Genomic DNA, 72,089 nt, shown 5'->3' with positions numbered 1-72,089 from the left:
CTGATTTTTTTCAATTTTCTACTGTCCCGTAACATAAACCTCACAAATAAAGTTAAAATCTTATAAGATATAGTTATATGCCTTCAGTGTTTGATTTTGCAATGATTTCACTGTTTGGATGTGTTTTTCTATGTGTGTCTGTGTTTGTGCACATTCAGCAAGTATACGGCTGTTTTCTGATTTTTTTCAATTTTCTACTGTTCCATAACATAAACCTCACAAATAAAGTTAACATCTTATAATATATACTTCTGTAACCTCAGTGTTTGATTTTGCAATGATTTCACTGTTTGGATGTGTTTTTCTATTTGTGTCTGTCTTTGTGCACGTTCAGCAAGTATACAGCTGTTTTCTGATTTTTTTCAATTTTCTACTGTCCCATAACATAAACCTCACAAATAAAGTTAACATCTTATAAGATATACTTCTGTAACCTCAGTGTTTGATTTTGCAATGATTTCACTGTTTGGATGTGTTTTTCTATTTGTGTCTGTTTTTGTGCGCATTCAGCAAGTATACGGCTGTTTTCTGATTTTTTTCAATTTTCTACTGTCCCGTAACATAAACCTCACAAATAAAGTTAAAATCTTATAAGATATAGTTATATGCCTTCAGTGTTTGATTTTGCAATGATTTCACTGTTTGGATGTGTTTTTCTATTTGTGTCTGTTTTTGTGCGCATTCAGCAAGTATACGGCTGTTTTCTGGTTTTTTCAATTTTCTACTGTCCCATAACATTAACCTCACAAATAAAGTTAACATCTTATAAGATATACTTCTGTAACTTCAGTGTTTGATTTTGCAATGATTTCACTGTTTGGATGTGTTTTTCTATTTGTGTCTGTTTTTGTGCGCATTCAGCAAGTATACGGCTGTTTTCTGATTTTTTTCAATTTTCTACTGTCCCGTAACATAAACCTCACAAATAAAGTTAAAATCTTATAAGATATAGTTATATGCCTTCAGTGTTTGATTTTGCAATGATTTCACTGTTTGGATGTGTTTTTCTATTTGTGTCTGTGTTTGTGCACATTCAGCAAGTATACGGCTGTTTTCTGATTTTTTTCAATTTTCTACTGTTCCATAACATAAACCTCACAAATAAAGTTAACATCTTATAAGATATACTTCTGTAACCTCAGTGTTTGATTTTGCAATGATTTCACTGTTTGGATGTGTTTTTCTATTTGTGTCTGTCTTTGTGCACGTTCAGCAAGTATACAGCTGTTTTCTGATTTTTTTCAATTTTCTACTGTCCCATAACATAAACCTCACAAATAAAGTTAACATCTTATAAGATATACTTCTGTAACCTCAGTGTTTGATTTTGCAATGATTTCACTGTTTGGATGTGTTTTTCTATTTGTGTCTGTTTTTGTGCGCATTCAGCAAGTATACGGCTGTTTTCTGATTTTTTTCAATTTTCTACTGTCCCGTAACATAAACCTCACAAATAAAGTTAAAATCTTATAAGATATAGTTATATGCCTTCAGTGTTTGATTTTGCAATGATTTCACTGTTTGGATGTGTTTTTCTATTTGTGTCTGTTTTTGTGCACATTCAGCAAGTATACGGCTGTTTTCTGATTTTTTTTCAATTTTCTACTGTCCCATAACATAAACCTCACAAATAAAGTTAACATCTTATAAGATATACTTCTGTAACCTCAGTGTTTGATTTTGCAATGATTTCACTGTTTGGATGTGTTTTTCTATGTGTGTCTGTGTTTGTGCACATTCAGCAAGTATACGGCTGTTTTCTGATTTTTTTCAATTTTCTACTGTTCCATAACATAAACCTCACAAATAAAGTTAACATCTTATAAGATATACTTCTGTAACCTCAGTGTTTGATTTTGCAATGATTTCACTGTTTGGATGTGTTTTTCTATTTGTGTCTTTTGTTGTGCACATTCAGCAAGTATACGGCTGTTTTCTGATTTTTTTCAATTTTCTATTGTCCCTTAACATTAACCTCATAAATAAAGTTAACAGCTTATAAGATATAGTTATATGCCTTCAGTGTTTGATTTTGCAATGATTTCACTGTTTGGATGTGTTTTTCTATTTGTGTCTGTCTTTGTGCACGTTCAGCAAGTATACGGCTGTTTTCTGATTTTTTTCAATTTTCTACTGTCGCATAACATAAACCTCACAAATAAAGTTAACATCTTATAAGATATAGTTATATGCCTTCAGTGTTTGATTTTGCAATGATTTCACTGTTTGGATGTGTTTTTCTATTTGTGTCTGTGTTTGTGCACATTCAGCAAGTATACGGCTGTTTTCTGATTTTTTTCAATTTTCTACTGTTCCATAACATAAACCTCACAAATAAAGTTAACATCTTATAAGATTTACTTCTGTAACCTCAGTGTTTGATTTTGCAATGATTTCACTGTTTGGATGTGTTTTTCTATTTGTGTCTGTCTTTGTGCACGTTCAGCAAGTATACAGCTGTTTTCTGATTTTTTTCAATTTTCTACTGTCCCGTAACATAAACCTCACAAATAAAGTTAAAATCTTATAAGATATAGTTATATGCCTTCAGTGTTTGATTTTGCAATGATTTCACTGTTTGGATGTGTTTTTCTATTTGTGTCTGTGTTTGTGCACATTCAGCAAGTATACGGCTGTTTTCTGATTTTTTTCAATTTTCTACTGTTCCATAACATAAACCTCACAAATAAAGTTAACATCTTATAATATATACTTCTGTAACCTCAGTGTTTGATTTTGCAATGATTTCACTGTTTGGATGTGTTTTTCTATTTGTGTCTGTCTTTGTGCACGTTCAGCAAGTATACAGCTGTTTTCTGATTTTTTTCAATTTTCTACTGTCCCATAACATAAACCTCACAAATAAAGTTAACATCTTATAAGATATACTTCTGTAACCTCAGTGTTTGATTTTGCAATGATTTCACTGTTTGGATGTGTTTTTCTATTTGTGTCTGTTTTTGTGCGCATTCAGCAAGTATACGGCTGTTTTCTGATTTTTTTCAATTTTCTACTGTCCCGTAACATAAACCTCACAAATAAAGTTAAAATCTTATAAGATATAGTTATATGCCTTCAGTGTTTGATTTTGCAATGATTTCACTGTTTGGATGTGTTTTTCTATTTGTGTCTGTGTTTGTGCACATTCAGCAAGTATACGGCTGTTTTCTGATTTTTTTCAATTTTCTACTGTTCCATAACATAAACCTCACAAATAAAGTTAACATCTTATAAGATATACTTCTGTAACCTCAGTGTTTGATTTTGCAATGATTTCACTGTTTGGATGTGTTTTTCTATTTGTGTCTGTCTTTGTGCACGTTCAGCAAGTATACAGCTGTTTTCTGATTTTTTTCAATTTTCTACTGTCCCATAACATAAACCTCACAAATAAAGTTAACATCTTATAAGATATACTTCTGTAACCTCAGTGTTTGATTTTGCAATGATTTCACTGTTTGGATGTGTTTTTCTATTTGTGTCTGTTTTTGTGCGCATTCAGCAAGTATACGGCTGTTTTCTGATTTTTTTCAATTTTCTACTGTCCCGTAACATAAACCTCACAAATAAAGTTAAAATCTTATAAGATATAGTTATATGCCTTCAGTGTTTGATTTTGCAATGATTTCACTGTTTGGATGTGTTTTTCTATTTGTGTCTGTTTTTGTGCACATTCAGCAAGTATACGGCTGTTTTCTGATTTTTTTTCAATTTTCTACTGTCCCATAACATAAACCTCACAAATAAAGTTAACATCTTATAAGATATACTTCTGTAACCTCAGTGTTTGATTTTGCAATGATTTCACTGTTTGGATGTGTTTTTCTATGTGTGTCTGTGTTTGTGCACATTCAGCAAGTATACGGCTGTTTTCTGATTTTTTTCAATTTTCTACTGTTCCATAACATAAACCTCACAAATAAAGTTAACATCTTATAAGATATACTTCTGTAACCTCAGTGTTTGATTTTGCAATGATTTCACTGTTTGGATGTGTTTTTCTATTTGTGTCTTTTGTTGTGCACATTCAGCAAGTATACGGCTGTTTTCTGATTTTTTTCAATTTTCTATTGTCCCGTAACATTAACCTCATAAATAAAGTTAACATCTTATAAGATATAGTTATATGCCTTCAGTGTTTGATTTTGCAATGATTTCACTGTTTGGATGTGTTTTTCTATTTGTGTCTGTCTTTGTGCACGTTCAGCAAGTATACGGCTGTTTTCTGATTTTTTTCAATTTTCTACTGTCGCATAACATAAACCTCACAAATAAAGTTAACATCTTATAAGATATAGTTATATGCCTTCAGTGTTTGATTTTGCAATGATTTCACTGTTTGGATGTGTTTTTCTATTTGTGTCTGTGTTTGTGCACATTCAGCAAGTATACGGCTGTTTTCTGATTTTTTTCAATTTTCTACTGTTCCATAACATAAACCTCACAAATAAAGTTAACATCTTATAAGATATACTTCTGTAACCTCAGTGTTTGATTTTGCAATGATTTCACTGTTTGGATGTGTTTTTCTATTTGTGTCTGTCTTTGTGCACGTTCAGCAAGTATACAGCTGTTTTCTGATTTTTTTCAATTTTCTACTGTCCCATAACATAAACCTCACAAATAAAGTTAACATCTTATAAGATATACTTCTGTAACCTCAGTGTTTGATTTTGCAATGATTTCACTGTTTGGATGTGTTTTTCTATTTGTGTCTGTTTTTGTGCGCATTCAGCAAGTATACGGCTGTTTTCTGATTTTTTTCAATTTTCTACTGTCCCGTAACATAAACCTCACAAATAAAGTTAAAATCTTATAAGATATAGTTATATGCCTTCAGTGTTTGATTTTGCAATGATTTCACTGTTTGGATGTGTTTTTCTATTTGTGTCTGTTTTTGTGCACATTCAGCAAGTATACGGCTGTTTTCTGATTTTTTTTCAATTTTCTACTGTCCCATAACATAAACCTCACAAATAAAGTTAACATCTTATAAGATATACTTCTGTAACCTCAGTGTTTGATTTTGCAATGATTTCACTGTTTGGATGTGTTTTTCTATGTGTGTCTGTGTTTGTGCACATTCAGCAAGTATACGGCTGTTTTCTGATTTTTTTCAATTTTCTACTGTTCCATAACATAAACCTCACAAATAAAGTTAACATCTTATAAGATATACTTCTGTAACCTCAGTGTTTGATTTTGCAATGATTTCACTGTTTGGATGTGTTTTTCTATTTGTGTCTTTTGTTGTGCACATTCAGCAAGTATCCGGCTGTTTTCTGATTTTTTTCAATTTTCTATTGTCCCGTAACATAAACCTCATAAATAAAGTTAAAATCTTATAAGATATAGTTATATGCCTTCAGTGTTTGATTTTGCAATGATTTCACTGTTTGGATGTGTTTTTCTATTTGTGTCTTTTGTTGTGCACATTCAGCAAGTATACGGCTGTTTTCTGATTTTTTTCAATTTTCTACTGTCCCATAACATAAACCTCACAAATAAAGTTAACATCTTATAAGATATACTTCTGTAACCTCAGTGTTTGATTTTGCAATGATTTCACTGTTTGGATGTGTTTTTCTATTTGTGTCTGTTTTTGTGCACATTCAGCAAGTATACGGCTGTTTTCTGATTTTTTTCAATTTTCTACTGTCCCATAACATAAACCTCACAAATGAAGTTAACATCTTAAAAGATTTAGTTCTGTACCCTCACTGTTTGATTTTGCAATGATTTCACTGTTTGGATGTGTTTTTCTACAAGTATCTGTTTGTCTGCGCATTCAGCTGAGATAAGGCTGTTTAAGGATTTTTTTAATTTTTCTGCTGTCCCATAACATAAACATCACAAATGAAGTTAACATCTTAAAAGATTTAGTTCTGTACCCTCAGTGTTTGATTTTGCAATGATTTCACTGTTGGGATGTGTTTTTCTACAAGTGTCTGTTTGTGTGCGCATTCAGCTGAGATAAGGCTGTTTACGGATTTTTTTAATTTTTCTGCTGTTCCATAACATAAACCTCACAAATGAAGTTAACATCTTAAAAGATTTAGTTCTGTACACTCACTGTTTGATTTTGCAATGATTTCACTGTTTGGATTTGTTTTTCTATTGGTGTCTGTTTGTGTTCGCATTCAGCTGAGATAAGGCTGTTTCCGGATTTTTTTAATTTTTCTGCTGTCCCATAACATAAACCTCACAAATGAAGTTAACATCTTATAAGATATACTTCTTTACCCTCAGTGTTTAATTTTGCAATGATTTCACTGTTGGGATGTGTTTTTCTACAAGTATCTGTTTGTGTGCGCATTCAGCTGAGATAAGGCTTTTTAAGGATTTTTTTAATTTTTCTGCTGTCCCATAACATAAACCTCACAAATGAAGTTAACATCTTAAAATATTTAGTTCTGTACCCTCAGTGTTTGATTTTGCTTTGATTTCACTGTTTGGATGTGTTTTTCTATTGGTGTCTGTTTGTGTGCGCATTCAGCTGAGATAAGGCTGTTTCCGGATTTTTTTCATTTTTCTGCTGTCCCATAACATAAACCTCACAAATAAAGTTAAAATCTTAGAAGTTATAGTTATATGCCTTCAGTGTTTGATTTTGCAATGATTTCACTGTTTGGATGTGTTTTTCTATTTGTGTCTGTTTTTGTGCACATTCAGCAAGTATACGGCTGTTTTCTGATTTTTTACAATTTTCTATTGTCCTATAACATAACCTCACAAATAAAGTTAAAATCTTATAAGATATAGTTATATGCCTTCAGTGTTTGATTTTGCAATGATTTCACTGTTTGGATGTGTTTTTCTATTTGTGTCTGTCTTTGTGCACGTTCAGCAAGTATACGGCTGTTTTCTGATTTTTTTCAATTTTCTACTGTCGCATAACATAAACCTCACAAATAAAGTTAACATCTTATAAGATATAGTTATATGCCTTCAGTGTTTGATTTTGCAATGATTTCACTGTTTGGATGTGTTTTTCTATTTGTGTCTTTTGTTGTGCACATTCAGCAAGTATCCGGCTGTTTTCTGATTTTTTTCAATTTTCTATTGTCCCGTAACATAAACCTCATAAATAAAGTTAAAATCTTATAAGATATAGTTATATGCCTTCAGTGTTTGATTTTGCAATGATTTCACTGTTTGGATGTGTTTTTCTATTTGTGTCTTTTGTTGTGCACATTCAGCAAGTATACGGCTGTTTTCTGATTTTTTTCAATTTTCTACTGTCCCATAACATAAACCTCACAAATAAAGTTAACATCTTATAAGATATACTTCTGTAACCTCAGTGTTTGATTTTGCAATGATTTCACTGTTTGGATGTGTTTTTCTATTTGTGTCTGTTTTTGTGCACATTCAGCAAGTATACGGCTGTTTTCTGATTTTTTTCAATTTTCTACTGTCCCATAACATAAACCTCACAAATGAAGTTAACATCTTAAAAGATTTAGTTCTGTACCCTCACTGTTTGATTTTGCAATGATTTCACTGTTTGGATGTGTTTTTCTACAAGTATCTGTTTGTCTGCGCATTCAGCTGAGATAAGGCTGTTTAAGGATTTTTTTAATTTTTCTGCTGTCCCATAACATAAACATCACAAATGAAGTTAACATCTTAAAAGATTTAGTTCTGTACCCTCAGTGTTTGATTTTGCAATGATTTCACTGTTGGGATGTGTTTTTCTACAAGTGTCTGTTTGTGTGCGCATTCAGCTGAGATAAGGCTGTTTACGGATTTTTTTAATTTTTCTGCTGTTCCATAACATAAACCTCACAAATGAAGTTAACATCTTAAAAGATTTAGTTCTGTACACTCACTGTTTGATTTTGCAATGATTTCACTGTTTGGATGTGTTTTTCTATTGGTGTCTGTTTGTGTTCGCATTCAGCTGAGATAAGGCTGTTTCCGGATTTTTTTAATTTTTCTGCTGTCCCATAACATAAACCTCACAAATGAAGTTAACATCTTATAAGATATACTTCTTTACCCTCAGTGTTTAATTTTGCAATGATTTCACTGTTGGGATGTGTTTTTCTACAAGTATCTGTTTGTGTGCGCATTCAGCTGAGATAAGGCTTTTTAAGGATTTTTTTAATTTTTCTGCTGTCCCATAACATAAACCTCACAAATGAAGTTAACATCTTAAAATATTTAGTTCTGTACCCTCAGTGTTTGATTTTGCTTTGATTTCACTGTTTGGATGTGTTTTTCTATTGGTGTCTGTTTGTGTGCGCATTCAGCTGAGATAAGGCTGTTTCCGGATTTTTTTCATTTTTCTGCTGTCCCATAACATAAACCTCACAAATAAAGTTAAAATCTTAGAAGTTATAGTTATATGCCTTCAGTGTTTGATTTTGCAATGATTTCACTGTTTGGATGTGTTTTTCTATTTGTGTCTGTTTTTGTGCACATTCAGCAAGTATACGGCTGTTTTCTGATTTTTTACAATTTTCTATTGTCCTATAACATAACCTCACAAATAAAGTTAAAATCTTATAAGATATAGTTATATGCCTTCAGTGTTTGATTTTGCAATGATTTCACTGTTTGGATGTGTTTTTCTATTTGTGTCTTTTGTGGTGCACATTCAGCAAGTATACGGCTGTTTTCTGATTTTTTTCAATTTTCTACTGTCCCATAACATAAACCTCACAAATAAAGTAAACATCTTATAAGATATACTTCTGTAACCTCAGTGTTTGATTTTGCAATGATTTCACTGTTTGGATGTGTTTTTCTATTGGTGTCTGTTTTTGTGCGCATTCAGCTGAGATAAGGCTGTTTCCGGATTTTTTTCATTTTTCTGCTGTCCCATAACATAAACCTCACAAATAAAGTTAAAATCTTAGAAGTTATAGTTATATGCCTTCAGTGTTTGATTTTGCAATGATTTCACTGTTTGGATGTGTTTTTCTATTTGTGTCTGTTTTTGTGCACATTCAGCAAGTATACGGCTGTTTTCTGATTTTTTTCAATTTTCTATTGTCCTATAACATAAACCTCACAAATAAAGTTAAAATCTTATAAGATATAGTTATATGCCTTCAGTGTTTGATTTTGCAATGATTTCACTGTTTGGATGTGTTTTTCTATTTGTGTCTTTTGTTGTGCACATTCAGCAAGTATACGGCTGTTTTCTGATTTTTTTCAATTTTCTATTGTCCCATAACATAAACCTCACAAATAAAGTTAACATCTTATAAGATATAGTTATTTATCCTCAGTGTTTGATTTTGCAATGATTTCACTGTTTGGATGTGTTTTTCTATTTGTGTCTGTTTTTGTGCGCATTCAGCAAGTATACGGCTGTTTTCTGGTTTTTTCAATTTTCTACTGTCCCATAACATAAACCTCACTAATAAAGTTAACATCTTATAAGATATACTTCTGTAACTTCAGTGTTTGATTTTGCAATGATTTCACTGTTTGGATGTGTTTTTCTATTTGTGTCTGTCTTTGTGCACGTTCAGCAAGTATACGGCTGTTTTCTGATTTTTTTCAATTTTCTATTGTCCCGTAACATTAACCTCATAAATAAAGTTAACATCTTATAAGATATAGTTATATGCCTTCAGTGTTTGATTTTGCAATGATTTCACTGTTTGGATGTGTTTTTCTATTTGTGTCTGTGTTTGTGCACATTCAGCAAGTATACGGCTGTTTTCTGATTTTTTTCAATTTTCTACTGTTCCATAACATAAACCTCACAAATAAAGTTAACATCTTATAAGATATACTTCTGTAACCTCAGTGTTTGATTTTGCAATGATTTCACTGTTTGGATGTGTTTTTCTATTTGTGTCTTTTGTTGTGCACATTCAGCAAGTATACGGCTGTTTTCTGATTTTTTTCAATTTTCTATTGTCCCGTAACATTAACCTCATAAATAAAGTTAACATCTTATAAGATATAGTTATATGCCTTCAGTGTTTGATTTTGCAATGATTTCACTGTTTGGATGTGTTTTTCTATTTGTGTCTGTCTTTGTGCACGTTCAGCAAGTATACGGCTGTTTTCTGATTTTTTTCAATTTTCTACTGTCGCATAACATAAACCTCACAAATAAAGTTAACATCTTATAAGATATAGTTATATGCCTTCAGTGTTTGATTTTGCAATGATTTCACTGTTTGGATGTGTTTTTCTATTTGTGTCTGTGTTTGTGCACATTCAGCAAGTATACGGCTGTTTTCTGATTTTTTTCAATTTTCTACTGTTCCATAACATAAACCTCACAAATAAAGTTAACATCTTATAAGATATACTTCTGTAACCTCAGTGTTTGATTTTGCAATGATTTCACTGTTTGGATGTGTTTTTCTATTTGTGTCTGTCTTTGTGCACGTTCTGCAAGTATACAGCTGTTTTCTGATTTTTTTCAATTTTCTACTGTCCCATAACATAAACCTCACAAATAAAGTTAACATCTTATAAGATATACTTCTGTAACCTCAGTGTTTGATTTTGCAATGATTTCACTGTTTGGATGTGTTTTTCTATGTGTGTCTGTGTTTGTGCACATTCAGCAAGTATACGGCTGTTTTCTGATTTTTTTCAATTTTCTACTGTTCCATAACATAAACCTCACAAATAAAGTTAACATCTTATAAGATATACTTCTGTAACCTCAGTGTTTGATTTTGCAATGATTTCACTGTTTGGATGTGTTTTTCTATTTGTATCTTTTGTTGTGCACATTCAGCAAGTATACGGCTGTTTTCTGATTTTTTTCAATTTTCTATTGTCCCGTAACATTAACCTCATAAATAAAGTTAACATCTTATAAGATATAGTTATATGCCTTCAGTGTTTGATTTTGCAATGATTTCACTGTTTGGATGTGTTTTTCTATTTGTGTCTGTCTTTGTGCACGTTCAGCAAGTATACGGCTGTTTTCTGATTTTTTTCAATTTTCTACTGTCGCATAACATAAACCTCACAAATAAAGTTAACATCTTATAAGATATAGTTATATGCCTTCAGTGTTTGATTTTGCAATGATTTCACTGTTTGGATGTGTTTTTCTATTCGTGTCTTTTGTTGTGCACATTCAGCAAGTATCCGGCTGTTTTCTGATTTTTTTCAATTTTCTATTGTCCCGTAACATAAACCTCATAAATAAAGTTAAAATCTTATAAGATATAGTTATATGCCTTCAGTGTTTGATTTTGCAATGATTTCACTGTTTGGATGTGTTTTTCTATTTGTGTCTTTTGTTGTGCACATTCAGCAAGTATACGGCTGTTTTCTGATTTTTTCAATTTTCTACTGTCCCATAACATAAACCTCACAAATAAAGTTAACATCTTATAAGATATACTTCTGTAACCTCAGTGTTTGATTTTGCAATGATTTCACTGTTTGGATGTGTTTTTCTATTTGTGTCTGTTTTTGTGCACATTCAGCAAGTATACGGCTGTTTTCTGATTTTTTTCAATTTTCTACTGTCCCATAACATAAACCTCACAAATGAAGTTAACATCTTAAAAGATTTAGTTCTGTACCCTCACTGTTTGATTTTGCAATGATTTCACTGTTTGGATGTGTTTTTCTACAAGTATCTGTTTGTCTGCGCATTCAGCTGAGATAAGGCTGTTTAAGGATTTTTTTAATTTTTCTGCTGTCCCATAACATAAACATCACAAATGAAGTTAACATCTTAAAAGATTTAGTTCTGTACCCTCAGTGTTTGATTTTGCAATGATTTCACTGTTGGGATGTGTTTTTCTACAAGTGTCTGTTTGTGTGCGCATTCAGCTGAGATAAGGCTGTTTACGGATTTTTTTAATTTTTCTGCTGTTCCATAACATAAACCTCACAAATGAAGTTAACATCTTAAAAGATTTAGTTCTGTACACTCACTGTTTGATTTTGCAATGATTTCACTGTTTGGATGTGTTTTTCTATTGGTGTCTGTTTGTGTTCGCATTCAGCTGAGATAAGGCTGTTTCCGGATTTTTTTAATTTTTCTGCTGTCCCATAACATAAACCTCACAAATGAAGTTAAAATCTTAGAAGTTATAGTTATATGCCTTCAGTGTTTGATTTTGCAATGATTTCACTGTTTGGATGTGTTTTTCTATTTGTGTCTGTTTTTGTGCACATTCAGCAAGTATACGGCTGTTTTCTGATTTTTTTCAATTTTCTATTGTCCTATAACATAACCTCACAAATAAAGTTAAAATCTTATAAGATATAGTTATATGCCTTCAGTGTTTGATTTTGCAATGATTTCACTGTTTGGATGTGTTTTTCTATTTGTGTCTTTTGTTGTGCACATTCAGCAAGTATACGGCTGTTTTCTGATTTTTTTCAATTTTCTACTGTCCCATAACATAAACCTCACAAATAAAGTAAACATCTTATAAGATATACTTCTGTAACCTCAGTGTTTGATTTTGCAATGATTTCACTGTTTGGATGTGTTTTTCTATTGGTGTCTGTTTGTGTGCGCATTCAGCTGAGATAAGGCTGTTTCTGGATTTTTTTCATTTTTCTGCTGTCCCATAACATAAACCTCACAAATAAAGTTAAAATCTTAGAAGTTATAGTTATATGCCTTCAGTGTTTGATTTTGCAATGATTTCACTGTTTGGATGTGTTTTTCTATTTGTGTCTGTTTTTGTGCACATTCAGCAAGTATACGGCTGTTTTCTGATTTTTTTCAATTTTCTATTGTCCTATAACATAAACCTCACAAATAAAGTTAAATTTCTTATAAGATATAGTTATATGCCTTCAGTGTTTGATTTTGCAATGATTTCACTGTTTGGATGTGTTTTTCTACAAGTGTCCGTTTGTGCCCCATTGAGCTGAGATAAGGCTGTTTTCGGATTTCTTTCATTTTTCTACTTTCCCATAATATAAACCTAACAAATGAACTTAACATCTTATAAGATATACTTCTTTACCCTCACTGTTTGATTTTGCAATGATTTCACTGTTTGGATGTGTTTTTCTACAAGTGTCTGTTTGTGCCCCATTGAGCTGAGATAAGGCTGTTTTCAGATTTTTTTCATTTTTCTACTTTCCCATAATATAAACCTAACAAATGAACTTAACATCTTATAAGATATACTTCTTTACCCTCAGTGTTTAATTTTGCAATGATTTCACTGTTGGGATGTGTTTTTCTACAAGTATCTGTTTGTGTGCGCATTCAGCTGAGATAAGGCTGTTTAAGGATTTTTTTAATTTGTCTGCTGTCCCATTACATAAATCTCACAAATGAAGTTAACATCTTAAAAGATTTAGTTCTGTACCCTCAGTGTTTGATTTTGCAATGATTTCACTGTTGGGATGTGTTTTTCTACAAGTGTCTGTTTGTGTGCGCATTCAGCTGAGATAAGGCTGTTTACGGATTTTTTTAATTTTTCTGCTGTCCCATAACATAAACCTCACAAATGAAGTTAACATCTTATAAGATATACTTCTTTACCCTCAGTGTTTAATTTTGCAATGATTTCACTGTTGGGATGTGTTTTTCTACAATTATCTGTTTGTGTGCGCATTCAGCTGAGATAAGGCTGTTTAAGGATTTTTTTAATTTTTCTGCTGTCCCATAACATAAACCTCACAAATGAAGTTAACATCTTAAAATATTTAGTTCTGTACCCTCAGTGTTTGATTTTGCAATGATTTCACTGTTTGGATGTGTTTTTCTATTGGTGTCTGTTTGTGTGCGCATTCAGCTGAGATAAGGCTGTTTCCGGATTTTTTTCATTTTTCTGCTGTCCCATAACATAAACCTCACAAATAAAGTTAAAATCTTAGAAGTTATAGTTATAAGTCTTCAGTGTTTGATTTTGCAATGATTTCACTGTTTGGATGTGTTTTTCTATTTGTGTCTGTTTTTGTGCACATTCAGCAAGTATACGGCTGTTTTCTGATTTTTTTCAATTTTCTATTGTCCTATAACATAAACCTCACAAATAAAGTTAAAATCTTATAAGATATAGTTATATGCCTTCAGTGTTTGATTTTGCAATGATTTCACTGTTTGGATGTGTTTTTCTATTTGTGTCTTTTGTTGTGCACATTCAGCAAGTATACGGCTGTTTTCTGATTTTTTTCAATTTTCTATTGTCCCATAACATAAACCTCACAAATAAAGTAAACATCTCATAAGATATACTTCTGTAACCTCAGTGTTTGATTTTGCAATGATTTCACTGTTTGGATGTGTTTTTCTATTTGTGTCTGTTTTTGTGCGCATTCAGCAAGTATACGGCTGTTTTCTGTTTTTTTCAATTTTCTACTGTCCCATAACATAAACCTCACAAATAAAGTTAACATCTTATAAGATATACTTCTGTAACTTCAGTGTTTGATTTTGCAATGATTTCACTGTTTGGATGTGTTTTTCTATTTGTGTCTGTCTTTGTGCACGTTCAGCAAGTATACAGCTGTTTTCTGATTTTTTTCAATTTTCTACTGTCCCATAACATAAACCTCACAAATGAAGTTAACATCTTAAAAGATTTAGTTCTGTACCCTCACTGTTTGATTTTGCAATGATTTCACTGTTTGGATGTGTTTTTCTACAAGTGTCTGTTTGTGCCCCATTGAGCTGAGATAAGGCTGTTTTCGGATTTTTTTCATTTTTCTACTTTCCCATAATATAAACCTAACAAATGAACTTAACATCTTATAAGATATACTTCTTTACCCTCAGTGTTTAATTTTGCAATGATTTCACTGTTGGGATGTGTTTTTCTACAAGTATCTGTTTGTGTGCGCATTCAGCTGAGATAAGGCTGTTTACGGATTTTTTTAATTTTTCTGCTGTCCCATAACATAAATCTCACAAATGAAGTTAACATCTTAAAAGATTTAGTTCTGTACCCTCAGTGTTTGATTTTGCAATGATTTCACTGTTGGGATGTGTTTTTCTACAAGTGTCTGTTTGTGTGCGCATTCAGCTGAGATAAGGCTGTTTACGGATTTTTTTAATTTTTCTGCTGTCCCATAACATAAACCTCACAAATGAAGTTAACATCTTATAAGATATACTTCTTTACCCTCAGTGTTTAATTTTGCAATGATTTCACTGTTGGGATGTGTTTTTCTACAAGTATCTGTTTGTGTGCGCATTCAGCTGAGATAAGGCTGTTTAAGGATTTTTTTAATTTTTCTGCTGTCCCATAACATAAACCTCACAAATGAAGTTAACATCTTAAAATATTTAGTTCTGTACCCTCAGTGTTTGATTTTGCAATGATTTCACTGTTTGGATGTGTTTTTCTATTGGTGTCTGTTTGTGTGCGCATTCAGCTGAGATAAGGCTGTTTCCGGATTTTTTTCATTTTTCTGCTGTCCCATAACATAAACCTCACAAATAAAGTTAAAATCTTAGAAGTTATAGTTATATGTCTTCAGTGTTTGATTTTGCAATGATTTCACTGTTTGGATGTGTTTTTCTATTTGTGTCTGTTTTTGTGCACATTCAGCAAGTATACGGCTGTTTTCTGATTTTTTTTCAATTTTCTATTGTCCTATAACATAAACCTCACAAATAAAGTTCACATCTTATAAGATATAGTTATATGCCTTCAGTGTTTGATTTTGCAATGATTTCACTGTTTGGATGTGTTTTTCTATTTGTGTCTGTTTTTGTGCACATTCAGCAAGTATACGGCTGTTTTCTGATTTTTTTTCAATTTTCTACTGTCCCATAACATAAACCTCACAAATAAAGTTAACATCTTATAAGATATACTTCTGTAACCTCAGTGTTTGATTTTGCAATGATTTCACTGTTTGGATGTGTTTTTCTATTTGTGTCTGTTTTTGTGCGCATTCAGCAAGTATACGGCTGTTTTCTGGTTTTTTCAATTTTCTACTGTCCCATAACATAAACCTCACAAATAAAGTTAACATCTTATAAGATATAGTTATATGCCTTCAGTGTTTGATTTTGCAATGATTTCACTGTTTGGATGTGTTTTTCTATTTGTGTCTGTTTTTGTGCACATTCAGCAAGTATACGGCTGTTTTCTGATTTTTTTCAATTTTCTACTGTTCCATAACATAAACCTCACAAATAAAGTTAACATCTCATAAGATATACTTCTGTAACCTCAGTGTTTGATTTTGCAATGATTTCACTGTTTGGATGTGTTTTTCTATGTGTGTCTGTGTTTGTGCACATTCAGCAAGTATACGGCTGTTTTCTGATTTTTTCCAATTTTCTACTGTTCCATAACATAAACCTCACAAATAAAGTTAACATCTTATAAGATATACTTCTGTAACCTCAGTGTTTGATTTTGCAATGATTTCACTGTTTGGATGTGTTTTTCTATTTGTGTCTTTTGTTGTGCACATTCAGCAAGTATACGGCTGTTTTCTGATTTTTTTCAATTTTCTATTGTCCCGTAACATTAACCTCATAAATAAAGTTAACATCTTATAAGATATAGTTATATGCCTTCAGTGTTTGATTTTGCAATGATTTCACTGTTTGGATGTGTTTTTCTATGTGTGTCTGTCTTTGTGCACGTTCAGCAAGTATACGGCTGTTTTCTGATTTTTTTCAATTTTCTACTGTCGCATAACATAAACCTCACAAATAAAGTTAAAATCTTATAAGATATAGTTATATGCCTTCAGTGTTTGATTTTGCAATGATTTCACTGTTTGGATGTGTTTTTCTATTTGTGTCTGTTTTTGTGCACATTCAGCAAGTATACTGCTGTTTTCTGATTTTTTTCAATTTTCTATTGTCCCGTAACATAAACCTCATAAATAAAGTTAACATCTTATAAGATATAGTTATATACCTTCAGTGTTTGATTTTGCAATGATTTCACTGTTTGGATGTGTTTTTCTATTGGTGTCTGTTTGTGTGCGCATTCAGCTGAGATAAGGCTGTTTCCGGATTTTTTTCATTTTTCTGCTGTCCCATAACATAAACCTCACAAATAAAGTTAAAATCTTAGAAGTTATACTTATAAGTCTTCAGTGTTTGATTTTGCAATGATTTCACTGTTTGGATGTGTTTTTCTATTTGTGTCTGTTTTTGTGCACATTCAGCAAGTATACGGCTGTTTTCTGATTTTTTTCAATTTTCTATTGTCCTATAACATAAACCTCACAAATAAAGTTAAAATCTTATAAGATATAGTTATATGCCTTCAGTGTTTGATTTTGCAATGATTTCACTGTTTGGATGTGTTTTTCTATTTGTGTCTGTTTTTGTGCACATTCAGCAAGTATACGGCTGTTTTCTGATTTTTTTAAATTTTCTACTGTCCCATAACATAAACCTCACAAATAAAGTTAAAATCTTATAAGATATAGGTATATGCCTTCAGTGTTTGATTTTGCAATGATTTCACTGTTTGGATGTGTTTTTCTATTTGTGTCTGTTTTTGTGCACATTCAGCAAGTATACGGCTGTTTTCTGATTTTTTTTCAATTTTCTACTGTCCCATAACATAAACCTCACAAATAAAGTTAACATCTTATAAGATATACTTCTGTAACCTCAGTGTTTGATTTTGCAATGATTTCACTGTTTGGATGTGTTTTTCTATTTGTGTCTGTTTTTGGGCACATTCAGCAAGTATACGGCTGTTTTCTGATTTTTTTAAATTTTCTACTGTCCCATAACATAAACCTCACAAATAAAGTTAAAATCTTATAAGATATAGTTATTTATCCTCAGTGTTTGATTTTGCAATGATTTCACTGTTTGGATGTGTTTTTCTATTTGTGTCTGTTTTTGTGCGCATTCAGCAAGTATACGGCTGTTTTCTGATTTTTTTCAATTTTCTACTGTCCCGTAACATAAACCTCACAAATAAAGTTAAAATCTTATAAGATATAGTTATATGCCTTCAGTGTTTGATTTTGCAATGATTTCACTGTTTGGATGTGTTTTTCTATTTGTGTCTGTTTTTGTGCACATTCAGCAAGTATACGGCTGTTTTCTGATTTTTTTCAATTTTCTATTGTCCTATAACATAAACCTCACAAATAAAGTTAAAATCTTATAAGATATAGTTATATGCCTTCAGTGTTTGATTTTGCAATGATTTCACTGTTTGGATGTGTTTTTCTATTTGTGTCTTTTGTTGTGCACATTCAGCAAGTATACGGCTGTTTTCTGATTTTTTTCAATTTTCTATTGTCCCATAACATAAACCTCACAAATAAAGTAAACATCTCATAAGATATACTTCTGTAACCTCAGTGTTTGATTTTGCAATGATTTCACTGTTTGGATGTGTTTTTCTATTTGTGTCTGTTTTTGTGCGCATTCAGCAAGTATACGGCTGTTTTCTGATTTTTTTCAATTTTCTACTGTCCCGTAACATAAACCTCACAAATAAAGTTAAAATCTTATAAGATATAGTTATATGCCTTCAGTGTTTGATTTTGCAATGATTTCACTGTTTGGATGTGTTTTTCTATTTGTGTCTGTTTTTGTGCACATTCAGCAAGTATACGGCTGTTTTCTGATTTTTTTAAATTTTCTACTGTCCCATAACATAAACCTCACAAATAAAGTTAAAATCTTATAAGATATAGGTATATGCCTTCAGTGTTTGATTTTGCAATGATTTCACTGTTTGGATGTGTTTTTCTATTTGTGTCTGTTTTTGTGCACATTCAGCAAGTATACGGCTGTTTTCTGATTTTTTTCAATTTTCTACTGTCCCGTAACATAAACCTCACAAATAAAGTTAAAATCTTATAAGATATAGTTATATGCCTTCAGTGTTTGATTTTGCAATGATTTCACTGTTTGGATGTGTTTTTCTATTTGTGTCTGTTTATGTGCACATTCAGCAAGTATACGGCTGTTTTATGATTTTTTTAAATTTTCTACTGTCCCATAACATAAACCTCACAAATAAAGTTAACATCTTATAAGATATACTTCTGTAACCTCAGTGTTTGATTTTGCAATGATTTCACTGTTTGGATGTGTTTTTCTATTTGTGTCTGTTTTTGTGCACATTCAGCAAGTATACGGCTGTTTTCTGATTTTTTTCAATTTTCTATTGTCCTATAACATAACCTCACAAATAAAGTTAAAATCTTATAAGATATAGTTATATGCCTTCAGTGTTTGATTTTGCAATGATTTCACTGTTTGGATGTGTTTTTCTATTTGTGTCTTTTGTTGTGCACATTCAGCAAGTATACGGCTGTTTTCTGATTTTTTTCAATTTTCTACTGTCCCATAACATAAACCTCACAAATAAAGTAAACATCTTATAAGATATACTTCTGTAACCTCAGTGTTTGATTTTGCAATGATTTCACTGTTTGGATGTGTTTTTCTATTTGTGTCTGTTTTTGTGCACATTCAGCAAGTATACGGCTGTTTTCTGATTTTTTTCAATTTTCTATTGTCCTATAACATAACCTCACAAATAAAGTTAAAATCTTATAAGATATAGTTATATGCCTTCAGTGTTTGATTTTGCAATGATTTCACTGTTTGGATGTGTTTTTCTATTTGTGTCTTTTGTTGTGCACATTCAGCAAGTATACGGCTGTTTTCTGATTTTTTTCAATTTTCTACTGTCCCATAACATAAACCTCACAAATAAAGTAAACATCTTATAAGATATACTTCTGTAACCTCAGTGTTTGATTTTGCAATGATTTCACTGTTTGGATGTGTTTTTCTATTTGTGTCTGTTTTTGTGCACATTCAGCAAGTATACGGCTGTTTTCTGATTTTTTTCAATTTTCTACTGTCCCATAACATAAACCTCACAAATGAAGTTAACATCTTAAAAGATTTAGTTCTGTACCCTCAGTGTTTGATTTTGCAATGATTTCACTGTTTGGATGTGTTTTTCTATTGGTGTCTGTTTGTGTGCGCATTCAGCTGAGATAAGGCTGTTTCCGGATTTTTTTCATTTTTCTGCTGTCCCATAACATAAACCTCACAAATAAAGTTAAATTTCTTATAAGATATAGTTATATGCCTTCAGTGTTTGATTTTGCAATGATTTCACTGTTTGGATGTGTTTTTCTACAAGTGTCCGTTTGTGCCCCATTGAGCTGAGATAAGGCTGTTTTCGGATTTCTTTCATTTTTCTACTTTCCCATAATATAAACCTAACAAATGAACTTAACATCTTATAAGATATACTTCTTTACCCTCACTGTTTGATTTTGCAATGATTTCACTGTTTGGATGTGTTTTTCTACAAGTGTCTGTTTGTGCCCCATTGAGCTGAGATAAGGCTGTTTTCGGATTTTTTTCATTTTTCTACTTTCCCATAATATAAACCTAACAAATGAACTTAACATCTTATAAGATATACTTCTTTACCCTCAGTGTTTAATTTTGCAATGATTTCACTGTTGGGATGTGTTTTTCTACAAGTATCTGTTTGTGTGCGCATTCAGCTGAGATAAGGCTGTTTAAGGATTTTTTTAATTTTTCTGCTGTCCCATAACATAAATCTCACAAATGAAGTTAACATCTTAAAAGATATACTTCTTTACCCTCAGTGTTTAATTTTGCAATGATTTCACTGTTGGGATGTGATTTTCTACAAGTATCTGTTTGTATGCGCATTCAGCTGAGATAAGGCTGTTTAAGGATTTTTTAAATTTTTCTGCTGTCCCATAACATAAATCTCACAAATGAAGTTAACATCTTAAAAGATTTAGTTCTGTACCCTCAGTGTTTGATTTTGCAATGATTTCACTGTTGGGATGTGTTTTTCTACAAGTGTCTGTTTGTGTGCGCATTCAGCTGAGATAAGGCTGTTTACGGATTTTTTTAATTTTTCTGCTGTCCCATAACATAAACCTCACAAATGAAGTTAACATCTTATAAGATATACTTCTTTACCCTCAGTGTTTGATTTTGCAATGATTTCACTGTTTGGATGTGTTTTTCTATTTGTGTCTGTTTTTGTGCGCATTCAGCAAGTATACGGCTGTTTTCTGATTTTTTTCAATTTTCTACTGTCCCGTAACATAAACCTCACAAATAAAGTTAAAATCTTATAAGATATAGTTATATGCCTTCAGTGTTTGATTTTGCAATGATTTCACTGTTTGGATGTGTTTTTCTATTTGTGTCTGTTTTTGTGCACATTCAGCAAGTATACGGCTGTTTTCTGATTTTTTTAAATTTTCTACTGTCCCATAACATAAACCTCACAAATAAAGTTAAAATCTTATAAGATATAGTTATATGCCTTCAGTGTTTGATTTTGCAATGATTTCACTGTTTGGATGTGTTTTTCTATTTGTGGCTGTTTTTGTGCACATTCAGCAAGTATACGGCTGTTTTCTGATTTTTTTTCAATTTTCTACTGTCCCATAACATAAACCTCACAAATAAAGTTAACATCTTATAAGATATACTTCTGTAACCTCAGTGTTTGATTTTGCAATGATTTCACTGTTTGGATGTGTTTTTCTATTTGTGTCTGTTTTTGTGCGCATTCAGCAAGTATACGGCTGTTTTCTGGTTTTTTCAATTTTCTACTGTCCCATAACATAAACCTCACAAATAAAGTTAACATCTTATAAGATATACTTCTGTAACTTCAGTGTTTGATTTTGCAATGATTTCACTGTTTGGATGTGTTTTTCTATTTGTGTCTGTTTTTGTGCGCATTCAGCAAGTATACGGCTGTTTTCTGATTTTTTTCAATTTTCTACTGTCCCGTAACATAAACCTCACAAATAAAGTTAAAATCTTATAAGATATAGTTATATGCCTTCAGTGTTTGATTTTGCAATGATTTCACTGTTTGGATGTGTTTTTCTATTTGTGTCTGTGTTTGTGCACATTCAGCAAGTATACGGCTGTTTTCTGATTTTTTTCAATTTTCTACTGTTCCATAACATAAACCTCACAAATAAAGTTAACATCTTATAAGATATACTTCTGTAACCTCAGTGTTTGATTTTGCAATGATTTCACTGTTTGGATGTGTTTTTCTATTTGTGTCTGTTTTTGTGCGCATTCAGCAAGTATACGGCTGTTTTCTGATTTTTTTCAATTTTCTACTGTCCCGTAACATAAACCTCACAAATAAAGTTAAAATCTTATAAGATATAGTTATATGCCTTCAGTGTTTGATTTTGCAATGATTTCACTGTTTGGATGTGTTTTTCTATTTGTGTCTGTTTTTGTGCACATTCAGCAAGTATACGGCTGTTTTCTGATTTTTGTTCAATTTTCTACTGTTCCATAACATAAACCTCACAAATAAAGTTAACATCCAAAAGATATACTTCTGTAACCTCAGTGTTTGATTTTGCAATGATTTCACTGTTTGGATGTGTTTTTCTATTTGTGTCTGTGTTTGTGCACATTCAGCAAGTATACGGCTGTTTTCTGATTTTTTTCAATTTTCTACTGTTCCATAACATAAACCTCACAAATAAAGTTAACATCTTATAAGATATACTTCTGTAACCTCAGTGTTTGATTTTGCAATGATTTCACTGTTTGGATGTGTTTTTCTATTTGTGTCTTTTGTTGTGCACATTCAGCAAGTATACGGCTGTTTTCTGATTTTTTTCAATTTTCTATTGTCCCGTAACATTAACCTCATAAATAAAGTTAACATCTTATAAGATATAGTTATATGCCTTCAGTGTTTGATTTTGCAATGATTTCACTGTTTGGATGTGTTTTTCTATTTGTGTCTTTTGTTGTGCACATTCAGCAAGTATACGGCTGTTTTCTGATTTTTTTCAATTTTCTATTGTCCCGTAACATTAACCTCATAAATAAAGTTAACATCTTATAAGATATAGTTATATGCCTTCAGTGTTTGATTTTGCAATGATTTCACTGTTTGGATGTGTTTTTCTATTTGTGTCTGTCTTTGTGCACGTTCAGCAAGTATACGGCTGTTTTCTGATTTTTTTAAATTTTCTACTGTCGCATAACATAAACCTCACAAATAAAGTTAACATCTTATAAGATATAGTTATATGCCTTCAGTGTTTGATTTTGCAATGATTTCACTGTTTGGATGTGTTTTTCTATTTGTGTCTTTTGTTGTGCACATTCAGCAAGTATCCGGCTGTTTTCTGATTTTTTTCAATTTTCTATTGTCCCGTAACATAAACCTAATAAATAAAGTTAAAATCTTATAAGATATAGTTATATGCCTTCAGTGTTTGATTTTGCAATGATTTCACTGTTTGGATGTGTTTTTCTATTTGTGTCTTTTGTTGTGCACATTCAGCAAGTATACGGCTGTTTTCTGATTTTTTTCAATTTTCTACTGTCCCATAACATAAACCTCACAAATAAAGTTAACATCTTATAAGATATACTTCTGTAACCTCAGTGTTTGATTTTGCAATGATTTCACTGTTTGGATGTGTTTTTCTATTTGTGTCTGTTTTTGTGCGCATTCAGCAAGTATACGGCTGTTTTCTGATTTTTTTCAATTTTCTACTGTCGCATAACATAAACCTCACAAATAAAGTTAAAATCTTATAAGATATAGTTATATGCCTTCAGTGTTTGATTTTGCAATGATTTCACTGTTTGGATGTGTTTTTCTATTTGTGTCTTTTGTTGTGCACATTCAGCAAGTATACGGCTGTTTTCTGATTTTTTTTCAATTTTCTACTGTCCCGTAACATAAACCTCACAAATAAAGTTAAAATCTTATAAGATATAGTTATATGCCTTCAGTGTTTGATTTTGCAATGATTTCACTGTTTGGATGTGTTTTTCTATTTGTGTCTGTTTTTGTGCACATTCAGCAAGTATACGGCTGTTTTTATGATTTTTTTCAATTTTCTACTGTCCCGTAACATAAACCTCACAAATAAAGTTAAAATCTTATAAGATATAGTTATATGCCTTCAGTGTTTGATTTTGCAATGATTTCACTGTTTGGATGTGTTTTTCTATTTGTGTCTTTTGTTGTGCACATTCAGCAAGTATACGGCTGTTTTCTGATTTTTTTCAATTTTCTACTGTCCCATGACATAAACCTCACAAATAAAGTAAACATCTTATAAGATATACTTCTGTAACCTCAGTGTTTGATTTTGCAATGATTTCACTGTTTGGAGGTGTTTTTCTATTTGTGTCTGTTTTTGTGCACATTCAGCAAGTATACGGCTGTTTTCTGATTTTTTTCAATTTTCTACTGTCGCATAACATAAACCTCACAAATAAAGTTAAAATCTTATAAGATATAGTTATATGCCTTCAGTGTTTGATTTTGCAATGATTTCACTGTTTGGAAGTGTTTTTCTATTTGTGTCTTTTGTTGTGCACATTCAGCAAGTATACGGCTGTTTTCTGATTTTTTTCAATTTTCTACTGTTCCATAACATAAACCTCACAAATAAAGTTAACATCTCATAAGATATACTTCTGTAACCTCAGTGTTTGATTTTGCAATGATTTCACTGTTTGGATGTGTTTTTCTATGTGTGTCTGTGTTTGTGCACATTCAGCAAGTATACGGCTGTTTTCTGATTTTTTTAAATTTTCTACTGTCCCATAACATAAACCTCACAAATAAAGTTAACATCTCATAAGATATACTTCTGTAACCTCAGTGTTTGATTTTGCAATGATTTCACTGTTTGGATGTGTTTTTCTATGTGTGTCTGTGTTTGTGCACATTCAGCAAGTATACGGCTGTTTTCTGATTTTTTTCAATTTTCTACTGTCCCATAACATAAACTTCACAAATAAAGTTAACATCTTATAAGATATAGTTATATGCCTTCAGTGTTTGATTTTGCAATGATTTCACTGTTTGGATGTGTTTTTCTATTTGTGTCTGTTTTTGGGCACATTCAGCAAGTATACGGCTGTTTTCTGATTTTTTTAAATTTTCTACTGTCCCATAACATAAACCTCACAAATAAAGTTAAAATCTTATAAGATATAGTTATATGCCTTCAGTGTTTGATTTTGCAATGATTTCACTGTTTGGATGTGTTTTTCTATTTGTGTCTTTTGTTGTGCACATTAAGCAAGTATACGGCTGTTTTCTGATTTTTTTCAATTTTCTACTGTCCCGTAACATAAACCTCACAAATAAAGTTAAAATCTTATAAGATATAGTTATATGCCTTCAGTGTTTGATTTTGCAATGATTTCACTGTTTGGATGTGTTTTTCTATTTGTGTCTGTTTTTGTGCACATTCAGCAAGTATACGGCTGTTTTTATGATTTTTTTCAATTTTCTACTGTCCCGTAACATAAACCTCACAAATAAAGTTAAAATCTTATAAGATATAGTTATATGCCTTCAGTGTTTGATTTTGCAATGATTTCACTGTTTGGATGTGTTTTTCTATTTGTGTCTTTTGTTGTGCACATTCAGCAAGTATACGGCTGTTTTCTGATTTTTTTCAATTTTCTACTGTCCCATGACATAAACCTCACAAATAAAGTAAACATCTTATAAGATATACTTCTGTAACCTCAGTGTTTGATTTTGCAATGATTTCACTGTTTGGAGGTGTTTTTCTATTTGTGTCTGTTTTTGTGCACATTCACAGCAAGTATACGGCTGTTTTCTGATTTTTTTCAATTTTCTACTGTCGCATAACATAAACCTCACAAATAAAGTTAAAATCTTATAAGATATAGTTATATGCCTTCAGTGTTTGATTTTGCAATGATTTCACTGTTTGGATGTGTTTTTCTATTTGTGTCTTTTGTTGTGCACATTCAGCAAGTATACGGCTGTTTTCTGATTTTTTTCAATTTTCTACTGTTCCATAACATAAACCTCACAAATAAAGTTAACATCTCATAAGATATACTTCTGTAACCTCAGTGTTTGATTTTGCAATGATTTCACTGTTTGGATGTGTTTTTCTATGTGTGTCTGTGTTTGTGCACATTCAGCAAGTATACGGCTGTTTTCTGATTTTTTTGAATTTTCTACTGTCCCATAACATAAACCTCACAAATAAAGTTAACATCTTATAAGATATAGTTATATGCCTTCAGTGTTTGATTTTGCAATGATTTCACTGTTTGGATGTGTTTTTCTATGTGTGTCTGTGTTTGTGCACATTCAGCAAGTATACGGCTGTTTTCTGATTTTTTTCAATTTTCTACTGTCCCATAACATAAACCTCACAAATAAAGTTAACATCTTATAAGATATAGTTATATGCCTTCAGTGTTTGATTTTGCAATGATTTCACTGTTTGGATGTGTTTTTCTATTTGTGTCTGTTTTTGGGCACATTCAGCAAGTATACGGCTGTTTTCTGATTTTTTTAAATTTTCTACTGTCCCATAACATAAACCTCACAAATAAAGTTAAAATCTTATAAGATATAGTTATATGCCTTCAGTGTTTGATTTTGCAATGATTTCACTGTTTGGATGTGTTTTTCTATTTGTGTCTGTTTTTGTGCACATTCAGCAAGTATACGGCTGTTTTCTGATTTTTTTCAATTTTCTACTGTCCCATAACATAAACCTCACAAATAAAGTAAACATCTTATAAGATATATTTCTGTAACCTCAGTGTTTGATTTTGCAATGATTTCACTGTTTGGATGTGTTTTTCTATTTGTGTCTGTTTTTGGGCACATTCAGCAAGTATACGGCTGTTTTCTGATTTTTTTCAATTTTCTACTGTCCCATAACATAAACCTCACAAATAAAGTTAAAATCTTATAAGATATAGTTATATGCCTTCAGTGTTTGATTTTGCAATGATTTCACTGTTTGGATGTGTTTTTCTATTTGTGTCTGTTTTTGTGCACATTCAGCAAGTATACGGCTGTTTTCTGATTTTTTTCAATTTTCTACTGTTCCATAACATAAACCTCACAAATAAAGTTAACATCTCATAAGATATACTTCTGTAACCTCAGTGTTTGATTTTGCAATGATTTCACTGTTTGGATGTGTTTTTCTATTTGTGTCTGTTTTTGGGCACATTCAGCAAGTATACGGCTGTTTTCTGATTTTTTTCAATTTTCTACTGTCCCATAACATAAACCTCACAAATAAAGTTAAAATCTTATAAGATATAGTTATATGCCTTCAGTGTTTGATTTTGCAATGATTTCACTGTTTGGATGTGTTTTTCTATTTGTGTCTGTTTTTGTGCACATTCAGCAAGTATACGGCTGTTTTTATGATTTTTTTCAATTTTCTACTGTCCCGTAACATAAACCTCACAAATAAAGTTAAAATCTTATAAGATATAGTTATATGCCTTCAGTGTTTGATTTTGCAATGATTTCACTGTTTGGATGTGTTTTTCTATTTGTGTCTGTTTTTGTGCACATTCAGCAAGTATACGGCTGTTTTCAAATTTTTTTCAATTTTCTACTGTCCCGTAACATAAACCTCACAAATAAAATTAAAATCTTATAAGATATAGTTATATGCCGTCAGTGTTTGATTTTGCAATGATTTCACTGTTTGGATGTGTTTTTCTATGTGTGTCTGTGTTTGTGCACATTCAGCAAGTATACGGCTGTTTTCTGATTTTTTTCAATTTTCTATTGTCCCGTAACATTAACCTCACAAATAAAGTTAAAATCTTATAAGATATAGTTATATGCCTTCAGTGTTTGATTTTGCAATGATTTCACTGTTTGGATGTGTTTTTCTATTTGTGTCTGTTTTTGTGCGCATTCAGCAAGTATACGGCTGTTTTCTGATTTTTTTCAATTTTCTACTGTCCCATAACATAAACCTCACAAATAAAGTTAAAATCTTATAAGATATAGTTATATGCCTTCAGTGTTTGATTTTGCAATGATTTCACTGTTTGGATGTGTTTTTCTATTTGTGTCTTTTGTTGTGCACATTCAGCAAGTATACGGCTGTTTTCTGATTTTTTTCAATTTTCTACTGTCCCATAACATAAACCTCACAAATAAAGTAAACATCTTATAAGATATACTTCTGTAACCTCAGTGTTTGATTTTGCAATGATTTCACTGTTTGGATGTGTTTTTCTATTTGTGTCTGTTTTTGTGCACATTCAGCAAGTATACGGCTGTTTTCTGATTTTTTTCAATTTTCTACTGTCCCATAACATAAACCTCACAAATAAAGTTAACATCTTATAAGATATAGTTATATGCCTTCAGTGTTTGATTTTGCAATGATTTCACTGTTTGGATGTGTTTTTCTATTTGTGTCTGTTTTTGGGCACATTCAGCAAGTATACGGCTGTTTTCTGATTTTTTTAAATTTTCTACTGTCCCATAACATAAACCTCACAAATAAAGTTAAAATCTTATAAGATATAGTTATATGCCTTCAGTGTTTGATTTTGCAATGATTTCACTGTTTGGATGTGTTTTTCTATTTGTGTCTGTTTTTGTGCACATTCAGCAAGTATACGGCTGTTTTCTGATTTTTTTCAATTTTCTACTGTTCCATAACATAAACCTCACAAATAAAGTTAACATCTTATAAGATATACTTCTGTAACGTCAGTGTTTGATTTTGCAATGATTTCACTGTTTGGATGTGTTTTTCTATTTGTGTCTGTTTTTGTGCACATTCAGCAAGTATACGGCTGTTTTCTGATTTTTTTCAATTTTCTATTGTCCCGTAACATTAACCTCATAAATAAAGTTAACATCTTATAAGATATAGTTATATGCCTTCAGTGTTTGATTTTGCAATGATTTCACTGTTTGGATGTGTTTTTCTATTTGTCTTTTGTTGTGCACATTAAGCAAGTATACGGCTGTTTTCTGATTTTTTTCAATTTTCTACTGTCCCGTAACATAAACCTCACAAATAAAGTTAAAATCTTATAAGATATAGTTATATGCCTTCAGTGTTTGATTTTGCAATGATTTCACTGTTTGGATGTGTTTTTCTATTTGTGTCTGTTTTTGTGCACATTCAGCAAGTATACGGCTGTTTTTATGATTTTTTTCAATTTTCTACTGTCCCGTAACATAAACCTCACAAATAAAGTTAAAATCTTATAAGATATAGTTATATGCCTTCAGTGTTTGATTTTGCAATGATTTCACTGTTTGGATGTGTTTTTCTATTTGTGTCTGTTTTTGTGCACATTCAGCAAGTATACGGCTGTTTTCTGATTTTTTTAAATTTTCTACTGTCCCATAACATAAACCTCACAAATAAAGTTAACATCTTATAAGATATAGTTATATGCCTTCAGTGTTTGATTTTGCAATGATTTCACTGTTTGGATGTGTTTTTCTATTTGTGTCTGTTTTTGGGCACATTCAGCAAGTATACGGCTGTTTTCTGATTTTTTTAAATTTTCTACTGTCCCATAACATAAACCTCACAAATAAAGTTAAAATCTTATAAGATATAGTTATATGCCTTCAGTGTTTGATTTTGCAATGATTTCACTGTTTGGATGTGTTTTTCTATTTGTGTCTGTTTTTGTGCACATTCAGCAAGTATACGGCTGTTTTCTGATTTTTTTCAATTTTCTACTGTTCCATAACATAAACCTCACAAATAAAGTTAACATCTTATAAGATATACTTCTGTAACGTCAGTGTTTGATTTTGCAATGATTTCACTGTTTGGATGTGTTTTTCTATTTGTGTCTGTTTTTGTGCACATTCAGCAAGTATACGGCTGTTTTCTGATTTTTTTCAATTTTCTATTGTCCCGTAACATTAACCTCATAAATAAAGTTAACATCTTATAAGATATAGTTATATGCCTTCAGTGTTTGATTTTGCAATGATTTCACTGTTTGGATGTGTTTTTCTATTTGTCTTTTGTTGTGCACATTAAGCAAGTATACGGCTGTTTTCTGATTTTTTTCAATTTTCTACTGTCCCGTAACATAAACCTCACAAATAAAGTTAAAATCTTATAAGATATAGTTATATGCCTTCAGTGTTTGATTTTGCAATGATTTCACTGTTTGGATGTGTTTTTCTATTTGTGTCTGTTTTTGTGCACATTCAGCAAGTATACGGCTGTTTTTATGATTTTTTTCAATTTTCTACTGTCCCGTAACATAAACCTCACAAATAAAGTTAAAATCTTATAAGATATAGTTATATGCCTTCAGTGTTTGATTTTGCAATGATTTCACTGTTTGGATGTGTTTTTCTATTTGTGTCTGTTTTTGTGCACATTCAGCAAGTATACGGCTGTTTTCTGATTTTTTTAAATTTTCTACTGTCCCATAACATAAACCTCACAAATAAAGTTAAAATCTTATAAGATATACTTCTGTAACCTCAGTGTTTGATTTTGCAACGATTTCACTGTTTGGATGTGTTTTTCTATTTGTGCCTGTATTTGTGCGCATTCAGCAAGTATACGGCTGTTTTCTGATTTTTTTCAATTTTCTACTGTCCCGTAACATAAACCTCACAAATAAAGTTAAAATCTTATAAGATATAGTTATATGCCTTCAGTGTTTGATTTTGCAATGATTTCACTGTTTGGATGTGTTTTTCTATTTGTGTCTTTTTTTGTGCACATTCAGCAAGTATACGGCTGTTTTCTGATTTTTTTCAATTTTCTACTGTTCCATAACATAAACCTCACAAATAAAGTTAACATCTTATAAGATATACTTCTGTAACCTCAGTGTTTGATTTTGCAATGATTTCACTGTTTGGATGTGTTTTTCTATTTGTGTCTGTCTTTGTGCACGTTCAGCAAGTATACGGCTGTTTTCTGATTTTTTTCAATTTTCTACTGTCGCATAACATAAACCTCACAAATAAAGTTAACATCTTATACGATATAGTTATATGCCTTCAGTGTTTGATTTTGCAATGAAATCACTGTTTGGATGTGTTTTTCTATTTGTGTCTGTTTTTGTGCACATTCAGCAAGTATACGGCTGTCTTCAAATTTTTTTCAATTTTCTACTGTCCCGTAACATAAACCTCACAAATAAAATTAAAATCTTATAAGATATAGTTATATGCCGTCAGTGTTTGATTTTGCAATGATTTCACTGTTTGGATGTGTTTTTCTATTTGTGTCTTTTGTTGTGCACATTCAGCAAGTATACGGCTGTTTTCTGATTTTTTTCAATTTTCTACTGTCCCATAACATAAACCTCACAAATAAAGTAAACATCTTATAAGATATACTTCTGTAACCTCAGTGTTTGATTTTGCAATGATTTCACTGTTTGGATGTGTTTTTCTATTTGTGTCTGTTTTTGTGCACATTCAGCAAGTATACGGCTGTTTTCTGATTTTTTTCAATTTTCTACTGTCCCATAACATAAACCTCACAAATAAAGTTAAAATCTTATAAGATATAGTTATATGCCTTCAGTGTTTGATTTTGCAATGATTTCACTGTTTGGATGTGTTTTTCTATTTGTGTCTTTTGTTGTGCACATTCAGCAAGTATACGGCTGTTTTCTGATTTTTTTCAATTTTCTACTGTCCCATAACATAAACCTCACAAATAAAGTTAACATCTTATAAGATATACTTCTGTAACGTCAGTGTTTGATTTTGCAATGATTTCACTGTTTGGATGTGTTTTTCTATTTGTGTCTGTTTTTGTGCACATTCAGCAAGTATACGGCTGTTTTCTGATTTTTTTAAATTTTCTACTGTCCCATAACATAAACCTCACAAATAAAGTTAAAATCTTATAAGATATAGTTATATGCCTTCAGTGTTTGATTTTGCAATGATTTCACTGTTTGGATGTGTTTTTCTATTTGTGTCTGTTTTTGTGCACATTCAGCAAGTATACGGCTGTTTTCTGATTTTTGTTCAATTTTCTACTGTTCCATAACATAAACCTCACAAATAAAGTTAACATCTTATAAGATATACTTCTGTAACGTCAGTGTTTGATTTTGCAATGATTTCACTGTTTGGATGTGTTTTTCTATTTGTGTCTGTTTTTGTGCACATTCAGCAAGTATACGGCTGTTTTCTGATTTTTTTCAATTTTCTATTGTCCCGTAACATTAACCTCATAAATAAAGTTAACATCTTATAAGATATAGTTATATGCCTTCAGTGTTTGATTTTGCAATGATTTCACTGTTTGGATGTGTTTTTCTATTTGTCTTTTGTTGTGCACATTAAGCAAGTATACGGCTGTTTTCTGATTTTTTTCAATTTTCTACTGTCCCGTAACATAAACCTCACAAATAAAGTTAAAATCTTATAAGATATAGTTATATGCCTTCAGTGTTTGATTTTGCAATGATTTCACTGTTTGGATGTGTTTTTCTATTTGTGTCTGTTTTTGTGCACATTCAGCAAGTATACGGCTGTTTTTATGATTTTTTTCAATTTTCTACTGTCCCGTAACATAAACCTCACAAATAAAGTTAAAATCTTATAAGATATAGTTATATGCCTTCAGTGTTTGATTTTGCAATGATTTCACTGTTTGGATGTGTTTTTCTATTTGTGTCTGTTTTTGTGCACATTCAGCAAGTATACGGCTGTTTTCTGATTTTTTTAAATTTTCTACTGTCCCATAACATAAACCTCACAAATAAAGTTAAAATCTTATAAGATATACTTCTGTAACCTCAGTGTTTGATTTTGCAACGATTTCACTGTTTGGATGTGTTTTTCTATTTGTGCCTGTATTTGTGCGCATTCAGCAAGTATACGGCTGTTTTCTGATTTTTTTCAATTTTCTACTGTTCCATAACATAAACCTCACAAATAAAGTTAACATCTTATAAGATATACTTCTGTAACCTCAGTGTTTGATTTTGCAATGATTTCACTGTTTGGATGTGTTTTTCTATTTGTGTCTGTTTTTGTGCACATTCAGCAAGTATACGGCTGTTTTCAAATTTTTTTCAATTTTCTACTGTCCCGTAACATAAACCTCACAAATAAAATTAAAATCTTATAAGATATAGTTATATGCCGTCAGTGTTTGATTTTGCAATGATTTCACTGTTTGGATGTGTTTTTCTATTTGTGTCTTTTGTTGTGCACATTCAGCAAGTATACGGCTGTTTTCTGATTTTTTTCAATTTTCTACTGTCCCATAACATAAACCTCACAAATAAAGTAAACATCTTATAAGATATACTTCTGTAACCTCAGTGTTTGATTTTGCAATGATTTCATTGTTTGGATGTGTTTTTCTATTTGTGTCTGTTTTTGTGCGCATTCAGCAAGTATACGGCTGTTTTCTGATTTTTTTCAATTTTCTACTGTCCCATAACATAAACCTCACAAATAAAGTTAACATCTTATAAGATATACTTCTGTAACCTCAGTGTTTGATTTTGCAATGATTTCACTGTTTGGATGTGTTTTTCTATTTGTGTCTGTTTTTGTGCGCATTCAGCAAGTATACGGCTGTTTTCTGATTTTTTTCAATTTTCTACTGTCCCGTAACATAAACCTCACAAATAAAGTTAACATCTTATAAGATATACTTCTGTAACCTCAGTGTTTGATTTTGCAATGATTTCACTGTTTGGATGTGTTTTTCTATTTGTGTCTGTTTTTGTGCACATTCAGCAAGTATACGGCTGTTTTCAAATTTTTTTCAATTTTCTACTGTCCCGTAACATAAACCTCACAAATAAAATTAAAATCTTATAAGATATAGTTATATGCCGTCAGTGTTTGATTTTGCAATGATTTCACTGTTTGGATGTGTTTTTCTATTTGTGTCTTTTGTTGTGCACATTCAGCAAGTATACGGCTGTTTTCTGATTTTTTTCAATTTTCTACTGTCCCATAACATAAACCTCACAAATAAAGTAAACATCTTATAAGATATACTTCTGTAACCTCAGTGTTTGATTTTGCAATGATTTCATTGTTTGGATGTGTTTTTCTATTTGTGTCTGTTTTTGTGCGCATTCAGCAAGTATACGGCTGTTTTCTGATTTTTTTCAATTTTCTACTGTCCCATAACATAAACCTCACAAATAAAGTTAACATCTTATAAGATATACTTCTGTAACCTCAGTGTTTGATTTTGCAATGATTTCACTGTTTGGATGTGTTTTTCTATTTGTGTCTGTTTTTGTGCGCATTCAGCAAGTATACGGCTGTTTTCTGATTTTTTTCAATTTTCTACTGTCCTGTAACATAAACCTCACAAATAAAGTTAAAATCTTATAAGATATAGTTATATGCCTTCAGTGTTTGATTTTGCAATGATTTCACTGTTTGGATGTGTTTTTCTATTTGTGTCTTTTGTTGTGCACATTCAGCAAGTATACGGCTGTTTTCTGATTTTTTTCAATTTTCTATTGTCCCGTAACATTAACCTCATAAATAAAGTTAACATCTTATAAGATATAGTTATATGCCTTCAGTGTTTGATTTTGCAATGATTTCACTGTTTGGATGTGTTTTTCTATTTGTGTCTGTCTTTGTGCACGTTCAGCAAGTATACGGCTTTTTTCTGATTTTTTTCAATTTTCTACTGTCGCATAACATAAACCTCACAAATAAAGTTAAAATCTTATAAGATATAGTTATATGCCTTCAGTGTTTGATTTTGCAATGATTTCACTGTTTGGATGTGTTTTTCTATTTGTGTCTGTTTTTGTGCACATTCAGCAAGTATACGGCTGTTTTCTCATTTTTTTCAATTTTCTACTGTCCCATAACATAAACCTCACAAATAAAGTTAACATCTTATAAGATATACTTCTGTAACCTCAGTGTTTGATTTTGCAATGATTTCACTGTTTGGATGTGTTTTTCTATTTGTGTCTGTTTTTGTGCGCATTCAGCAAGTATACGGCTGTTTTCTGATTTTTTTAAATTTTCTACTGTCCCGTAACATAAACCTCACAAATAAAGTTAAAATCTTATAAGATATAGTTATATGCCTTCAGTGTTTGATTTTGCAATGATTTCACTGTTTGGATGTGTTTTTCTATTTGTGTCTGTTTTTGTGCACATTCAGCAAGTATACGGCTGTTTTCTGATTTTTTTCAATTTTCTACTGTTCCATAACATAAACCTCACAAATAAAGTTAACATCTTATAAGATATACTTCTGTAACCTCAGTGTTTGATTTTGCAATGATTTCACTGTTTGGATGTGTTTTTCTATTTGTGTCTGTTTTTGTGCACATTCAGCAAGTATACGGCTGTTTTCTGATTTTTTTCAATTTTCTACTGTCCCATAACATAAACCTCACAAATACAGTTAACATCTTATAAGATATACTTCTGTAACCTCAGTGTTTGATTTTGCAATGATTTCACTGTTTGGATGTGTTTTTCTATTTGTGTCTGTTTTTGTGCACATTCAGCAAGTATACGGCTGTTTTCTGATTTTTTTCAATTTTCTACTGTCCCATAACATAAACCTCACAAATAAAGTTAAAAACTTATAAGATATAGTTATATGCCTTCAGTGTTTGATTTTGCAATGATTTCACTGTTTGGATGTGTTTTTCTATTTGTGTCTTTTGTTGTGCACATTCAGCAAGTATACGGCTGTTTTCTGATTTTTTTCAATTTTCTACTGTCCCATAACATAAACCTCACAAATAAAGTTAACATCTTATAAGATATACTTCTGTAACCTCAGTGTTTGATTTTGCAATGATTTCACTGTTTGGATGTGTTTTTCTATTTGTGTCTGTTTTTGTGCACATTCAGCAAGTATACGGCTGTTTTCTGATTTTTTTTCAATTTTCTACTGTCCCATAACAAACCTCACAAATAAAGTTAACATCTTATAAGATATACTTCTGTAACCTCAGTGTTTGATTTTGCAATGATTTCACTGTTTGGATGTGTTTTTCTATTTGTGTCTGTTTTTGTGCACATTCAGCAAGTATACGGCTGTTTTCAGATTTTTTTCAATTTTCTATTGTCCCGTAACATAAACCTCATGAATAAAGTTAACATCTTATAAGATATACTTCTGTAACCTCAGTGTTTGATTTTGCAATGATTTCACTGTCTGGATGTGTTTTTCTATTTGTGTCTTTTGTTGTGCACATTCAGCAAGTATACGGCTGTTTTCTGATTTTTTTCAATTTTCTACTGTCCCATAACATAAACCTCACAAATAAAGTTAACATCTTATAAGATATACTTCTGTAACCTCAGTGTTTGATTTTGCAATGATTTGACTGTTTGGATGTGTTTTTCTATTTGTGTCTGTTTTTGTGCACATTCAGCAAGTATACGGCTGTTTTCTGATTTTTTTCAATTTTCTACTGTCCCGTAACATAAACCTCACAAATAAAGTTAAAATCTTATAAGATATAGTTATATGCCTTCAGTGTTTGATTTTGCAATGATTTCACTGTTTGGATGTGTTTTTCTATTTGTGTCTGTTTTTGTGCACATTCAGCAAGTATACGGCTGTTTTCTGATTTTTTTCAATTTTCTACTGTTCCATAACATAAACCTCACAAATAAAGTTAACATCTTATAAGATATACTTCTGTAACCTCAGTGTTTGATTTTGCAATGATTTCACTGTTTGGATGTGTTTTTCTATTTGTGTCTGTTTTTGTGCACATTCAGCAAGTATACGGCTGTTTTCTGATTTTTTTCAATTTTCTACTGTCCCATAACATAAACCTCACAAATACAGTTAACATCTTATAAGATATACTTCTGTAACCTCAGTGTTTGATTTTGCAATGATTTCACTGTTTGGATGTGTTTTTCTATTTGTGTCTGTTTTTGTGCACATTCAGCAAGTATACGGCTGTTTTCTGATTTTTTTCAATTTTCTACTGTCCCATAACATAAACCTCACAAATAAAGTTAAAAACTTATAAGATATAGTTATATGCCTTCAGTGTTTGATTTTGCAATGATTTCACTGTTTGGATGTGTTTTTCTATTTGTGTCTTTTGTTGTGCACATTCAGCAAGTATACGGCTGTTTTCTGATTTTTTTCAATTTTCTACTGTCCCATAACATAAACCTCACAAATAAAGTTAAAAACTTATAAGATATAGTTATATGCCTTCAGTGTTTGATTTTGCAATGATTTCACTGTTTGGATGTGTTTTTCTATTTGTGTCTTTTGTTGTGCACATTCAGCAAGTATACGGCTGTTTTCTGATTTTTTTCAATTTTCTACTGTCCCATAACATAAACCTCACAAATAAAGTTAACATCTTATAAGATATACTTCTGTAACCTCAGTGTTTGATTTTGCAATGATTTCACTGTTTGGATGTGTTTTTCTATTTGTGTCTGTTTTTGTGCACATTCAGCAAGTATACGGCTGTTTTCTGATTTTTTTTCAATTTTCTATTGTCCCATAACAAACCTCACAAATAAAGTTAACATCTTATAAGATATACTTCTGTAACCTCAGTGTTTGATTTTGCAATGATTTCACTGTTTGGATGTGTTTTTCTATTTGTGTCTGTTTTTGTGCACATTCAGCAAGTATACGGCTGTTTTCTGATTTTTTTTCAATTTTCTATTGTCCCATAACAAACCTCACAAATAAAGTTAACATCTTATAAGATATACTTCTGTAACCTCAGTGTTTGATTTTGCAATGATTTCACTGTTTGGATGTGTTTTTCTATTTGTGTCTGTTTTTGTGCACATTCAGCAAGTATACGGCTGTTTTCAGATTTTTTTCAATTTTCTATTGTCCCGTAACATAAACCTCATGAATAAAGTTAACATCTTATAAGATATACTTCTGTAACCTCAGTGTTTGATTTTGCAATGATTTCACTGTCTGGATGTGTTTTTCTATTTGTGTCTTTTGTTGTGCACATTCAGCAAGTATACGGCTGTTTTCTGATTTTTTTCAATTTTCTACTGTCCCATAACATAAACCTCACAAATAAAGTTAACATCTTATAAGATATACTTCTGTAACCTCAGTGTTTGATTTTGCAATGATTTGACTGTTTGGATGTGTTTTTCTATTTGTGTCTGTTTTTGTGCACATTCAGCAAGTATACGGCTGTTTTCTGATTTTTTTCAATTTTCTACTGTCCCATAACATAAACCTCACAAATAAAGTTAAAATCTTATAAGATATAGTTATATGCCGTCAGTGTTTGATTTTGCAATGATTTCACTGTTTGGATGTGTTTTTCTATTTGTGTCTTTTGTTGTGCACATTCAGCAAGTATACAGCTGTTTTCTGATTTTTTTCAATTTTCTACTGTCCCATAACATAAACCTCACAAATAAAGTTAACATCTTATAAGATATACTTCTGTAACCTCAGTGTTTCATTTTGCAATGATTTCACTGTTTGGATGTGTTTTTCTATTTGTGTCTGTTTTTGTGCACATTCAGCAAGTATACGGCTGTTTTCTGATTTTTTTTCAATTTTCTACTGTCCCATAACATAAACCTCAGAAATAAAGTTAACATCTTATAAGATATACTTCTGTAACCTCAGTGTTTGATTTTGCAATGATTTCACTGTTTGGATGTGTTTTTCTATTTGTGTCTGTTTTTGTGCACATTCAGCAAGTATACGGCTGTTTTCTGATTTTTTTGAATTTTCTACTGTCCCATAACATAAACCTCACAAATAAAGTTAAAATCTTATAAGATATAGTTATATGCCTTCAGTGTTTGATTTTGCAATGATTTCACTGTTTGGATGTGTTTTTCTATGTGTGTCTGTGTTTGTGCACATTCAGCAAGTATACGGCTGTTTTCTGATTTTTTTCAATTTTCTACTGTCCCATAACATAAACCTCACAAATAAAGTTAAAATCTTATAAGATATAGTTATATGCCTTCAGTGTTTGATTTTGCAATGATTTCACTGTTTGGATGTGTTTTTCTATGTGTGTCTGTGTTTGTGCACATTCAGCAAGTATACGGCTGTTTTCTGATTTTTTTCAATTTTCTACTGTCCCATAACATAAACCTCACAAATAAAGTTAACATCTTATAAGATATACTTCTGTAACCTCAGTGTTTGATTTTGCAATGATTTCACTGTTTGGATGTGTTTTTCTATTTGTGTCTGTTTTGTGCACATTCAGCAAGTATACGGCTGTTTTCTGATTTTTTTCAATTTTCTACTGTCCCATAACATAAACCTCACAAATAAAGTTAAAATCTTATAAGATATACTTCTGTAACCTCAGTGTTTGATTTTGCAATGATTTCACTGTTTGGATGTGTTTTTCTATTTGTGTCTGTTTTTGTGCACATTCAGCAAGTATACGGCTGTTTTCTGATTTTTTTTCAATTTTCTACTGTCCCATAACATAAACCTCACAAATAAAGTTAACATCTTATAAGATATACTTCTGTAACCTCAGTGTTTGATTTTGCAATGATTTCACTGTTTGGATGTGTTTTTCTATTTGTGTCTGTGTTTGTGCACACTAGCAAGTATACGGCTGTTTTCTGATTTTTTTCAATTTTCTACTGTCCCATAACATAAACCTCACAAATACAGTTAACATCTTATAAGATATACTTCTGTAACCTCAGTGTTTGATTTTGCAATGATTTCACTGTTTGGATGTGTTTTTCTATTTGTGTCTGTTTTTGTGCACATTCAGCAAGTATACGGCTGTTTTCTGATTTTTTTCAATTTTCTACTGTCCCATAACATAAACCTCACAAATAAAGTTAAAATCTTATAAGATATAGTTATATGCCTTCAGTGTTTGATTTTGCAATGATTTCACTGTTTGGATGTGTTTTTCTATGTGTGTCTGTGTTTGTGCACATTCAGCAAGTATACGGCTGTTTTCTGATTTTTTTCAATTTTCTACTGTCCCATAACATAAACCTCACAAATAAAGTTAACATCTTATAAGATATACTTCTGTAACCTCAGTGTTTGATTTTGCAATGATTTCACTGTTTGGATGTGTTTTTCTATTTGTGTCTGTTTTTGTGCACATTCAGCAAGTATACGGCTGTTTTCTGATTTTTTTCAATTTTCTACTGTCCCATAACATAAACCTCACAAATAAAGTTAACATCTTGTAAGATATAGTTATATGCCGTCAGTGTTTGATTTTGCAATGATTTCACTGTTTGGATGTGTTTTTCTATTTGTGTCTTTTGTTGTGCACATTCAGCAAGTATACGGCTGTTTTCTGATTTTTTTCAATTTTCTATTGTCCCGTAACATAAACCTCATAAATAAAGTTAACATCTTATAAGATATACTTCTGTAACCTCAGTGTTTGATTTTGCAATGATTTCACTGTTTGGATGTGTTTTTCTATTTGTGTCTGTTTTGTGCACATTCAGCAAGTATACGGCTGTTTTCTGATTTTTTTCAATTTTCTACTGTCCCATAACATAAATCTCACAAATAAAGTTAAAATCTTATAAGATATAGTTATATGCCTTCAGTGTTTGATTTTGCAATGATTTCACTGTTTGGATGTGTTTTTCTATTTGTGTCTGTTTTTGTGCACATTCAGCAAGTATACGGCTGTTTTCTGATTTTTTTGAATTTTCTACTGTCCCATAACATAAACCTCACAAATAAAGTTAAAATCTTATAAGATATAGTTATATGCCTTCAGTGTTTGATTTTGCAATGATTTCACTGTTTGGATGTGTTTTTCTATGTGTGTCTGTGTTTGTGCACATTCAGCAAGTATACGGCTGTTTTCTGATTTTTTTCAATTTTCTACTGTCCCATAACATAAACCTCACAAATAAAGTTAAAATCTTATAAGATATAGTTATATGCCTTCAGTGTTTGATTTTGCAATGATTTCACTGTTTGGATGTGTTTTTCTATTTGTGTCTGTGTTTGTGCACACTAGCAAGTATACGGCTGTTTTCTGATTTTTTTCAATTTTCTACTGTCCCATAACATAAACCTCACAAATACAGTTAACATCTTATAAGATATACTTCTGTAACCTCAGTGTTTGATTTTGCAATGATTTCACTGTTTGGATGTGTTTTTCTATTTGTGTCTGTTTTTGTGCACATTCAGCAAGTATACGGCTGTTTTCTGATTTTTTTCAATTTTCTACTGTCCCATAACATAAACCTCACAAATAAAGTTAAAATCTTATAAGATATAGTTATATGCCTTCAGTGTTTGATTTTGCAATGATTTCACTGTTTGGATGTGTTTTTCTATGTGTGTCTGTGTTTGTGCACATTCAGCAAGTATACGGCTGTTTTCTGATTTTTTTCAATTTTCTACTGTCCCATAACATAAACCTCACAAATAAAGTTAACATCTTATAAGATATACTTCTGTAACCTCAGTGTTTGATTTTGCAATGATTTCACTGTTTGGATGTGTTTTTCTATTTGTGTCTGTTTTTGTGCACATTCAGCAAGTATACGGCTGTTTTCTGATTTTTTTCAATTTTCTACTGTCCCATAACATAAACCTCACAAATAAAGTTAACATCTTGTAAGATATAGTTATATGCCGTCAGTGTTTGATTTTGCAATGATTTCACTGTTTGGATGTGTTTTTCTATTTGTGTCTTTTGTTGTGCACATTCAGCAAGTATACGGCTGTTTTCTGATTTTTTTCAATTTTCTATTGTCCCGTAACATAAACCTCATAAATAAAGTTAACATCTTATAAGATATACTTCTGTAACCTCAGTGTTTGATTTTGCAATGATTTCACTGTTTGGATGTGTTTTTCTATTTGTGTCTGTTTTGTGCATATTCAGCAAGTATACGGCTGTTTTCTGATTTTTTTCAATTTTCTACTGTCCCATAACATAAATCTCACAAATAAAGTTAAAATCTTATAAGATATAGTTATATGCCTTCAGTGTTTGATTTTGCAATGATTTCACTGTTTGGATGTGTTTTTCTATTTGTGTCTGTTTTTGTGCACATTCAGCAAGTATACGGCTGTTTTCTGATTTTTTTCAATTTTCTACTGTCCCATAACATAAACCTCACAAATACCGTTAACATCTTATAAGATATACTTCTGTAACCTCAGTGTTTGATTTTGCAATGATTTCACTGTTTGGATGTGTTTTTCTATTTGTGTCTTTTTTTGTGCACATTCAGCAAGTATACGGCTGTTTTCTGATTTTTTTTCAATTTTCTACTGTCCCATAACATAAACCTCACAAATAAAGTTAAAATCTTGTAAGATATAGTTATATGCTGTCAGTGTTTGATTTTGCAATGATTTCACTGTTTGGATGTGTTTTTCTATTTGTGTCTTTTGTTGTGCACATTCAGCAAGTATACGGCTGTTTTCTGATTTTTTTCAATTTTCTACTGTCCCATAACATAAACCTCACAAATACAGTTAACATCTTATAAGATATACTTCTGTAACCTCAGTGTTTGATTTTGCAATGATTTCACTGTTTGGATGTGTTTTTCTATGTGTGTCTGTTTTTGTGCACATTCAGCAAGTATACGGCTGTTTTCTGATTTTTTTCAATTTTCTACTGTCCCATAACATAAACCTCACAAATACCGTTAACATCTTATAAGATATACTTCTGTAACCTCAGTGTTTGATTTTGCAATGATTTCACTGTTTGGATGTGTTTTTCTATTTGTGTCTGTTTTTGTGCACATAGAGCAAGTATACGGCTGTTTTCTGATTTTTTTCAATTTTCTACTGTCCCATAACATAAACCTCACAAATAAAGTTAAAATCTTATAAGATATAGTTATATGCCTTCAGTGTTTGATTTTGCAATGATTTCACTGTTTGGATGTGTTTTTCTATGTGTGTCTGTTTTTGTGCACATTCAGCAAGTATACGGCTGTTTTCTGATTTTTTTCAATTTTCTACTGTCCCATAACATAAACCTCACAAAAAAAGTTAAAATCTTATAAGATATACTTCTGTAACCTCAGTGTTTGATTTTGCAATGATTTCACTGTTTGGATGTGTTTTTCTATTTGTGTCTGTTTTTGTGCACATAGAGCAAGTATACGGCTGTTTTCTGATTTTTTTCAATTTTCTACTGTCCCATAACATAAACCTCACAAAAAAAGTTAAAATCTTATAAGATATAGTTATATGCCTTCAGTGTTTGATTTTGCAATGATTTCACTGTTTGGATGTGTTTTTCTATTTGTGTCTGTTTTGTGCACATTCAGCAAGTATACGGCTGTTTTCTGATTTTTTTCAATTTTCTCCTCGCCCATAACATAAACCTCACAAATAAAGTTAACATCTTATAAGATATACTTCTGTACCCTCAGTGTTTGATTTTGCAATGATTTCACTGTTTGGATATGTTTTTCTATTTGTGTCTGTTTTTGTGCGCATTCAGCAAGTATATGGCTGTTTTCTGGTTTTTTTCAATTTTCTACTGTCCCATAACATAAACCTCACAAATAAAGTTAACATCTTATAAGATATACTCCTGTAACCTCAGTGTTTGATTTTGCAATGATTTCACTGTCTGGATGTGTTTTTCTATTTGTGGCTGTTTTTGTGCACATTCAGCAAGTATACGGCTGTTTTCTGATTTTTTTCAATTTTCTACTGTCCCATAACATAAACCTCACAAATAAAGTTAAAATCTTATAAGATATAGTTATATGCCTTCAGTGTTTGATTTTGCAATGATTTCACTGTTTGGATGTGTTTTTCTATTTGTGTCTGTTTTTGTGCACATTCAGCAAGTATACGGCTGTTTTCTGATTTTTTTCAATTTTCTACTGTCCCATAACATAAACCTCACAAATAAAGTTAACATCTTATAAGATATACTCCTGTAACCTCAGTGTTTGATTTTGCAATGATTTCACTGTCTGGATGTGTTTTTCTATTTGTGTCTGTTTTTGTGCACATTCAGCAAGTATACGGCTGTTTTCTGATTTTTTTCAATTTTCTACTGTCCCATAACATAAACCTCACAAATAAAGTTAAAATCTTATAAGATATAGTTATATGCCTTCAGTGTTTGATTTTGCAATGATTTCACTGTTTGGATGTGTTTTTCTATTTGTTACTGTTTTGTGCACATTCAGCAAGTATACGGCTGTTTTCTGATTTTTTTCAATTTTCTACTGTCCCATAACATAAACCTCACAAATAAAGTTAAAATCTTATAAGATATAGTTATATGCCTTCAGTGTTTGATTTTGCAATGATTTCACTGTTTGGATGTGTTTTTCTATTTGTGTCTGTTTTTGTGCACATTCAGCAAGTATACGGCTGTTTTCTGATTTTTTTCAATTTTCTACTGTCCCATAACATAAACCTCACAAATAAAGTTAACATCTTATAAGATATACTTCTGTAACCTCAGTGTTTGATTTTGCAATGATTTCACTGTTTGGATGTGTTTTTCTATTTGTGTCTTTTTTTGTGCACATTCAGCAAGTATACGGCTGTTTTCTGATTTTTTTTCAATTTTCTACTGTCCCATAACATAAACCTCACAAATAAAGTTAAAATCTTGTAAGATATAGTTATATGCCGTCAGTGTTTGATTTTGCAATGATTTCACTGTTTGGATGTGTTTTTCTATTTGTGTCTTTTGTTGTGCACATTCAGCAAGTATACGGCTGTTTTCTGATTTTTTTCAATTTTCTATTGTCCCGTAACATAAACCTCATAAATAAAGTTAACATCTTATAAGATATACTTCTGTAACCTCAGTGTTTGATTTTGCAATGATTTCACTGTTTGGATGTGTTTTTCTATTTGTGTCTGTTTTTGTGCACATTCAGCAAGTATACGGCTGTTTTCTGATTTTTTTCAATTTTCTACTGTCCCATAACATAAACCTCACAAATACAGTTAACATCTTATAAGATATACTTCTGTAACCTCAGTGTTTGATTTTGCAATGATTTGACTGTTTGGATGTGTTTTTCTATTTGTGTCTGTTTTTGTGCACATTCAGCAAGTATACGGCTGTTTTCTGATTTTTTTCAATTTTCTACTGTCCCATAACATAAACCTCAGAAATAAAGTTAACATCTTATAAGATATACTTCTGTAACCTCAGTGTTTGATTTTGCAATGATTTCACTGTTTGGATGTGTTTTTCTATTTGTGTCTGTTTTGTGCACATTCAGCAAGTATACGGCTGTTTTCTGATTTTTTTGAATTTTCTACTGTCCCATAACATAAACCTCACAAATAAAGTTAAAATCTTATAAGATATAGTTATATGCCTTCAGTGTTTGATTTTGCAATGATTTCACTGTTTGGATGTGTTTTTCTATGTGTGTCTGTGTTTGTGCACATTCAGCAAGTATACGGCTGTTTTCTGATTTTTTTGAATTTTCTACTGTCCCATAACATAAACCTCACAAATAAAGTTAAAATCTTATAAGATATAGTTTTATGCCTTCAGTGTTTGATTTTGCAATGATTTCACTGTTTGGATGTGTTTTTCTATTTGTGTCTGTTTTTGTGCACATTCAGCAAGTATACGGCTGTTTTCTGATTTTTTTCAATTTTCTACTGTCCCATAACATAAACCTCACAAATACCGTTAACATCTTATAAGATATACTTCTGTAACCTCAGTGTTTGATTTTGCAATGATTTCACTGTTTGGATGTGTTTTTCTATTTGTGTCTGTTTTTGTGCACATAGAGCAAGTATACGGCTGTTTTCTGATTTTTTTCAATTTTCTACTGTCCCATAACATAAACCTCACAAATAAAGTTAAAATCTTATAAGATATAGTTATATGCCTTCAGTGTTTGATTTTGCAATGATTTCACTGTTTGGATGTGTTTTTCTATGTGTGTCTGTTTTTGTGCACATTCAGCAAGTATACGGCTGTTTTCTGATTTTTTTCAATTTTCTACTGTCCCATAACATAAACCTCACAAAAAAAGTTAAAATCTTATAAGATATAGTTATATGCCTTCAGTGTTTGATTTTGCAATGATTTCACTGTTTGGATGTGTTTTTCTATTTGTGTCTGTTTTGTGCACATTCAGCAAGTATACGGCTGTTTTCTGATTTTTTTCAATTTTCTCCTCGCCCATAACATAAACCTCACAAATAAAGTTAACATCTTATAAGATATACTTCTGTAACCTCTGTGTTTGATTTTGCAATGATTTCACTGTTTGGATGTGTTTTTCTATTTGTGTCTGTTTTTGTGCACATTCAGCAAGTATACGGCTGTTTTCTGATTTTTTTCAATTTTCTACTGTCCCATAACATAAACCTCACAAATAAAGTTAAAATCTTATAAGATATAGTTATATGCCTTCAGTGTTTGATTTTGCAATGATTTCACTGTTTGGATGTGTTTTTCTATTTGTGTCTGTTTTTGTGCAAATTCAGCAAGTATACGGCTGTTTTCTGATTTTTTTCAATTTTCTACTGTCCCATAACATAAACCTCACAAATAAAGTTAACATCTTATAAGATATACTTCTGTACCCTCAGTGTTTGATTTTGCAATGATTTCACTGTTTGGATGTGTTTTTCTATTTGTGTCTGTTTTTGTGTGCATTCAGCAAGTATACGGCTGTTTTCTGATTTTTTTCAATTTTCTACTGTCGCATAATATAGACCTCACAAATAAAGTTAACATCTTATAAGATATACTTCTGTACCCTCAGTGTTTGATTTTGCAATGATTTCACTGTTTGGATATGTTTTTCTATTTGTGTCTGTTTTTGTGCGCATTCAGCAAGTATACGGCTGTTTTCTGGTTTTTTTCAATTTTCTACTGTCCCATAACATAAACCTCACAAATAAAGTTAACATCTTATAAGATATACTCCTGTAACCTCAGTGTTTGATTTTGCAATGATTTCACTGTCTGGATGTGTTTTTCTATTTGTGTCTGTTTTTGTGCACATTCAGCAAGTATACGGCTTTTTTCTGATTTTTTTCAATTTTCTACTGTCCCATAACATAAACCTCACAAATAAAGTTAAAATCTTATAAGATATAGTTATATGCCTTCAGTGTTTGATTTTGCAATGATTTCACTGTTTGGATATGTTTTTCTATTTGTGTCTGTTTTTGTGCGCATTCAGCAAGTATACGGCGGTTTTCTGGTTTTTTTCAATTTTCTACTGTCCCATAACATAAACCTCACAAATAAAGTTAAAATCTTATAAGATATAGTTATATGCCTTCAGTGTTTGATTTTGCAATGATTTCACTGTTTGGATGTGTTTTTCTATTTGTGTCTGTTTTGTGCACATTCAGCAAGTATACGGCTGTTTTCTGATTTTTTTCAATTTTCTACTGTCCCATAACATAAACCTCACAAATAAAGTTAAAATCTTATAAGATATAGTTATATGCCTTCAGTGTTTGATTTTGCAATGATTTCACTGTTTGGATGTGTTTTTCTATTTGTGTCTGTTTTTGTGCACATTCAGCAAGTATACGGCTGTTTTCTGATTTTTTTCAATTTTCGAATGTCCCATAACATAAACCTCACAAATAAAGTTAAAATCTTATAAGATATACTTCTGTAACCTCAGTGTTTGATTTTGCAATGATTTCACTGTTTGGATGTGTTTTTCTATTTGTGTCTGTTTTTGTGCACATTCAGCAAGTATACGGCTGTTTTCTGATTTTTTTGAATTTTCTACTGTCCCATAACATAAACCTCACAAATAAAGTTAAAATCTTATAAGATATAGTTATATGCCTTCAGTGTTTGATTTTGCAATGATTTCACTGTTTGGATGTGTTTTTCTATGTGTGTCTGTGTTTGTGCACATTCAGCAAGTATACGGCTGTTTTCTGATTTTTTTGAATTTTCTACTGTCCCATAACATAAACCTCACAAATAAAGTTAAAATCTTATAAGATATAGTTATATGCCTTCAGTGTTTGATTTTGCAATGATTTCACTGTTTGGATGTGTTTTTCTATTTGTGTCTGTTTTTGTGCACATTCAGCAAGTATACGGCTGTTTTCTGTTTTTTTTCAATTTTCTACTGTCCCATAACATAAACCTCACAAATAAAGTTAACATCTTATAAGATATACTTCTGTAACCTCAGTGTTTGATTTTGCAATGATTTCACTGTTTGGATGTGTTTTTCTATTTGTGTCTGTTTTGTGCACATTCAGCAAGTATACGGCTGTTTTCTGATTTTTTTCAATTTTCTACTGTCCCATAACATAAACCTCACAAATGAAGTTAAAATCTTATAAGATATAGTTATATGCCTTCAGTGTTTGATTTTGCAATGATTTCACTGTTTGGATGTGTTTTTCTATTTGTGTCTGTTTTTGTGCACATTCAGCAAGTATACGGCTGTTTTCTGATTTTTTTCAATTTTCTACTGTCCCATAACATAAACCTCACAAATAAAGTTAAAATCTTATAAGATATAGTTATATGCCTTCAGTGTTTGATTTTGCAATGATTTCACTGTTTGGATGTGTTTTTCTATTTGTGTCTTTTGTTGTGCACATTCAGCAAGTATACGGCTGTTTTCTGATTTTTTTCAATTTTCTACTGTCACATAACATAAACCTCACAAATAAAGTTAACATCTTATCAGATATACTTCTGTACCCTCAGTGTTTGATTTTGCAATGATTTCACTGTTTGGATGTGTTTTTCTATGTGTGTCTGTGTTTGTGCACATTCAGCAAGTATACGGCTGTTTTCTGATTTTTTTCAATTTTCTACTGTCCCATAACATAAACCTCACAAATAAAGTTAACATCTTATAAGATATACTTCTGTAACCTCAGTGTTTGATTTTGCAATGATTTCACTGTTTGGATGTGTTTTTCTATTTGTGTCTGTTTTTGTGCACATTCAGCAAGTATACGGCTGTTTTCTGATTTTTTTCAATTTTCTACTGTCCCATAACATAAACCTCACAAATAAAGTTAAAATCTTATAAGATATAGTTATATGCCTTCAGTGTTTGATTTTGCAATGATTTCACTGTTTGGATGTGTTTTTCTATTTGTGTCTGTTTTTGTGCACATTCAGCAAGTATACGGCTGTTTTCTGATTTTTTTCAATTTTCTACTGTTCCATAACATAAACCTCACAAATAAAGTTAACATCTTATAAGATATACTTCTGTAACCTCAGTGTTTGATTTTGCAATGATTTCACTGTTTGGATGTGTTTTTCTATTTGTGTCTGTTTTTGTGCACATTCAGCAAGTATACGGCTGTTTTCTGATTTTTTTCAATTTTCTACTGTCCCATAACATAAACCTCACAAATACAGTTAACATCTTATAAGATATACTTCTGTAACCTCAGTGTTTGATTTTGCAATGATTTCACTGTTTGGATGTGTTTTTCTATTTGTGTCTGTTTTTGTGCACATTCAGCAAGTATACGGCTGTTTTCTGATTTTTTTCAATTTTCTACTGTCCCATAACATAAACCTCACAAATAAAGTTAAAATCTTATAAGATATAGTTATATGCCTTCAGTGTTTGATTTTGCAATGATTTCACTGTTTGGATGTGTTTTTCTATTTGTGTCTTTTGTTGTGCACATTCAGCAAGTATACGGCTGTTTTCTGATTTTTTTCAATTTTCTACTGTCCCATAACATAAACCTCACAAATAAAGTTAACATCTTATAAGATATACTTCTGTAACCTCAGTGTTTGATTTTGCAATGATTTCACTGTTTGGATGTGTTTTTCTATTTGTGTCTGTTTTTGTGCACATTCAGCAAGTATACGGCTGTTTTCTGATTTTTTTTCAATTTTCTACTGTCCCATAACAAACCTCACAAATAAAGTTAACATCTTATAAGATATACTTCTGTAACCTCAGTGTTTGATTTTGCAATGATTTCACTGTTTGGATGTGTTTTTCTATTTGTGTCTGTTTTTGTGCACATTCAGCAAGTATACGGCTGTTTTCAGATTTTTTTCAATTTTCTATTGTCCCGTAACATAAACCTCATGAATAAAGTTAACATCTTATAAGATATACTTCTGTAACCTCAGTGTTTGATTTTGCAATGATTTCACTGTCTGGATGTGTTTTTCTATTTGTGTCTTTTGTTGTGCACATTCAGCAAGTATACGGCTGTTTTCTGATTTTTTTCAATTTTCTACTGTCCCATAACATAAACCTCACAAATAAAGTTAACATCTTATAAGATATACTTCTGTAACCTCAGTGTTTGATTTTGCAATGATTTGACTGTTTGGATGTGTTTTTCTATTTGTGTCTGTTTTTGTGCACATTCAGCAAGTATACGGCTGTTTTCTGATTTTTTTCAATTTTCTACTGTCCCATAACATAAACCTCACAAATAAAGTTAAAATCTTATAAGATATAGTTATATGCCGTCAGTGTTTGATTTTGCAATGATTTCACTGTTTGGATGTGTTTTTCTATTTGTGTCTTTTGTTGTGCACATTCAGCAAGTATACAGCTGTTTTCTGATTTTTTTCAATTTTCTACTGTCCCATAACATAAACCTCACAAATAAAGTTAACATCTTATAAGATATACTTCTGTAACCTCAGTGTTTCATTTTGCAATGATTTCACTGTTTGGATGTGTTTTTCTATTTGTGTCTGTTTTTGTGCACATTCAGCAAGTATACGGCTGTTTTCTGATTTTTTTTCAATTTTCTACTGTCCCATAACATAAACCTCACAAATAAAGTTAACATCTTATAAGATATACTTCTGTAACCTCAGTGTTTGATTTTGCAATGATTTCACTGTTTGGATGTGTTTTTCTATTTGTGTCTGTTTTTGTGCACATTCAGCAAGTATACGGCTGTTTTCTGATTTTTTTGAATTTTCTACTGTCCCATAACATAAACCTCACAAATAAAGTTAAAATCTTATAAGATATAGTTATATGCCTTCAGTGTTTGATTTTGCAATGATTTCACTGTTTGGATGTGTTTTTCTATGTGTGTCTGTGTTTGTGCACATTCAGCAAGTATACGGCTGTTTTCTGATTTTTTTCAATTTTCTACTGTCCCATAACATAAACCTCACAAATAAAGTTAAAATCTTATAAGATATAGTTATATGCCTTCAGTGTTTGATTTTGCAATGATTTCACTGTTTGGATGTGTTTTTCTATGTGTGTCTGTGTTTGTGCACATTCAGCAAGTATACGGCTGTTTTCTGATTTTTTTCAATTTTCTACTGTCCCATAACATAAACCTCACAAATAAAGTTAACATCTTATAAGATATACTTCTGTAACCTCAGTGTTTGATTTTGCAATGATTTCACTGTTTGGATGTGTTTTTCTATTTGTGTCTGTTTTGTGCACATTCAGCAAGTATACGGCTGTTTTCTGATTTTTTTCAATTTTCTACTGTCCCATAACATAAACCTCACAAATAAAGTTAAAATCTTATAAGATATACTTCTGTAACCTCAGTGTTTGATTTTGCAATGATTTCACTGTTTGGATGTGTTTTTCTATTTGTGTCTGTTTTTGTGCACATTCAGCAAGTATACGGCTGTTTTCTGATTTTTTTGAATTTTCTACTGTCCCATAACATAAACCTCACAAATAAAGTTAAAATCTTATAAGATATAGTTATATGCCTTCAGTGTTTGATTTTGCAATGATTTCACTGTTTGGATGTGTTTTTCTATGTGTGTCTGTGTTTGTGCACATTCAGCAAGTATACGGCTGTTTTCTGATTTTTTTCAATTTTCTACTGTCCCATAACATAAACCTCACAAATAAAGTTAAAATCTTATAAGATATAGTTATATGCCTTCAGTGTTTGATTTTGCAATGATTTCACTGTTTGGATGTGTTTTTCTATTTGTGTCTGTTTTTGTGCACATTCAGCAAGTATACGGCTGTTTTCTGATTTTTTTCAATTTTCTACTGTCCCATAACATAAACCTCACAAATAAAGTTAAAAACTTATAAGATATAGTTATATGCCTTCAGTGTTTGATTTTGCAATGATTTCACTGTTTGGATGTGTTTTTCTATTTGTGTCTTTTGTTGTGCACATTCAGCAAGTATACGGCTGTTTTCTGATTTTTTTCAATTTTCTACTGTCCCATAACATAAACCTCACAAATAAAGTTAAAAACTTATAAGATATAGTTATATGCCTTCAGTGTTTGATTTTGCAATGATTTCACTGTTTGGATGTGTTTTTCTATGTGTGTCTGTGTTTGTGCACATTCAGCAAGTATACGGCTGTTTTCTGATTTTTTTCAATTTTCTACTGTCCCATAACATAAACCTCACAAATAAAGTTAACATCTTATAAGATATACTTCTGTAACCTCAGTGTTTGATTTTGCAATGATTTCACTGTTTGGATGTGTTTTTCTATTTGTGTCTTTTGTTGTGCACATTCAGCAAGTATACGGCTGTTTTCTGATTTTTTTCAATTTTCTACTGTCCCATAACATAAACCTCACAAATAAAGTTAAAATCTTATAAGATATACTTCTGTAACCTCAGTGTTTGATTTTGCAATGATTTCACTGTTTGGATGTGTTTTTCTATTTGTGTCTGTTTTGTGCACATTCAGCAAGTATACGGCTGTTTTCTGATTTTTTTCAATTTTCTACTGTCCCATAACAAACCTCACAAATAAAGTTAACATCTTATAAGATATACTTCTGTAACCTCAGTGTTTGATTTTGCAATGATTTCACTGTTTGGATGTGTTTTTCTATGTGTGTCTGTGTTTGTGCACATTCAGCAATTACACGGCTGTTTTCTGATTTTTTTCAATTTTCTACTGTCCCATAACATAAACCTCACAAATAAAGTTAACATCTTATAAGATATACTTCTGTAACCTCAGTGTTTGATTTTGCAATGATTTCACTGTTTGGATGTGTTTTTCTATTTGTGTCTGTTTTTGTGCACATTCAGCAAGTATACGGCTGTTTTCTGATTTTTTTGAATTTTCTACTGTCCCATAACATAAACCTCACAAATAAAGTTAAAATCTTATAAGATATAGTTATATGCCTTCAGTGTTTGATTTTGCAATGATTTCACTGTTTGGATGTGTTTTTCTATGTGTGTCTGTGTTTGTGCACATTCAGCAAGTATACGGCTGTTTTCTGATTTTTTTCAATTTTCTACTGTCCCATAACATAAACCTCACAAATAAAGTTAAAATCTTATAAGATATAGTTATATGCCTTCAGTGTTTGATTTTGCAATGATTTCACTGTTTGGATGTGTTTTTCTATGTGTGTCTGTGTTTGTGCACATTCAGCAAGTATACGGCTGTTTTCTGATTTTTTTCAATTTTCTACTGTCCCATAACATAAACCTCACAAATAAAGTTAACATCTTATAAGATATACTTCTGTAACCTCAGTGTTTGATTTTGCAATGATTTCACTGTTTGGATGTGTTTTTCTATTTGTGTCTGTTTTGTGCACATTCAGCAAGTATACGGCTGTTTTCTGATTTTTTTCAATTTTCTACTGTCCCATAACATAAACCTCACAAATAAAGTTAAAATCTTATAAGATATACTTCTGTAACCTCAGTGTTTGATTTTGCAATGATTTCACTGTTTGGATGTGTTTTTCTATTTGTGTCTGTTTTTGTGCACATTCAGCAAGTATACGGCTGTTTTCTGATTTTTTTTCAATTTTCTACTGTCCCATAACATAAACCTCACAAATAAAGTTAACATCTTATAAGATATACTTCTGTAACCTCAGTGTTTGATTTTGCAATGATTTCACTGTTTGGATGTGTTTTTCTATTTGTGTCTGTTTTTGTGCACATTCAGCAAGTATACGGCTGTTTTCTGATTTTTTTGAATTTTCTACTGTCCCATAACATAAACCTCACAAATAAAGTTAAAATCTTATAAGATATAGTTATATGCCTTCAGTGTTTGATTTTGCAATGATTTCACTGTTTGGATGTGTTTTTCTATGTGTGTCTGTGTTTGTGCACATTCAGCAAGTATACGGCTGTTTTCTGATTTTTTTCAATTTTCTACTGTCCCATAACATAAACCTCACAAATAAAGTTAAAATCTTATAAGATATAGTTATATGCCTTCAGTGTTTGATTTTGCAATGATTTCACTGTTTGGATGTGTTTTTCTATGTGTGTCTGTGTTTGTGCACATTCAGCAAGTATACGGCTGTTTTCTGATTTTTTTCAATTTTCTACTGTCCCATAACATAAACCTCACAAATAAAGTTAACATCTTATAAGATATACTTCTGTAACCTCAGTGTTTGATTTTGCAATGATTTCACTGTTTGGATGTGTTTTTCTATTTGTGTCTGTTTTGTGCACATTCAGCAAGTATACGGCTGTTTTCTGATTTTTTTCAATTTTCTACTGTCCCATAACATAAACCTCACAAATAAAGTTAAAATCTTATAAGATATAGTTATATGCCTTCAGTGTTTGATTTTGCAATGATTTCACTGTTTGGATGTGTTTTTCTATGTGTGTCTGTGTTTGTGCACATTCAGCAAGTATACGGCTGTTTTCTGATTTTTTTCAATTTTCTACTGTCCCATAACATAAACCTCACAAATAAAGTTAACATCTTATAAGATATACTTCTGTAACCTCAGTGTTTGATTTTGCAATGATTTCACTGTTTGGATGTGTTTTTCTATTTGTGTCTGTTTTTGTGCACATTCAGCAAGTATACGGCTGTTTTCTGATTTTTTTGAATTTTCTACTGTCCCATAACATAAACCTCACAAATAAAGTTAAAATCTTATAAGATATAGTTATATGCCTTCAGTGTTTGATTTTGCAATGATTTCACTGTTTGGATGTGTTTTTCTATGTGTGTCTGTGTTTGTGCACATTCAGCAAGTATACGGCTGTTTTCTGATTTTTTTCAATTTTCTACTGTCCCATAACATAAACCTCACAAATAAAGTTAACATCTTATAAGATATACTTCTGTAACCTCAGTGTTTGATTTTGCAATGATTTCACTGTTTGGATGTGTTTTTCTATTTGTGTCTTTTGTTGTGCACATTCAGCAAGTATACGGCTGTTTTCTGATTTTTTTCAATTTTCTACTGTCCCATAACATAAACCTCACAAATAAAGTTAAAATCTTATAAGATATACTTCTGTAACCTCAGTGTTTGATTTTGCAATGATTTCACTGTTTGGATGTGTTTTTCTATTTGTGTCTGTTTTGTGCACATTCAGCAAGTATACGGCTGTTTTCTGATTTTTTTCAATTTTCTACTGTCCCATAACATAAATCTCACAAATAAAGTTAAAATCTTATAAGATATAGTTATATGCCTTCAGTGTTTGATTTTGCAATGATTTCACTGTTTGGATGTGTTTTTCTATTTGTGTCTGTTTTTGTGCACATTCAGCAAGTATACGGCTGTTTTCTGATTTTTTTCAATTTTCTACTGTCCCATAACATAAACCTCACAAATAAAGTTAACATCTTATAAGATATACTTCTGTAACCTCAGTGTTTGATTTTGCAATGATTTCACTGTTTGGATGTGTTTTTCTATTTGTGTCTTTTTTTGTGCACATTCAGCAAGTATACGGCTGTTTTCTGATTTTTTTTCAATTTTCTACTGTCCCATAACATAAACCTCACAAATAAAGTTAAAATCTTGTAAGATATAGTTATATGCCGTCAGTGTTTGATTTTGCAATGATTTCACTGTTTGGATGTGTTTTTCTATTTGTGTCTTTTGTTGTGCACATTCAGCAAGTATACAGCTGTTTTCTGATTTTTTTCAATTTTCTATTGTCCCGTAACATAAACCTCATAAATAAAGTTAACATCTTATAAGATATACTTCTGTAACCTCAGTGTTTGATTTTGCAATGATTTCACTGTTTGGATGTGTTTTTCTATGTGTGTCTGTGTTTGTGCACATTCAGCAAGTATACCGCTGTTTTCTGATTTTTTTCAATTTTCTATTGTCCCTTAACATAAACCTCATAAATAAAGTTAACATCTTATAAGATATACTTCTGTAACCTCAGTGTTTGATTTTGCAATGATTTCACTGTTTGGATGTGTTTTTCTATTTGTGTCTGTTTTTGTGCACATTCAGCAAGTATACGGCTGTTTTCTGATTTTTTTCAATTTTCTACTGTCCCATAACATAAACCTCACAAATACAGTTAACATCTTATAAGATATACTTCTGTAACCTCAGTGTTTGATTTTGCAATGATTTGACTGTTTGGATGTGTTTTTCTATTTGTGTCTGTTTTTGTGCACATTCAGCAAGTATACGGCTGTTTTCTGATTTTTTTCAATTTTCTACTGTCCCATAACATAAACCTCAGAAATAAAGTTAACATCTTATAAGATATACTTCTGTAACCTCAGTGTTTGATTTTGCAATGATTTCACTGTTTGGATGTGTTTTTCTATTTGTGTCTGTTTTGTGCACATTCAGCAAGTATACGGCTGTTTTCTGATTTTTTTGAATTTTCTACTGTCCCATAACATAAACCTCACAAATAAAGTTAAAATCTTATAAGATATAGTTATATGCCTTCAGTGTTTGATTTTGCAATGATTTCACTGTTTGGATGTGTTTTTCTATGTGTGTCTGTGTTTGTGCACATTCAGCAAGTATACGGCTGTTTTCTGATTTTTTTGAATTTTCTACTGTCCCATAACATAAACCTCACAAATAAAGTTAAAATCTTATAAGATATAGTTTTATGCCTTCAGTGTTTGATTTTGCAATGATTTCACTGTTTGGATGTGTTTTTCTATTTGTGTCTGTTTTTGTGCACATTCAGCAAGTATACGGCTGTTTTCTGATTTTTTTCAATTTTCTACTGTCCCATAACATAAACCTCACAAATACCGTTAACATCTTATAAGATATACTTCTGTAACCTCAGTGTTTGATTTTGCAATGATTTCACTGTTTGGATGTGTTTTTCTATTTGTGTCTGTTTTTGTGCACATAGAGCAAGTATACGGCTGTTTTCTGATTTTTTTCAATTTTCTACTGTCCCATAACATAAACCTCACAAATAAAGTTAAAATCTTATAAGATATAGTTATATGCCTTCAGTGTTTGATTTTGCAATGATTTCACTGTTTGGATGTGTTTTTCTATGTGTGTCTGTTTTTGTGCACATTCAGCAAGTATACGGCTGTTTTCTGATTTTTTTCAATTTTCTACTGTCCCATAACATAAACCTCACAAAAAAAGTTAAAATCTTATAAGATATAGTTATATGCCTTCAGTGTTTGATTTTGCAATGATTTCACTGTTTGGATGTGTTTTTCTATTTGTGTCTGTTTTGTGCACATTCAGCAAGTATACGGCTGTTTTCTGATTTTTTTCAATTTTCTCCTCGCCCATAACATAAACCTCACAAATAAAGTTAACATCTTATAAGATATACTTCTGTAACCTCTGTGTTTGATTTTGCAATGATTTCACTGTTTGGATGTGTTTTTCTATTTGTGTCTGTTTTTGTGCACATTCAGCAAGTATACGGCTGTTTTCTGATTTTTTTCAATTTTCTACTGTCCCATAACATAAACCTCACAAATAAAGTTAAAATCTTATAAGATATAGTTATATGCCTTCAGTGTTTGATTTTGCAATGATTTCACTGTTTGGATGTGTTTTTCTATTTGTGTCTGTTTTTGTGCAAATTCAGCAAGTATACGGCTGTTTTCTGATTTTTTTCAATTTTCTACTGTCCCATAACATAAACCTCACAAATAAAGTTAACATCTTATAAGATATACTTCTGTACCCTCAGTGTTTGATTTTGCAATGATTTCACTGTTTGGATGTGTTTTTCTATTTGTGTCTGTTTTTGTGTGCATTCAGCAAGTATACGGCTGTTTTCTGATTTTTTTCAATTTTCTACTGTCGCATAATATAGACCTCACAAATAAAGTTAACATCTTATAAGATATACTTCTGTACCCTCAGTGTTTGATTTTGCAATGATTTCACTGTTTGGATATGTTTTTCTATTTGTGTCTGTTTTTGTGCGCATTCAGCAAGTATACGGCTGTTTTCTGGTTTTTTTCAATTTTCTACTGTCCCATAACATAAACCTCACAAATAAAGTTAACATCTTATAAGATATACTTCTGTACCCTCAGTGTTTGATTTTGCAATGATTTCACTGTTTGGATGTGTTTTTCTATTTGTGTCTGTTTTTGTGTGCATTCAGCAAGTATACGGCTGTTTTCTGATTTTTTTCAATTTTCTACTGTCGCATAATATAGACCTCACAAATAAAGTTAACATCTTATAAGATATACTTCTGTACCCTCAGTGTTTGATTTTGCAATGATTTCACTGTTTGGATATGTTTTTCTATTTGTGTCTGTTTTTGTGCGCATTCAGCAAGTATACGGCTGTTTTCTGGTTTTTTTCAATTTTCTACTGTCCCATAACATAAACCTCACAAATAAAGTTAACATCTTATAAGATATACTCCTGTAACCTCAGTGTTTGATTTTGCAATGATTTCACTGTCTGGATGTGTTTTTCTATTTGTGTCTGTTTTTGTGCACATTCAGCAAGTATACGGCTTTTTTCTGATTTTTTTCAATTTTCTACTGTCCCATAACATAAACCTCACAAATAAAGTTAAAATCTTATAAGATATAGTTATATGCCTTCAGTGTTTGATTTTGCAATGATTTCACTGTTTGGATATGTTTTTCTATTTGTGTCTGTTTTTGTGCGCATTCAGCAAGTATACGGCGGTTTTCTGGTTTTTTTCAATTTTCTACTGTCCCATAACATAAACCTCACAAATAAAGTTAAAATCTTATAAGATATAGTTATATGCCTTCAGTGTTTGATTTTGCAATGATTTCACTGTTTGGATGTGTTTTTCTATTTGTGTCTGTTTTGTGCACATTCAGCAAGTATACGGCTGTTTTCTGATTTTTTTCAATTTTCTACTGTCCCATAACATAAACCTCACAAATAAAGTTAAAATCTTATAAGATATACTTCTGTAACCTCAGTGTTTGATTTTGCAATGATTTCACTGTTTGGATGTGTTTTTCTATTTGTGTCTGTTTTTGTGCACATTCAGCAAGTATACGGCTGTTTTCTGATTTTTTTGAATTTTCTACTGTCCCATAACATAAACCTCACAAATAAAGTTAAAATCTTATAAGATATAGTTATATGCCTTCAGTGTTTGATTTTGCAATGATTTCACTGTTTGGATGTGTTTTTCTATGTGTGTCTGTGTTTGTGCACATTCAGCAAGTATACGGCTGTTTTCTGATTTTTTTGAATTTTCTACTGTCCCATAACATAAACCTCACAAATAAAGTTAAAATTTTATAAGATATAGTTATATGCCTTCAGTGTTTGATTTTGCAATGATTTCACTGTTTGGATGTGTTTTTCTATTTGTGTCTGTTTTTGTGCACATTCAGCAAGTATACGGCTGTTTTCTGATTTTTTTCAATTTTCTACTGTCCCATAACATAAACCTCACAAATACAGTTAACATCTTATAAGATATACTTCTGTAACCTCAGTGTTTGATTTTGCAATGATTTCACTGTTTGGATGTGTTTTTCTATTTGTGTCTGTTTTTGTGCACATACAGCAAGTATACGGCTGTTTTCTGATTTTTTTCAATTTTCTACTGTCCCATAACATAAACCTCACAAATAAAGTTAAAATCTTATAAGATATAGATATATGCCTTCAGTGTTTGATTTTGCAATGATTTCACTGTTTGGATGTGTTTTTCTATTTGTGTCTGTTTTGTGCACATTCAGCAAGTATACGGCTGTTTTCTGATTTTTTTCAATTTTCTCCTCGCCCATAACATAAACCTCACAAATAAAGTTAACATCTTATAAGATATACTTCTGTAACCTCAGTGTTTGATTTTGCAATGATTTCACTGTTTGGATGTGTTTTTCTATTTGTGTCTGTTTTTGTGCACATTCAGCAAGTATACGGCTGTTTTCTGTTTTTTTTCAATTTTCTACTGTCCCATAACATAAACCTCACAAATAAAGTTAACATCTTATAAGATATACTTCTGTAACCTCAGTGTTTGATTTTGCAATGATTTCACTGTTTGGATGTGTTTTTCTATTTGTGTCTGTTTTGTGCACATTCAGCAAGTATACGGCTGTTTTCTGATTTTTTTCAATTTTCTACTGTCCCATAACATAAACCTCACAAATGAAGTTAAAATCTTATAAGATATAGTTATATGCCTTCAGTGTTTGATTTTGCAATGATTTCACTGTTTGGATGTGTTTTTCTATTTGTGTCTGTTTTTGTGCACATTCAGCAAGTATACGGCTGTTTTCTGATTTTTTTCAATTTTCTACTGTCCCATAACATAAACCTCACAAATAAAGTTAAAATCTTATAAGATATAGTTATATGCCTTCAGTGTTTGATTTTGCAATGATTTCACTGTTTGGATGTGTTTTTCTATTTGTGTCTTTTGTTGTGCACATTCAGCAAGTATACGGCTGTTTTCTGATTTTTTTTCAATTTTCTACTGTCCCATAACAAACCTCACAAATAAAGTTAACATCTTATAAGATATACTTCTGTAACCTCAGTGTTTGATTTTGCAATGATTTCACTGTTTGGATGTGTTTTTCTATTTGTGTCTGTTTTGTGCACATTCAGCAAGTATACGGCTGTTTTCTGATTTTTTTCAATTTTCTACTGTCCCATAACATAAACCTCACAAATAAAGTTAAAATCTTATAAGATATACTTCTGTAACCTCAGTGTTTGATTTTGCAATGATTTCACTGTTTGGATGTGTTTTTCTATTTGTGTCTGTTTTTGTGCACATTCAGCAAGTATACGGCTGTTTTCTGATTTTTTTTCAATTTTCTACTGTCCCATAACATAAACCTCACAAATAAAGTTAACATCTTATAAGATATACTTCTGTAACCTCAGTGTTTGATTTTGCAATGATTTCACTGTTTGGATGTGTTTTTCTATTTGTGTCTGTTTTTGTGCACATTCAGCAAGTATACGGCTGTTTTCTGATTTTTTTGAATTTTCTACTGTCCCATAACATAAACCTCACAAATAAAGTTAAAATCTTATAAGATATAGTTATATGCCTTCAGTGTTTGATTTTGCAATGATTTCACTGTTTGGATGTGTTTTTCTATGTGTGTCTGTGTTTGTGCACATTCAGCAAGTATACGGCTGTTTTCTGATTTTTTTCAATTTTCTACTGTCCCATAACATAAACCTCACAAATAAAGTTAAAATCTTATAAGATATAGTTATATGCCTTCAGTGTTTGATTTTGCAATGATTTCACTGTTTGGATGTGTTTTTCTATGTGTGTCTGTGTTTGTGCACATTCAGCAAGTATACGGCTGTTTTCTGATTTTTTTCAATTTTCTACTGTCCCATAACATAAACCTCACAAATAAAGTTAACATCTTATAAGATATACTTCTGTAACCTCAGTGTTTGATTTTGCAATGATTTCACTGTTTGGATGTGTTTTTCTATTTGTGTCTGTTTTGTGCACATTCAGCAAGTATACGGCTGTTTTCTGATTTTTTTCAATTTTCTACTGTCCCATAACATAAACCTCACAAATAAAGTTAAAATCTTATAAGATATAGTTATATGCCTTCAGTGTTTGATTTTGCAATGATTTCACTGTTTGGATGTGTTTTTCTATGTGTGTCTGTGTTTGTGCACATTCAGCAAGTATACGGCTGTTTTCTGATTTTTTTCAATTTTCTACTGTCCCATAACATAAACCTCACAAATAAAGTTAACATCTTATAAGATATACTTCTGTAACCTCAGTGTTTGATTTTGCAATGATTTCACTGTTTGGATGTGTTTTTCTATTTGTGTCTGTTTTTGTGCACATTCAGCAAGTATACGGCTGTTTTCTGATTTTTTTGAATTTTCTACTGTCCCATAACATAAACCTCACAAATAAAGTTAAAATCTTATAAGATATAGTTATATGCCTTCAGTGTTTGATTTTGCAATGATTTCACTGTTTGGATGTGTTTTTCTATGTGTGTCTGTGTTTGTGCACATTCAGCAAGTATACGGCTGTTTTCTGATTTTTTTCAATTTTCTACTGTCCCATAACATAAACCTCACAAATAAAGTTAACATCTTATAAGATATACTTCTGTAACCTCAGTGTTTGATTTTGCAATGATTTCACTGTTTGGATGTGTTTTTCTATTTGTGTCTTTTGTTGTGCACATTCAGCAAGTATACGGCTGTTTTCTGATTTTTTTCAATTTTCTACTGTCCCATAACATAAACCTCACAAATAAAGTTAAAATCTTATAAGATATACTTCTGTAACCTCAGTGTTTGATTTTGCAATGATTTCACTGTTTGGATGTGTTTTTCTATTTGTGTCTGTTTTGTGCACATTCAGCAAGTATACGGCTGTTTTCTGATTTTTTTCAATTTTCTACTGTCCCATAACAAACCTCACAAATAAAGTTAACATCTTATAAGATATACTTCTGTAACCTCAGTGTTTGATTTTGCAATGATTTCACTGTTTGGATGTGTTTTTCTATGTGTGTCTGTGTTTGTGCACATTCAGCAATTACACGGCTGTTTTCTGATTTTTTTCAATTTTCTACTGTCCCATAACATAAACCTCACAAATACAGTTAACATCTTATAAGATATACTTCTGTAACCTCAGTGTTTGATTTTGCAATGATTTCACTGTTTGGATGTGTTTTTCTATTTGTGTCTGTTTTTGTGCACATTCAGCAAGTATACGGCTGTTTTCTGATTTTTTTCAATTTTCTACTGTCCCATAACATAAACCTCACAAATAAAGTTAAAATCTTATAAGATATAGTTATATGCCTTCAGTGTTTGATTTTGCAATGATTTCACTGTTTGGATGTGTTTTTCTATGTGTGTCTATGTTTGTGCACATTCAGCAAGTATACGGCTGTTTTCTGATTTTTTTGAATTTTCTACTGTCCCATAACATAAACCTCACAAATAAAGTTAAAATCTTATAAGATATAGTTATATGCCTTCAGTGTTTGATTTTGCAATGATTTCACTGTTTGGATGTGTTTTTCTATGTGTGTCTGTGTTTGTGCACATTCAGCAAGTATACGGCTGTTTTCTGATTTTTTTGAATTTTCTACTGTCCCATAACATAAACCTCACAAATAAAGTTAAAATCTTATAAGATATAGTTATATGCCTTCAGTGTTTGATTTTGCAATGATTTCACTGTTTGGATGTGTTTTTCTATTTGTGTCTGTGTTTGTGCACACTAGCAAGTATACGGCTGTTTTCTGATTTTTTTCAATTTTCTACTGTCCCATAACATAAACCTCACAAATACAGTTAACATCTTATAAGATATACTTCTGTAACCTCAGTGTTTGATTTTGCAATGATTTCACTGTTTGGATGTGTTTTTCTATTTGTGTCTGTTTTTGTGCACATTCAGCAAGTATACGGCTGTTTTCTGATTTTTTTCAATTTTCTACTGTCCCATAACATAAACCTCACAAATAAAGTTAAAATCTTATAAGATATAGTTATATGCCTTCAGTGTTTGATTTTGCAATGATTTCACTGTTTGGATGTGTTTTTCTATTTGTGTCTTTTGTTGTGCACATTCAGCAAGTATACGGCTGTTTTCTGATTTTTTTCAATTTTCTATTGTCCCGTAACATAAACCTCATAAATAAAGTTAACATCTTATAAGATATACTTCTGTAACCTCAGTGTTTGATTTTGCAATGATTTCACTGTTTGGATGTGTTTTTCTATTTGTGTCTGTTTTGTGCACATTCAGCAAGTATACGGCTGTTTTCTGATTTTTTTCAATTTTCTACTGTCCCATAACATAAATCTCACAAATAAAGTTAAAATCTTATAAGATATAGTTATATGCCTTCAGTGTTTGATTTTGCAATGATTTCACTGTTTGGATGTGTTTTTCTATTTGTGTCTGTTTTTGTGCACATTCAGCAAGTATACGGCTGTTTTCTGATTTTTTTGAATTTTCTACTGTCCCATAACATAAACCTCACAAATAAAGTTAAAATCTTATAAGATATAGTTATATGCCTTCAGTGTTTGATTTTGCAATGATTTCACTGTTTGGATGTGTTTTTCTATGTGTGTCTGTGTTTGTGCACATTCAGCAAGTATACGGCTGTTTTCTGATTTTTTTCAATTTTCTACTGTCCCATAACATAAATCTCACAAATAAAGTTAAAATCTTATAAGATATAGTTATATGCCTTCAGTGTTTGATTTTGCAATGATTTCACTGTTTGGATGTGTTTTTCTATTTGTGTCTGTTTTTGTGCACATTCAGCAAGTATACGGCTGTTTTCTGATTTTTTTGAATTTTCTACTGTCCCATAACATAAACCTCACAAATAAAGTTAAAATCTTATAAGATATAGTTATATGCCTTCAGTGTTTGATTTTGCAATGATTTCACTGTTTGGATGTGTTTTTCTATGTGTGTCTGTGTTTGTGCACATTCAGCAAGTATACGGCTGTTTTCTGATTTTTTTCAATTTTCTACTGTCCCATAACATAAACCTCACAAATAAAGTTAAAATCTTATAAGATATAGTTATATGCCTTCAGTGTTTGATTTTGCAATGATTTCACTGTTTGGATGTGTTTTTCTATTTGTGTCTGTGTTTGTGCACACTAGCAAGTATACGGCTGTTTTCTGATTTTTTTCAATTTTCTACTGTCCCATAACATAAACCTCACAAATACAGTTAACATCTTATAAGATATACTTCTGTAACCTCAGTGTTTGATTTTGCAATGATTTCACTGTTTGGATGTGTTTTTCTATTTGTGTCTGTTTTTGTGCACATTCAGCAAGTATACGGCTGTTTTCTGATTTTTTTCAATTTTCTACTGTCCCATAACATAAACCTCACAAATAAAGTTAAAATCTTATAAGATATAGTTATATGCCTTCAGTGTTTGATTTTGCAATGATTTCACTGTTTGGATGTGTTTTTCTATGTGTGTCTGTGTTTGTGCACATTCAGCAAGTATACGGCTGTTTTCTGATTTTTTTCAATTTTCTACTGTCCCATAACATAAACCTCACAAATAAAGTTAACATCTTATAAGATATACTTCTGTAACCTCAGTGTTTGATTTTGCAATGATTTCACTGTTTGGATGTGTTTTTCTATTTGTGTCTGTTTTTGTGCACATTCAGCAAGTATACGGCTGTTTTCTGATTTTTTTCAATTTTCTACTGTCCCATAACATAAACCTCACAAATAAAGTTAACATCTTGTAAGATATAGTTATATGCCGTCAGTGTTTGATTTTGCAATGATTTCACTGTTTGGATGTGTTTTTCTATTTGTGTCTTTTGTTGTGCACATTCAGCAAGTATACAGCTGTTTTCTGATTTTTTTCAATTTTCTATTGTCCCGTAACATAAACCTCATAAATAAAGTTAACATCTTATAAGATATACTTCTGTAACCTCAGTGTTTGATTTTGCAATGATTTCACTGTTTGGATGTGTTTTTCTATTTGTGTCTGTTTTGTGCACATTCAGCAAGTATACGGCTGTTTTCTGATTTTTTTCAATTTTCTACTGTCCCATAACATAAATCTCACAAATAAAGTTAAAATCTTATAAGATATAGTTATATGCCTTCAGTGTTTGATTTTGCAATGATTTCACTGTTTGGATGTGTTTTTCTATTTGTGTCTGTTTTTGTGCACATAGAGCAAGTATACGGCTGTTTTCTGATTTTTTTCAATTTTCTACTGTCCCATAACATAAACCTCACAAATAAAGTTAAAATCTTATAAGATATAGTTATATGCCTTCAGTGTTTGATTTTGCAATGATTTCACTGTTTGGATGTGTTTTTCTATGTGTGTCTGTTTTTGTGCACATTCAGCAAGTATACGGCTGTTTTCTGATTTTTTTCAATTTTCTACTGTCCCATAACATAAACCTCACAAAAAAAGTTAAAATCTTATAAGATATAGTTATATGCCTTCAGTGTTTGATTTTGCAATGATTTCACTGTTTGGATGTGTTTTTCTATTTGTGTCTGTTTTGTGCACATTCAGCAAGTATACGGCTGTTTTCTGATTTTTTTCAATTTTCTCCTCGCCCATAACATAAACCTCACAAATAAAGTTAACATCTTATAAGATATACTTCTGTACCCTCAGTGTTTGATTTTGCAATGATTTCACTGTTTGGATATGTTTTTCTATTTGTGTCTGTTTTTGTGCGCATTCAGCAAGTATATGGCTGTTTTCTGGTTTTTTTCAATTTTCTACTGTCCCATAACATAAACCTCACAAATAAAGTTAACATCTTATAAGATATAGTTATATGCCTTCAGTGTTTGATTTTGCAATGATTTCACTGTTTGGATGTGTTTTTCTATTTGTGTCTGTTTTTGTGCACATTCAGCAAGTATACGGCTGTTTTCTGATTTTTTTCAATTTTCTACTGTCCCATAACATAAACCTCACAAATAAAGTTAACATCTTATAAGATATACTCCTGTAACCTCAGTGTTTGATTTTGCAATGATTTCACTGTCTGGATGTGTTTTTCTATTTGTGTCTGTTTTTGTGCACATTCAGCAAGTATACGGCTGTTTTCTGATTTTTTTCAATTTTCTACTGTCCCATAACATAAACCTCACAAATAAAGTTAAAATCTTATAAGATATAGTTATATGCCTTCAGTGTTTGATTTTGCAATGATTTCACTGTTTGGATGTGTTTTTCTATTTGTTACTGTTTTGTGCACATTCAGCAAGTATACGGCTGTTTTCTGATTTTTTTCAATTTTCTACTGTCCCATAACATAAACCTCACAAATAAAGTTAAAATCTTATAAGATATAGTTATATGCCTTCAGTGTTTGATTTTGCAATGATTTCACTGTTTGGATGTGTTTTTCTATTTGTGTCTGTTTTTGTGCACATTCAGCAAGTATACGGCTGTTTTCTGATTTTTTTGAATTTTCTACTGTCCCATAACATAAACCTCACAAATAAAGTTAACATCTTGTAAGATATAGTTATATGCCGTCAGTGTTTGATTTTGCAATGATTTCACTGTTTGGATGTGTTTTTCTATTTGTGTCTTTTGTTGTGCACATTCAGCAAGTATACGGCTGTTTTCTGATTTTTTTCAATTTTCTATTGTCCCGTAACATAAACCTCATAAATAAAGTTAACATCTTATAAGATATACTTCTGTAACCTCAGTGTTTGATTTTGCAATGATTTCACTGTTTGGATGTGTTTTTCTATTTGTGTCTGTTTTGTGCACATTCAGCAAGTATACGGCTGTTTTCTGATTTTTTTCAATTTTCTACTGTCCCATAACATAAATCTCACAAATAAAGTTAAAATCTTATAAGATATAGTTATATGCCTTCAGTGTTTGATTTTGCAATGATTTCACTGTTTGGATGTGTTTTTCTATTTGTGTCTGTTTTTGTGCACATTCAGCAAGTATACGGCTGTTTTCTGATTTTTTTCAATTTTCTACTGTCCCATAACATAAACCTCACAAATAAAGTTAACATCTTATAAGATATACTTCTGTAACCTCAGTGTTTGATTTTGCAATGATTTCACTGTTTGGATGTGTTTTTCTATTTGTGTCTTTTTTTGTGCACATTCAGCAAGTATACGGCTGTTTTCTGATTTTTTTTCAATTTTCTACTGTCCCATAACATAAACCTCACAAATAAAGTTAAAATCTTGTAAGATATAGTTATATGCCGTCAGTGTTTGATTTTGCAATGATTTCACTGTTTGGATGTGTTTTTCTATTTGTGTCTTTTGTTGTGCACATTCAGCAAGTATACGGCTGTTTTCTGATTTTTTTCAATTTTCTATTGTCCCGTAACATAAACCTCATAAATAAAGTTAACATCTTATAAGATATACTTCTGTAACCTCAGTGTTTGATTTTGCAATGATTTCACTGTTTGGATGTGTTTTTCTATGTGTGTCTGTGTTTGTGCACATTCAGCAAGTATACGGCTGTTTTCTGATTTTTTTCAATTTTCTACTGTCCCATAACATAAACCTCACAAATACAGTTAACATCTTATAAGATATACTTCTGTAACCTCAGTGTTTGATTTTGCAATGATTTGACTGTTTGGATGTGTTTTTCTATTTGTGTCTGTTTTTGTGCACATTCAGCAAGTATACGGCTGTTTTCTGATTTTTTTCAATTTTCTACTGTCCCATAACATAAACCTCACAAATAAAGTTAACATCTTATAAGATATACTTCTGTAACCTCAGTGTTTGATTTTGCAATGATTTCACTGTTTGGATGTGTTTTTCTATTTGTGTCTGTTTTGTGCACATTCAGCAAGTATACGGCTGTTTTCTGATTTTTTTGAATTTTCTACTGTCCCATAACATAAACCTCACAAATAAAGTTAAAATCTTATAAGATATAGTTATATGCCTTCAGTGTTTGATTTTGCAATGATTTCACTGTTTGGATGTGTTTTTCTATGTGTGTCTGTGTTTGTGCACATTCAGCAAGTATACGGCTGTTTTCTGATTTTTTTGAATTTTCTACTGTCCCATAACATAAACCTCACAAATAAAGTTAAAATCTTATAAGATATAGTTATATGCCTTCAGTGTTTGATTTTGCAATGATTTCACTGTTTGGATGTGTTTTTCTATTTGTGTCTGTTTTTGTGCACATTCAGCAAGTATACGGCTGTTTTCTGATTTTTTTCAATTTTCTACTGTCCCATAACATAAACCTCACAAATACCGTTAACATCTTATAAGATATACTTCTGTAACCTCAGTGTTTGATTTTGCAATGATTTCACTGTTTGGATGTGTTTTTCTATTTGTGTGTGTTTTTGTGCACATAGAGCAAGTATACGGCTGTTTTCTGATTTTTTTCAATTTTCTACTGTCCCATAACATAAACCTCACAAATAAAGTTAAAATCTTATAAGATATAGTTATATGCCTTCAGTGTTTGATTTTGCAATGATTTCACTGTTTGGATGTGTTTTTCTATTTGTGTCTGTTTTTGTGCAAATTCAGCAAGTATACGGCTGTTTTCTGATTTTTTTCAATTTTCTACTGTCCCATAACATAAACCTCACAAATAAAGTTAACATCTTATAAGATATACTTCTGTACCCTCAGTGTTTGATTTTGCAATGATTTCACTGTTTGGATGTGTTTTTCTATTTGTGTCTGTTTTTGTGTGCATTCAGCAAGTATACGGCTGTTTTCTGATTTTTTTCAATTTTCTACTGTCGCATAATATAGACCTCACAAATAAAGTTAACATCTTATAAGATATACTTCTGTACCCTCAGTGTTTGATTTTACAATGATTTCACTGTTTGGATATGTTTTTCTATTTGTGTCTGTTTTTGTGCGCATTCAGCAAGTATACGGCTGTTTTCTGTTTTTTTTCAATTTTCTACTGTCCCATAACATAAACCTCACAAATAAAGTTAACATCTTATAAGATATACTCCTGTAACCTCAGTGTTTGATTTTGCAATGATTTCACTGTCTGGATGTGTTTTTCTATTTGTGTCTGTTTTTGTGCACATTCAGCAAGTATACGGCTTTTTTCTGATTTTTTTCAATTTTCTACTGTCCCATAACATAAACCTCACAAATAAAGTTAAAATCTTATAAGATATAGTTATATGCCTTCAGTGTTTGATTTTGCAATGATTTCACTGTTTGGATATGTTTTTCTATTTGTGTCTGTTTTTGTGCGCATTCAGCAAGTATACGGCGGTTTTCTGGTTTTTTTCAATTTTCTACTGTCCCATAACATAAACCTCACAAATAAAGTTAAAATCTTATAAGATATAGTTATATGCCTTCAGTGTTTGATTTTGCAATGATTTCACTGTTTGGATGTGTTTTTCTATTTGTGTCTGTTTTGTGCACATTCAGCAAGTATACGGCTGTTTTCTGATTTTTTTCAATTTTCTACTGTCCCATAACATAAACCTCACAAATAAAGTTAAAATCTTATAAGATATAGTTATATGCCTTCAGTGTTTGATTTTGCAATGATTTCACTGTTTGGATGTGTTTTTCTATTTGTGTCTGTTTTTGTGCACATTCAGCAAGTATACGGCTGTTTTCTGATTTTTTTCAATTTTCGAATGTCCCATAACATAAACCTCACAAATAAAGTTAAAATCTTATAAGATATACTTCTGTAACCTCAGTGTTTGATTTTGCAATGATTTCACTGTTTGGATGTGTTTTTCTATTTGTGTCTGTTTTTGTGCACATTCAGCAAGTATACGGCTGTTTTCTGATTTTTTTGAATTTTCTACTGTCCCATAACATAAACCTCACAAATAAAGTTAAAATCTTATAAGATATAGTTATATGCCTTCAGTGTTTGATTTTGCAATGATTTCACTGTTTGGATGTGTTTTTCTATGTGTGTCTGTGTTTGTGCACATTCAGCAAGTATACGGCTGTTTTCTGATTTTTTTGAATTTTCTACTGTCCCATAACATAAACCTCACAAATAAAGTTAAAATCTTATAAGATATAGTTATATGCCTTCAGTGTTTGATTTTGCAATGATTTCACTGTTTGGATGTGTTTTTCTATTTGTGTCTGTTTTTGTGCACATTCAGCAAGTATACGGCTGTTTTCTGATTTTTTTCAATTTTCTACTGTCCCATAACATAAACCTCACAAATACAGTTAACATCTTATAAGATATACTTCTGTAACCTCAGTGTTTGATTTTGCAATGATTTCACTGTTTGGATGTGTTTTTCTATTTGTGTCTGTTTTTGTGCACATACAGCAAGTATACGGCTGTTTTCTGATTTTTTCAATTTTCTACTGTCCCATAACATAAACCTCACAAATAAAGTTAAAATCTTATAAGATATAGATATATGCCTTCAGTGTTTGATTTTGCAATGATTTCACTGTTTGGATGTGTTTTTCTATTTGTGTCTGTTTTGTGCACATTCAGCAAGTATACGGCTGTTTTCTGATTTTTTTCAATTTTCTCCTCGCCCATAACATAAACCTCACAAATAAAGTTAACATCTTATAAGATATACTTCTGTAACCTCAGTGTTTGATTTTGCAATGATTTGACTGTTTGGATGTGTTTTTCTATTTGTGTCTGTTTTTGTGCACATTCAGCAAGTATACGGCTGTTTTCTGGTTTTTTTCAATTTTCTACTGTCCCATAACATAAACCTCACAAATAAAGTTAACATCTTATAAGATATACTTCTGTAACCTCAGTGTTTGATTTTGCAATGATTTCACTGTTTGGATGTGTTTTTCTATTTGTGTCTGTTTTGTGCACATTCAGCAAGTATACGGCTGTTTTCTGATTTTTTTCAATTTTCTACTGTCCCATAACATAAACCTCACAAATGAAGTTAAAATCTTATAAGATATAGTTATATGCCTTCAGTGTTTGATTTTGCAATGATTTCACTGTTTGGATGTGTTTTTCTATTTGTGTCTGTTTTTGTGCACATTCAGCAAGTATACGGCTGTTTTCTGATTTTTTTCAATTTTCTACTGTCCCATAACATAAACCTCACAAATAAAGTTAAAATCTTATAAGATATAGTTATATGCCTTCAGTGTTTGATTTTGCAATGATTTCACTGTTTGGATGTGTTTTTCTATTTGTGTCTTTTGTTGTGCACATTCAGCAAGTATACGGCTGTTTTCTGATTTTTTTCAATTTTCTACTGTCACATAACATAAACCTCACAAATAAAGTTAACATCTTATCAGATATACTTCTGTACCCTCAGTGTTTGATTTTGCAATGATTTCACTGTTTGGATGTGTTTTTCTATTTGTGTCTGTTTTGTGCACATTCAGCAAGTATACGGCTGTTTTCTGGTTTTTTTCAATTTTCTACTGTCCCATAACATAAACCTCACAAATAAAGTTAACATCTTATAAGATATACTTCTGTAACCTCAGTGTTTGATTTTGCAATGATTTCACTGTTTGGATGTGTTTTTCTATTTGTGTCTGTTTTGTGCACATTCAGCAAGTATACGGCTGTTTTCTGATTTTTTTCAATTTTCTACTGTCCCATAACATAAACCTCACAAATAAAGTTAAAATCTTATAAGATATAGTTATATGCCTTCAGTGTTTGATTTTGCAATGATTTCACTGTTTGGATGTGTTTTTCTATTTGTGTCTGTTTTTGTGCACATTCAGCAAGTATACGGCTGTTTTCTGATTTTTTTCAATTTTCTACTGTCCCATAACATAAACCTCACAAATAAAGTTAAAATCTTATAAGATATAGTTATATGCCTTCAGTGTTTGATTTTGCAATGATTTCACTGTTTGGATGTGTTTTTCTATTTGTGTCTGTTTTT

The sequence above is a fragment of the Solea solea genome, chromosome 16 (genome assembly GCF_958295425.1).
Source record: "Solea solea chromosome 16, fSolSol10.1, whole genome shotgun sequence".
Taxonomy (NCBI): Eukaryota; Metazoa; Chordata; class Actinopteri; order Pleuronectiformes; family Soleidae; genus Solea; species Solea solea.
This window is presented reverse-complemented; position numbering follows the sequence as displayed.